Source organism: Nannobrachium achirus (genome assembly GCF_963921795.1).
Source record: "Nannobrachium achirus genome assembly, chromosome: 13".
NCBI classification, from domain to species: Eukaryota; Metazoa; Chordata; class Actinopteri; order Myctophiformes; family Myctophidae; genus Nannobrachium; species Nannobrachium achirus.
The window spans coordinates 64,656,489-64,728,577 of NC_137833.1; the positions used below are offsets into that span (position 1 = coordinate 64,656,489).

Here is a 72,089-nt window from a genome sequence, read left to right on the forward strand (position 1 = left end):
ATCCCTAACCCAAGTTGGGCAGGTGCTGAGCGACGACTAGATACTGAAAATGAATAAATAAATGCTCGCACACTGAGGGTTCCAATGCCACAAGTGCTTTATTGTGAAGTTTCGAGCACAAGGCACTTCTTCAGACTAGACTTTGAAACAGGAGGAGTTCATCTTATAGCAACCGCAAACACTCAGGATCACATGGAATACATCACAGCTGTGGACCATTACACATGTGACCAAAACACTGACACCTAAGTGGTCAGAGACATAATCAAAGTCTACCACAATGGAAATACAATGATAAAATATCATAACTTTGAAGTTAAGTATAAGGATGAAAACCTAGAAATACATGTGCTGTACATTTGAATACATCATAACAATATATGTACCGGTAGGCTGTCATACAGTGTGTCTGTACCCATAAAGCACTTCCATTCTTCTACACATTGGTGCAATATTTACAGGGCGAACAGTAGAGGAAATCCAGAGACCAAGGATTTTTTTTTGTGATCAGAACACAAAAAATGAATAATGACCATGAAAAATTTGCTAAATGTGTAAATGTGCTATGTGCTAAAGATGGACATGTTGTTTTTTTCTTTTTCTTTTTTTTTTCCTTTTTTTAATCAAACCTGTGAACTGTGGTTGGTCACATGGTCCCCGTTGTGTCCCACAGGGTCGGAGGGCATCATGGTGCGTTGTTTGATTGATTGATTGAAGTTTGCATAGGAAAAGGTACAGTTTCATGACGGTACAGTTCACTGGTACAAGGTCTACTAAAAGGAGATCCTAGGAAAGCACTTGGCTTAGTTCCACAGGAAACCATTGAAGTATCTCATATACCATTGAATGACAGACGGATAGAACACAGTACTATGCAGTAAGATATGGTCAGGAGAAAATAAAAATGGCATCATGGCGTGTCGTCTCCTGCAGGGGGAGCCCTGTCTCCAAGGCGACCGTCTGGCCATGTGGCTGTGCTCGCCCCTCCCCCAGCTACCCGACTGTGCTGTACCACTGGAGGGACAGCCCAGGACCTGTCCAAATTAGGGCTGTCCAATTAATCGCATATTTATGTATTTAGCCATTTGGCCTGTCCGTATGTTGGACACTATAGTACTCAAATATGTATTCTTCACTATGTCCTAATGTTTGACAATAGACCATATTTACCGGGCGGCCATGTTTGAATATTTGAAAATAACTAATCATATTTGAACTGGGTACACCCCAAAATGCCGGACAATGACGACTGACTGACAGGCGGAGGTCCCGCCCTCCATCTACTTATATCTGTTGACATTATGCTCTCAATTGAACTCCATTATGGACAGACTAGTGTGGTGTTATGAACTCTTATTGTGAAATGGACTAACAGGAAATCCTCATTACTATCACAGCTGATGTCTGTGTTTATGAGAGCTTGAATAAACGCGCTCAGTTGTTGTATGTCGACCGAGTTCCAGCAAGACGCTCTCTGTTCTTTAATTGATTTTTTAGGTAAGGTAATTAAGGTATATCGTTTTTTTTTTTTTTTGCCTAAAATGTTGTCTATATATATATATATATATATATGTCACAGTTTGTTTGAGATTCAGTTAGATTGAGAACAGGAGCGCTCGTTTTTGGGCACAAGGTGGAGCAGGCGGTGCCTCCTTCGGGGAACTAGGAATAATTTGACTGAGGTTAGGGTTAGGGTTAGGTTTAGGCCCAGTTTTACTGATGTTAGGGTTAGGATTAGGGTTAGGTTTAGGCATAGTTTTACTGAGGTTAGGGTTAGGGTTAGGCATAGTTTTACTGAGGTTAGGGTTAGGTTTAGGCATAGTAGCATTCACCAGGTTAGCATTCACCAGCGTGGGACTAATGCATGGGCTTCTTCCACATCCAGGTGAACTTCTTCCACATCCAGGTGAACTAAAACAAGCCCTCCTTTCCCAATCTAACTGGTTTCTCAAACTAACTGTAACATATACATTCATGAAAACACCTGCTGACCGCCTGTCAGCATTGAGCAATTTATTTTATACAGGGTATAAGTCTGGGCCCATTCACTTACTATACACTATACTATAAAGCAGGGGTCTTCAACGTTTTCAGGCCAAGGACCCCTTAGTTGAGAGAGAGATGAAGCAGGGACCCCCACTGCCCACAACCTGTTCATAGTCCCTGTACTGTAGCATAATCGTTTGACAGCACAATCATCAGTGCATTTTGGATTCAGATATTTAACCACTTGAACCGTCAATACTTAACAAACTTGACCTTTCACTCTGCTCTTTTTCCCCTCTACACCAAACCTCTTTGCCAAAAATAGCCGATCAACAAGCACACAACGCCTCGCAGCGCGAGGCGTTGTGAGCTTGTAGATCTGCTATTTTTGGCTAAAGTTAGGGTTCAAGCAGTTGTTTCTATCACACAAAGATTTGGAGGACCCCTGTAGTAACTTTGAGGACCCCCTAGGGGTCCTGGACCCCCTGTTGAAAACCCTTGCTATAAAGGAAAAAAAATACCTGCTTCAAGTAGCATGTGAGGGGTCAAACTAGGGGTTTTTAATTATTCCGAATCCATTGCAAGCATTGGTTTTGCATGAAAAACATTCCTTGGCCTAAAAACAGCCACCGAAAACTATGGTTTAGTGATGAGTCATTACTTTTTACAGTTTTTGGGGGGCTGAGGTGGGGTATGAAATGTGGTATATAGCTTTTTTTATCGGCCTAGAATATTGTCTATATACATACAGTAATAAATCCACCTGCTGACCGCCTGTCAGCATTGAGCAATTTCTTTTATGGGGGTAAAAGTGTGGGGCCCATTCATTTACTATACACTATACTGTAAAGGAAGGAAATACCCCCCAACAACTGCTTTACGTAGCATGTGAGGGGTCAAACTAGAACAGCTATGGATTAGTGACGAGTCATCACTTTTCACAATGTTGTGGGGGGCATTTTTAGCCCAAGGAATTTGTTTTCAAGCAAAACCAATGCTTGCAATGGATTCAGAATAATTAAAAATCCCCAGTTTGACCCCTCACATGCTACTTAAGCAGTTGTTGGGGGGTATTTTCTTTCCTTTGTGTATAGTAAGTGAATGGGCCCAGACTTACACCACCCTATAAAAAAAATGCTCAATGCTGACAGGCGGTCAGCAGGTGGTTTCATGAATGTATATATATATATATATATATATATATATATATATATATATATATATATATATATATATATATATATATATATATAGACAACATTTTAGGTCAATACAAAAATAAACTATATACCTTAATGTCATACTTAAGCCAGTAAATGTCTGTTGGCAGCCGGACTATATCCTCCGTCTAAATTCTTCGCTTCAGTATGAAGTATATTCTGTGTGCTGTACCACGGTCAACTAGTACTGGCCCCTCCAACAACTACCTAGCCTTACCCAGTGGTTCTCAACCTGTGCAAATTATTTTGGGGGGTCCCCACTCCCCAGATGATTAACTTAATGTGAAATGTTGGTTTCTCACTCAACAGTAAACAAACCAACATACAGTTTAAGTGTAATGAGGGTATCTGCACATTTCTAAAGTGACAATTTAAGACTTTTTAATACCTCTAAAACTGCATATAGGCAGAAATTGTGAAAATAGCCGGAGTACATTCTCACAGTCACAACGAGGCGTTGTGAGCATGTAGATTTTCACAATATTACCGTGTTATACAAAAAGTAATGCCTCAACTCTTAGTACTCATCAGGGTGGTGGAAGGGGGGTCCCCAGTTAAGATATGATTATTTTGGGGGTCGCAGCCTGAAAAGGTTGAGAACCACTGACCTAACCGAGTGCATACATTCTTCCCCCAGGTTTTTGATAAATGATAAAACCTACTTGTGTGTCGGCGGCCTCAAAAAACATTCAGCAAAAGCTAACATTTTCATGAGTAAAAAAGTACAGTGAAGTAATTTCTTTAATAAATAAAAGAAAAATCCGAGGCTCCCCAGGCTCCCCACAGACATTTAGGTTTTGATAAGGTTCTGATAAGGTAAGGTTCTGATAAGGTTTTAATAAGGTATATCCCTTAACTATGTGAATATAGCCGATCTACAAGCTCTCAACGCTTGTTATGAGCTTGTAGATCTGCTGTTTTCACTAGTTTTGGTCCCGGGAAAACGTCTGATCTCTCTTTTGGGTCTCGAGCTAAAGAGTTTGCTCTAGGTAATGTATTACGGTGTTGAAGTGACAGATGTCTGCCTGCTGTTCACAATAGAGCAACCCTTCAGTACATAGTTTCTTTACACCACTGCTTAAAGAGAAGATACAGTGGAGTTTGGTTTGATTGAGAAGTGAAACCTTCTTAATTTAAGGTCTTCTGTTCCAGTGTGTCTGATGAGCTCCTGAAAATAAAGGATGTGCAAACTTGTAATACATCTGTTAAAATGAAGTTTTAACAGATTGTCTTCAACTCACCTTCCCTTCATTTCCTGAAGGGAAGGCCTGCAAGTAAGGTTATAAGGGGAAGGCATTGATGCAAATATAGCTCTTGACATTTTTAGCTACTTTAGCAACATTATAGAGATTGCAAATAATAACAATAACAAATATAATACCATCAAAATATGATATTAAACATTATCATTAGCCCATTTAGGCCTAACCTATAGATAGGCCTAAATCAGAAATTTTAGCCTACAAACAAACAAATATGTTGCTACATACTGTACATGTACTGTAAGCCCCTCCCATACACTAAAATGTGTTCCCGGCCATAATGGGTTAAAACATACAATGGACACAACACTGCTCTTGAGTATGTCTTTATTGACAACATGAATATGAGCATTATGGAAGCTCTTAATGTAATGAATGTGTCTTTATTGACAACATGAATATGAGCATTATGGAAGCTCTTAATGTAATGAATGTGTCTTTATTGACTACTTGAATATGAGCATTATGGAAGCTCTTTAATGTAATGCTACCAGGACCAGTGGTGGAAGAAGTACTCACCTTTTTTACTAAAAGTACAAATACCTTTTACAATTACAAGTTACAATTTAGACATACATTTACATTCTTATCCTCAATGACTTACAAGAGAACCACAATGTAGAAATACTCTGTTACAAGTTACACACCTGCAAAAGTACTAAACTATTGTCATGAAAACATACTTACAGTACTCATTATGCAGAAGGGATTGTTACATTTTTTTATTTTTTTGCCAGAATCTTTAGAAAATATTAGATCTACAAGATCATAAAATGATGCATTGCAACACATTGTGAGCTTGTAGATCAGCTATATCAGGAAGATACCCCGATGAGAGAAGATTTGAGATTTTACATTATTCCACTTTATTAATTAATTATTTGTAAACAGCAGATCTACGAGCTCACAACACAGTTTGAGCTTGTAGATCAAGTATAGAATAGTGGTTAAATGATGATATTATTGCAGTAAAAGTATGTCTATATTGTACTTAAACAGAGTATTGTAGTAAATGTAGTCAGTGAGTTTCCATCAGTGTCAGTAGCAGTGTTACATAGAATAGAGCAGAAAACCACTGAATGTGTTGTGATTGGCTGAGTTGACTGCGTCATCATAGAGCCTCGGGCGACCACGGGGTATCCTCATGTCTACTGTGTCCCCCTGCTCCATCTCTACTATCACTGCATTAGACACGTATTCATTCTGTCCATGATTATTGTATGCAGCGTTATACATGATTTGCCGATTATTTTTATACATCATGATCCACACAAAGTCATCGCGGTCACGGTTATCAGCTGTGAATCTGAAGAAATAAACTCCTCTGACTGGAGCACGAAAATAACCTGGAACAAAAAGACACACACATACCACACATATACACACGCACATACACACACATACACATGTACACACACGCACGCACACGCGCGCATGCACACACGCGCGCGCACACACACACACACACACACACACACACGCTAACAATGCATCACAAAGCTCATTAACATAATTAACATAATAACTTAATGTACAGCTCATTAACATAATTAACATAATCACCACCTACCTGTAGATGGATTGTAGGCGTTGCCGATGTTAGAGAAGATCTTCCTATAAACTAGAGTGGTTTCAGAACTAAATGGTCCAACATATCCTTGACCACCCAACCCAGCAGAGAAGGCCACCTTTGGTTGGTCTGTCAACACAAGAGCATTAATATTATTAATAATAATTATTAATTATAACATTACTTATATAGTTATAAAAGCATTTATTGTACTATTAATAATCAAATTATTGATTTGTAAATGTATGCCTTACTTCATCGTACAAGTGTTGTACAAAAGTAGTGAAAATAACAGATCTACAAGCTCACATTGTGTCATAATGCAACTAGTTGTGTTTTTAATGTTTTTTTTTAAATGATAATAAAAAGTGAATGATATTGGACATTAACAATAAAAGCTTATATTTTGCCATATGTTCACACATTATTTATATCATTATAAAAACATGTATTATATATATATTAATAATTATCACATTATGTATATCATTATAAAAGCATTTATTAAACTATTCATTGTCACATTATTTATATATTATTAGTGTGGTTGCCCAGCAGGGCAAACGTTAATATTATAAGTCCATATATGTATATGTATATGGATATATATATATATATATATATATATATATATATATATATATTAATAAAGGATAAAATAAATAAAATGTCCATATACAGTATGGGCATTACCAGATGATGCCCTGTTAGGCCCTGTTAGGGGTTGTAGATGCCGTGTTAGGGTACCCCCTTATACTCATACATGGGGATCCCCAGGCATCTGGATGAACTTTGTTCATTGACACACTAAAAGCAGGCTCTGGTCCCACATAAGTCAAATCAGCCCAGTAATGCATTACAATGCATTACATAGCCCCCAAAATAATGGAAAATGACTTCCCAAAACTCAAATATGATTTGAACATAATAGGGCAACCACACTCGCAATTTCACAAATTGCTAATTTTCTAGTTACAGCATATTGTTGTTGTTGTTGGGTATAGAAACCTCAAATCTCCATATTTGGACTTTTTATTTTTTATCTCTTTTTTTTTGTAAATGAATGCTTCATCATACAAGAGCGACACAATAGCAGATCTACAAGGTCTTTGTAGAACGACAATGTTTGCTATTTAAAAAAATAAAAAATCACACCTGTGTGAAGTGAGCAGTGCAAACACGACACACACGCATATATATATATATATATATATATATCTTTGTATGGGCCGTTCGGTCTGTGACGTCAGTTACTGTATGAGTGTGAGCACGGATGTCCATACATAGATTTGTGCTAATTCTTTTTGGCCAATACACACAAAGTGCAAAAAAGAACCATAAGGATAATAAATAATGCTGGATATCAAGATCACACTAATATACTTTATTTAAATTCAAATCTTTTAAAATTCATGGATATTATAGAATATAAAACTGCCATTATAATGTATGAAGCAAGAAATAATCAACTCCCTGGAAACATCCAGGTGATGTTCTCTGACAGAGAGGGGGGCTATAACCTAAGGGGGAGCTAAATTTAAAAACACAATTTACGCGAACGGCATTAAAATCGTTCTGTATTTCAAGATGTGGATTGAAGCTATGGAACAGTATGGAGGAGGAGTCATGCGGTGTTCAAGTATGATACAGTTCAAAAAAGGTTTAAAAAAAGCATTATAATGAGGTACAGAGGTGAAGAGACACAGTCAGTAATAATTTAGAGTATATCATGTTTGCAGATGTGTATGTATGTATGTATGTATGTATGTATGTGGGTCAGTGACGTGACGCCCCAAAAAATGCGTTTTTAAAAAAACTTTAAATTGCAGGCATAAAAGTTATTTACTTTTGTTCTACTCACTCTCAACCTTATGGAAATACATTTTGTTTTTAGATATTTTATTGGAATCAGACTTTATTCAGCAGTTTGTTGTGCCTAAAATCGTCATATGGTGTGATATGAAAATAATTGTTCATAAAATGAAAATGGAGTACATCTTTCTTAAGTTACTCACTTTATCAAAATCCTTTATCATAACTAACCAGTGATCCACTATAGTTTTTTTGAAAATTAATTATATCTGTATATTTTTTTCATAATCGACACTCTGTGTGAGGCCCATGTTCATGATCTTACAACATATTTTAAATGTATTCTGTCAAAACTTTCTCTAAAATTACACAAATATTTGTGACTCTTCCTGATAATATTCTCTATGTAATCCATAAACATTTTTTTGGTTTAATCATTAATAAAGGTATGATTTTTCACTATTTGGAATGTCACACCAAATGATTTAGTGTCACACCGTATGATCATATCTTCATGTGTCAAAGCAAACTGTGTTTTAACCTACCTATTAGTGAGTACTGAACTTTACTGATTGATTAAACAATTACCCAGGATAACATGGCCTTAATATTTCTGAACAGGATATTATTGTAGGGCTTTAACATGGGATAAGAAAGAATTGTAGTAGTAGATGGATGATGAGGATGTGCACAGGAATGCTACGCACACCTAAGTCTTCTGCCGGCCCACGGCAGAAGGATCCTAAAGAGACAATAAGGCGCATAGCCACACTTGGAGCCAAGGCAACATTTTATTAACACCAATTAGTGGAAACAGAACTCAGCATTCAGGTAAATTGCTTTTTTCCGAAGTCTCCTGAACTTGAACACAGCATTTTGTGTTGAACAAATGTAATTAGGAATCATGACATTACACCACATCTCCACTAGCTAAAGAGTGCTGGGTTGCGCAACTCCGAAAATAGCTGATCTACAAGCTCTCGCAGCACAACGTGTTGAGAGCTTGTAGATCAGCTATTTTCGCTAGTTTTGTCTCGGGTCCTACCTTAACACTGTCCACTGTCCAGTCCAGTGAGTGAAAGTACAAAAGTATTAGATCAGATTAGATTATACATTTAGACTGTATTGTACATCAGCCAGTCGTATTTGGTGAGGGTAGCAAACCGGCTGCCTTGTTGCGGTTCTGCTATGCCACAGACAACCTCCTGCTCTTCGTAGAAGATGCAGTCTCGCCCCTTTGGCTCCTCTCTCCTTGCTGGGTCATTGTTTAGTTTCTCCCTGTACTTTCTCGTTCTCTCAGCACTTGTCATTTTCCAGCTGACAAAAGAAAATGGAATGTATAGTTTAAGACAAAGAGAAAATATTGTTTAGATTGAAACAATATGTTAAGGTTTCTGTGAAGGGGTTTCTGCTCTGTCTGATGAATTTGAAGTATCACTGAATGAAGCTAAATTACATTTTATGTAAAAATGTTTAAAACAAATGTTTAAAAGTACAAAAGAAACATGGAACTTTGTTATTTATTGTTATATCTGTAGTTAAATACAGTATAAATCATATGGTGTGACAATCAAGTCATATGGCGTGACAAGCAGACATGTCACACCATTATGATTAAGTGTCACACCATATTACGTTTTCTGCATTTAGGTTTACCTTGAGGCTACTATGTACACATTAGCATGCTAACAGCATGCTAGCTATAACAAAGCAACCTAGATCTACATGGAAATATGACCAAAACTTCAAATAACTTAAGCTTTTTTTAATGAAAAGGTGTCACACCAACAGACATCCAAAGTGGTGAGTTTGTCAAAGTTTCAACAAGATGGCATTTCATGAAAATGTTAAAATCATAACTCACCTCAGACACCTGTCTTGCAGTTGTGCTGGGAGTGCTGAATAGCCTTACAGAAGAAGGACCTCTCTAGCCAATAGGTGTCCAAATAATTGCCTGTTTAATTTGTCCAAACTAGTGTCACACCAAATGATTTTGGTTTGGGGGACAAAATGTTTTTGATCAGAAATGACTGAAAACATTATGCTTTGACTTTGAAAAGATATAGGCTCACAAATAGACATTTTTTTAGCCTAAATTCATTTTCAAATGATTTTTAGCAATTATTTTTCTTAGTTTTATTCAAGTTCCCACTTTGAGAAACAAGGTCAGGACAGTCACACCATATGAGTTTTGCCATGTTTGGTTGAAAATTCTGAAGAAATGAGGAATGAAATGTTTTAATCTTGAGTAAGTTCACATAAAGCTTAATGTCCTGCACAATATTCAGAAGGTTTTTGACAAATATATTTTTTATTTATACATGTTTGACACCGAGGACAGCGAAAACGTTACGTCACGTCACCCACCCACGTATGTATGTATGTATGTATGTATGTATGTATGTATGTATATAGACTATAATTTTTATTTGGGGAGGACTTCTTTTACTTTTGGAGAATTATATGAAAAATCACGAGTTTATAGACATTTATACCATTTATGGTATATGCGATACAGAAATCATGGAGACTAGCATTTTTATTTGGGGACGACTTCTTTTGCTTTTGAAGAATTATATGAAAAATCGTTAAAGTAAGATGGGGTAGGATTAAATAAGTTTTATACTTCTTCCTACTCCTTTTTGAACATGGAATTTTTTTTTTTTTGTTGCCAGTGAGGCTTGATTTGGCTTGCTTTGTAACTTTATTTTTAAATTAATTATATTTTCGATTTTCTTTTTTAACATTGTACATTTTTTTAACATGTTCAAAATAAAGACTTTCATTCATTCATTCATTCATTCAAAGTGAAACGAGTGATTTGCATCGCTCAAAAAGGAATGGTTTTGGACATGTTTGACCCTGACAGCGACGATACATAAATGCAAGAACCGTCCATATGATCATAACAAACTTCATTTAGCATTATGATAGAATGCATGAATGCACCAATGCATAAAGTATAGTCAATACCCTGGCCAGCTGATATCCACCTCTCAGAGAGGTGTCTGTCTTTGATGCGTTCATTGATTAGAGAGAGCACTAACGAGCACAGACAGAGGCGTCCTGGTGTCATGGTGAACTTACACATAAGCAGTGGAACAAAACAAAAATACAGCCAGGGGGATGTGTTTATTTTGCAGGAACACACCAGCACCATCATATTGTGAATATAGAGGAGGAAAAAGGGGAGCATAGGCTCTCACACTTATTTATTTCTCAGTCCCTATTTTTAAAAGAATGTCAAGTCCTTCAGCACCTGAACGTATGTAAAGTCACAGATTTGGTGTAATGACTATGCTGTGAAATAAGGTGGCTCTTACTTATTTCTAGATGTCCATATGTACCCCTCTGGACAAAGATGTCTGTACATGACTTACTTTGTTGTAAAAGTCCTAAGTTCAGCTTCATAGGCTGTGTGTGCAGCAGGTAGAGAAACTACCGTGATCACAGTGTGAACCAATCTGCTCTCTACCTGACCTCCACCTCAGACACAACAGTAAAACCAGCAACGCCCCACAACCCTTCATTCTGAAAGCAGCTCACTAGAGATATTGTAATGTCTGGAACGGATGTGTCTATTTATTCACTTTCCCTGGTATGTGGTGGCTTTCATTGGACGGAGGTGTTTGGTAATGTTGTTGGGGTTGATATTGTTTAGATAGTTCAGGTGGACGGACATGGTTTTAAAGAGGAAAAGGTTATTGTTGTGCTCCTCAAAGGACTGTTTTTGTTTTATTTTGGATTAGATAGGTAACTCCTTCATGCCTCCATTAGACTGTTCCAATAGGGATTAAAACTTGGAATTAATTTATTTTGAGTTATTCTCATCATTATACTTTTTTACGTTTATGGACACTGATCATAAAATAACACAGATGACTAGTATTATACCTTAGTTCTTTGTGTATCTGAGGACAAGAGCAACATGTAACAGTTTAATACCGGCATGCAGTCTCTTCAGTTCTTCAATCTGGTTGTCACTTTCCTTCAGCCCGGTGGACAGCTGAGCAAGCTGGGCTGAAATAAACACATCATTGGTATTAGATCATACATAGAATATTCATGCAGTTTTGTTTGTGTGTTGTTTGTTTAGAGAGAAAGAGAGAGAGAGAGAGAGAGAGAGAGAGAGAGAGAGAGAGAGAGAGAGAGAGAGAAAGAATATACGGTAACTATTCTCTGAGCTCAAACCAATTTGTAATTAACACTAAAACTAAAAGTCACTTTTAAACGTTATCATCTCCAAATTACCTTTGCCTTCTTTCTCCAAGTCCACTAGAATGTTTTCACTAGCACTCAGTCTGGCAGCCATATCTGGAAAATATAAAACAGAGAAACTTGGTGAAAAGTCAAAAATCCCCTAAACCCCTACAATGTGTTTTCCCACTTTAAACCAGTAGGCTAGTCCATATATGAAGAAATACCACTGTTAAGAACGTTTCGTTGCCAAGCTCAACGTTGGGCATTTAGACCTATACATGGAGATATGGAGCGAACCTGTTTGGCCTAACATGGAGATGTGGAGAACACTATATATGGAGATAGTCCATTCCATCATGTCATATGGGACTACCGTCATAGACAGTAGCCATTTGTTAGGCCGGAGTCAATGGCAACCAGGAATGAACGGCATACGTGTCAGAGTGATGTCATCAATATGACATCAGAGAAACGCATATAAACCGGCTTCTCACCTAGATCAGCACAGCACCCTCGATAGACTCCAGTAGAGAAATACACCCAAAGGGATAGGACGGGCTAGGTATTGAAAGAGTCCTACCAGACATTCGTCAGAGGTTCTGCCGGAGAGAAACGAACTTGCGTCAGAGCCAAAGCCGAGCTCTATTTCATGGTGTCAGAATAAGGGATTGCAGAGCTATCTGAGAAAACACAATGCCTAAAGCCCTCAGGAAAACCAAGCATCCGAGTCATGGCTCACGAACCTCAGCGGCAACAGTTAGCTTCTCGGATGGGGGACCTGTAGTTGACACAATGGAATCAGCAGTGGATAACCTTGTTGTGGGTATGGAGGTGTCGCTGGACCCGGGAGCGGAGAAGACAGACGAGGCGGTGATGGATGAGAAAAACAGAAGGAGGAAGGAAGAGGTTGAGATGTGGCGACAAGTGCTAAGGAAGAGGACGTGAGAGAAGAGAGGAGTGGTGGAAAGATGTGAGTATGTTGGACATAGACAGCTGGAACAGATGATGGGGATAATGTGAATAACTGATGGTTAATATGTTGGGTTTAAGGTCAGTGATGGTTGTCATGGTTGTTGGTTTGTTTATGTGTAAGTTCCATTCCAGCACATGCTCGTTCCAACGATCCATCGGGACAAGCCAACCCCAACGACCCATCGGGGAATTCACATGCTCGTTCCAACGATCCATCGGGACAAGCCAACCCCAACGACCCATAGGGGAATGTACATGCTCGTTCCAACGATCCATCGGGACAAGCCAACCCCAACGACCCATCGGGAAATGTACATGCTCGTTCCAACGACCCATCGGGACAAGCCAACCCCAACGACCCATCGGGGAATGTACATGCTCGTTCCAACGACCCATCGGGACAAGCCAACCCCAACGACCCATCGGGAAATGTACATGCTCGTTCCAACGACCCATCGGGACAAGCCAACCCCAACGACCCATCGGGGAATGTACATTCTCGTTCCAACGATCCATCGGGACAAGCCAACCCCAACGACCCATCGGGGAATTCACATGCTCGTTCCAACGATCCATTGGGACAAGCTAACCCCAACGAACCATCGGGGAATGCCTGCCCTGAAGCCACATCACGACTTGATCAGGCAGCAGCCCAGGGCACCAGGCCGAGGCTGGGGCGAGAGAGATCGATGGTACAGAGTCATCGACGGGAACCTCGACATTCGAAACATATGTCCAGAGCAGGAGCCCAGAGACTAGGATGAGGGAAAGACTGGCAAATCAGGAGGACGGCCTGGATGATGTACTGGGGCTGAGTGGAAGACGCCAGAAGGGCGGCCTGGATGTTGGGATGAAGCAGCAGCTGTGTCGCCAGGTGAACAGCCTGAATGCAGCACCAGGGCTAAGCCAGTGACGTTAAGCAGGCGGCCACAGCAGAGGCATTGTTAGGCAGACAGCCAGGACAGCAAGACAAGATGAGGAGGCCCAGACGGGGCGGCCCCATCAGAGGCATTGTCAGGCAGATGGCCTGGGCGGAGAGACTGGTGGACAAACAGGATAGAAAGATGAGGCCTTGTCTGGTGGACAAACAGGAAGGAAGGACGAGGTGTCCTCTGGCTGAGACACCAGGAATGCCCCAGGTTGTGGAGGCGATGGCAGGGATACTGCTGATGCTGGAGGCGATACTGCCGATGCTGGAGGCTATGCTACAGATGCTGCATGTAGGGTTGCAGACAATCAGCGAGGACACCGCAGACTTGGGAGGCGAGGACGCTGCAGGCGAAGCCAGAGATGCTGAATACGCTGAAGGTGAGACCCCAACTGCGGGGGTCGATTGAGGGTGGTGAGGTGACCATGGATAGGTGTACCAAATCAGGAAGCTGAAAGGCAAGTCTAGGCAACCAATTGTGCTCGATCTGGAACGGAGTGTGGACAGACCTGACTGGTTGATCAACGACCAAACTCCTCTGGATAGTTAGACTCACCACTGAAGGTGCTGTGCCCTGGATACCTTTACATATTTCCTAGAAGGAAATCTGTGGGGCGGCGAATGTACAGATACAACAGAGAGCACTTCAGTACAGGCGTAAAAGGGCTTCGGCCATACTCTGTTGGCAGGAAGGACGGAACAAAGATGGAGAAGAATTGTCCGTTGGTAAAGAGGATGGAATAAGATGGAGAGCAATTGTCAAGATACAACGGAGAGCACCTCAGTACAGGCGTAAAAGGGCTTCAGCCATACTCTGTTGGCAGGAAGGACGGAACAAAGATGGAGAAGATGTATGATCACCCAGAAGCTGACGTCAGCAAGGGGAAACGACAGCTTCCCTAAGCAACAAGAAACATTGTGAAATAAAATGACGTCAACCAATCATCAAGGACGATGATACACAAGAAGAAGACCTAGACCTTATCGACAGTTTTGGTGTCAACTTTTACCTGATGGCATTTCATTATCACTAGAGGGAAGCCTTATGAATTACCATCCAACCATGGGATGGACCTCAAGGGAAGAGAATGAGGAATAGAGGATGCATTCACTATGCAATCAAGGGAAGAGAATGATCAGAGAGAGAGCACCCACGTTCATCTAGCCAGAGATACAGGCTCGATGCTAGAAAGCAGGTTGTGATTGAGTTCGGTTGGGAGAGGAAGATCTGAGCTTTTTGCAGGCTTTGCAGGCAGCGCAAGGTGATGTTGAGCGCATGGGCAGTGACGGACGGAGTCTACAGTGTTGATCAAGACCAAAGACATTCTCAACTTAGCAAGATTTTGCAGACATCAAGACTCAGGGACACCGGACAGTCCCCTCAAGGGGCGGCAAACGTTTCATGAGGTGGCAAGACCCTTCATGGGACGGCAGGACGCTTCAGTCCAACATGTTGAGAAGTCGGAGAGTTAATACCACCAACAGGTTGAGAGGTCATAGAGACAGAACGATATCCAGTAACAACTTGAATCCTACTTCAGCTAATTCACCTTCATGTTTCCTAAACACGGGCGGCCAGGTGGAAATCATCAAGCATGGAGCGGAAGCGCAACAAATAAGCTGTAATGGGTGGCCAGATAACGTTGTTAGGCCTGGATCCGACTTTAAGTCGACGCACAGGATTCCAGAAGTGTAGCGCTTACACGCTCCTGTATCAAACCCGTACTCGAAACGTTCTTAGAATTTAACATATTTTCTAAAGTAAATATGGGGGCGGCTGTGTTAAGAACGTTTCGTTGCCAAGCTCAACGTTGGACATTTAGACCTATACATGGAGATATGGAGCGAACCTGTTTGGCCTAACATGGAGATGTGGAGAACACTATATATGGAGATAGTCCATTCCATCATGTCATATGGGACTACCGTCATAGACAGTAGCCATTTGTTAGGCCGGAGTCAATGGCAACCAGGAATGAACGGCATACGTGTCAGAGTGATGTCATCAATATGACATCAGAGAAACGCATATAAACCGGCTTCTCACCTAGATCGGAGTCAGATTCCAGAGACTCAACTCCAGTTGACTATAGGAAGAATCACTAAGCTAAGCACAGCACCCTCGATAGACTCCAGTAGAGAAATACACCCAAAGGGATAGGACGGGCTAGGTATTGAAAGAGTCCTAACAGACATTCGTCAGAGGTTCTGCCGGAGAGAAACAAACTTGCGTCAGAGCCAAAGCCGAGCTCTATTTCAACCACCTAACCCCCCAAAAATTGGAACAAATGATTTTTCAATGGATTCTGGTTGTATTTGGAAAGCCAAATAACATACTAAAAGTCTGTCTCGCTCTTTCGAATGACCGTCATTTCGACAAAGGAGTGTCGGGAGGGTTAGCGACTCACCCCACGGAGGTTAGATTTAGGGTAAGGGTTAGAGTTGGGTGTCGAAAAAACATGTAGAAACAGCGAAGCTATCCCACCAAAATCAACCTCCCAGAAAGCCGTCATTTTCAAGATGGCGTCCGAGATGGCTGTGGGGACTGGAAAGGCATAGTTTTCACGATGGCGTCCATGGGAGCTTAAAATGCATATTAATTGGGAGAGAATATGTGCCATCTTAAAAATGATGCCTTTCCTGTCGTTTGTTTTTCCTAAGCTTTTAGGATGTTATTTAGCATACCCAATAGTAACGGAATCCATTGAAAAATCTCTTCCATCAATTATTTAGGGTTTCAACCATATACTGACCTATTTAATATTGGAGTAATTGCAACAGACCACTAGGGGGCAAGCCCGACTTGTTTGTAATGTTTTTTGAAAACCTTATGGCCATACCTAACACCATGCCAAAAATCTAAAACCTGTATGTAACATGTAACACCTGTGTAATAGACATGCAACGACCACTACCAGATAAGGCGTTAATCCTGGACTAGTAAACGGGTAACGGCCGGACTACACCAATAAATTCGCACATACGCGTGTACTGTCCGTGAAGACGCTCGCGTGCTTAAGAAATAGAACCGATCCTATTTTTAGGGTATGCGTATCCGTGGTTCGCGCTATCCGTACGCCTGGTGTAGCCGGCTGAATTGATATACATTGGATCTATCCAAAACGTGCATACGCGCGCGCGCCCCGCATACGCACGCATACGCACTGACGCGCGCGAAACGGCTTGGTGTAGTCCGGCCATTAGGTTTGACTCTGGGAGCATTAAATGAGTAAACAATTAAGACCAGACCAGTATGTATCAATAATAAAGAAGCTAGCTTGTAGAAATAGAAATAGGGAATGGTACCAAAAACACATAAACAACAGACACAGACATACAAATGAGCTCAATAGCGAATGCATAACTGGTAGTCACCACGTGGTATCAAATGAAACCAATATAACCTTTCAGGTTAAACCCTTAAAATATTTTGAATGAAATACCCTTCAAGTTCAGGCTTTGAATCCTATGGGTTTTGATCTATGAGTTTTGATCTATGAGTTTTATCTGCGGGTGCACCCTGGTAAGTATCCTTTTAGTTAGTACCCTTTTTAACTGTAGATACTATTTATCTTTTTAACTCCTATTTATTTATCTTTTAAATTGTAAATATCCTTTTAACTGTATGGAAAGTATTTTAAATTATGAATTAATAATCCATGAACTCTTATACCCAAATACAGAATTAAATGAATTCACAATTATTCTCAAGTCACATGAACAATGCATTTCAAATCCCAGTCAATTAACCCAATGGGTACTGTACCACAGAGGTGTGTGTACTGTATGTGTTTGAGTCCACTGATATCAAACTGCACTGTGAAGTGTGGTGTAAAGGGAGGTGTAAGGTGCAGAGTTCAGCTCTGTGTTCAGTTCAGTTCTACTGTATGAGTATAAGGGAAAAAAACTAGGCCTGTCAAGATTCATGAAACAATTTAAATTTAAATCGATTTAATTAGGGGACGATTCGAATCAATGTTTTAAAAAACGAATCACGATTCGACCAAAGGGAACGCTCAAGTTAAATTCCATTCCTTCTTTCAGCGTTTCTGCGTGTTCAACGTCTACTCAGGCAGCTACAGCAGAAAGGCTCACTCGCTCACTCACTCACTCACTCACTCACTCACTCACTCAAAGCTGCCGCTCGTTGTGCCAGCGTGCCACGTTACGGCCGGACTACACCAAGCCGTTTCGCGCGCGTCAGTGCGTATGCGTGCGTATGCGGGTTGTGCGCGCGTATGCGCGTTTTGGATAGATCCAATGTATATCAATTCAGCCGGCTACACCAGGCGTACGGATAGCGCGAACCACGGATACGCATTCCCTAAAAATAGGATCGGTTCTATTTTTTAAGCACGCGTATACGTTTTGTACACAGACTATCTGGTCTTCCTCACATATACTCCCTCCTTGGTGTAGCCTGGAGCGTTTACGCATACGCGAGCGTCTTCACGGACAGTACGCGCGTATGCACGCATTTTTTGGTGTAGTCCGGCCGGATTTGACATTTAAGAATTGATAAGTTTACACTTTTCTGTCATTTGCTATTTGCTACTGTATAGAGGATAACATCTAAAAAATACAGGATTCCTTGTAAGAGAAGGCAAGAGAACTGAAATGTAATTGTTGTTTTTTTGTCATTTGATAGTTCTACTGTATTGAAAAGAGCATAAGAGAAAACAGTATTGTTAAAAGAAAAGAAAATACTGGAATTGTAAGAATTGTGGATTTTTGGGGGTAATTTTTCTGGAAAATAAATTTGTGTTGAAAAATCGTGACATCGTGAACCTTGAATCGTGATTCGAATCGTATCGTGAGTTGAGTGAATCGTGACAAAAAACAAAAAGATCCTCTTCGCATGCAATCCGTCGAATCCTGGGTTGGAAGCTTGCAACCCTTGGTAGACCTAGTCATCCAGACATTCTCATCCAGGCACAAAACCTGACCTGTATGCAAGCATACAGGACCACATGAAAAATTAAAATTAGCATCTCTTCGGAACAGGTGTCTCTCAATTAACAAAAATAAAATGCAATCTCTTTTGACAAATTCTCAAAATGTAAAAATAATAAAATACATTACAATATTCTCATCATGAAAATAAAATAATATGCATTGTATTAAAGTACAGCTCCTCTCTAAAACACTAATTTTCCTACTTATATTGATCCAAAAAGACTGTCCATGGGGTCTAACAAATGCCCCTGTTGTCCAGTTTCCCCAGTAGAACCCAGCAGCTGTCATAAGATAGAGTTGAGCCTATTAAGCCTATCACTTTTACACTATTTGTTGTGGTCAAAAGTGTTTTTATTTTTCATGAATGTGGTACTAGTTGTCATTACAAACACATCCATGCCATCGTTGTCCCACATAAGCCATCACCCTCTGCTAAACAGATGTTATGCTTTTATGTGTTTTGCCAGGAAAATATGCCCTGTGATTGGCCAGTACAGTCACTTTGATTGGCACCTGTGCCAAATGCTCCCCCCAAAACATTATTTATGAGAGTGTGGTGGCTTGTGTTGGACAACCAAGGCATGGATGTGTTTGTAATGACAACTGGTAACACATTCATGAAAAACAAAATCACTTTTGAACACAACAAATAGTGTAAAAGCGATAGGCTTATAACTCTATAATATGAGAGCTCTGGGTTCTGCTGGGGAAACTGGACAACAGGGGCATTTGTGCCTAATAGACCCCATGGAGAGTCTTTTTGGGATCAATATAAGTAGGAAAATGTTTTAGGGAGGAGTTGTCCTCTAAAGTTCTCTCTCACCAATGGCATCCAAATAAAATGCTCCTCTAAACACCAGGAATGGTGTTGCAGACAGAGGGCAAACCCAGCACACACTAGAAATGAAGATGAAAATATGCTCACTCAGCAGCCTATTTTATTAAAGGCTAAATATGCGTAAAAACAAAATAAAAGCAGCACACAGCCATCTAAATTGGTGAAATAAAACAATCAAGTTCTATTTACAGTGTAAACTGTATCCCATGTAGTCAACCAGTTAGATTAGCTTGGAACAGTCTGCTATGCTACTAGCCAAACATTTGGGCTAACATCAAAGGCAATGCGCTGACTTCAAAGGCTTTGCCAATTAGCACCTAACCACTGCATGGCTGTTTAGCTGTAGCCAAACAAAGTTTGTAGCAACTCACCAAAGTAATTGGAATCAAACTCTCAGCCCTCTCTGGAACGCTGAGGTGATGGCAAGTTGTATGTGTGTGTGTGTGTGTGTGTGTGTGTGTGTGTGTGTGTGTGTGTGTGTGTGTGTGTGTGTGTGTGTGTGTGTGTGTGTGTGTGTGTGTGTGTGCTGTCTGAGAGGCTTCTATATTTATATCTGAAGTTATCAGTCAATTGAGTTCTGTGACTCAGTGTGTATCTCCTTTAGTGCAGGTGGTTCTGTGAGAATGGGGATTCACAGGCCCGGGTTGTATATGAGGCTAAATATAAGCTAAATGGTATTCCATTCTCAGCCAACTATAATGCATTCCCTTTGTTTTCACCTAAAAACCGGATTAATTCTTCAAAATCACATCAGACACATCACAGAGGCAGCGCACTCAAGGTAATGAGTGATTTATTGTGATTTCTCCATCACAATGCTTTGCCACTAGGCTACTCACACAGACTTTGCACTGTGTAGCAACTTTTCAGAGTAATGAATATGCTGACAGACAGACAGACAGAATAAAAAGAAACCTGTCCACTGTTACTGTCCAGTCAGAGACCACATCACAGCTCATATAACAAAAAAAAACTTCCTCCTATCGCTCTCTCCCTCTCCTCCGTTGTGAGCTTGCAGATATTTTTCAGACGCTGAAACTTGTAGGATGAGTCAGTGTGATGCCGGCAGTGAATCACTGCAGTCAGACGTATAATAGCCTATTATATTATTGAATAACCTGTTACTGTCCAGTCAGAGTCCACAAATACACACTCGCTCATAATGTAAAAAAAAAAAAAAAAATTACTCCTCCTATTCGGCTAATCCCGCCAGCAGCGTCAGTTCTGCAAATGTAAAGGTATGGCAACATGGCTGTTGTCTTGCACGTGTGAAGGCACGCATGCAAGACACCAGTCATGTTGCCAATACTTAGCTACAGGCACGATGAATTTATTTTAAGAAGTACATTTTATTATTTTCCCCTGTAATCGAGGTATGGTAGCTACCATACCCATGTGTGCCTCTGTACTCCGCTCGCTGCCTCGCTCGCATCCATCGGTGCGTTATATGCTCTGTGTTGCAGATAGATAGACATTTTTTTACGACTTTATATCACCATCCCCGTAGTTAATGTCCAGAAATATGCTCCATATAAATGACGTTCCAACCCGTAGATTATTTCTTGTGTGGGGCATATCCCTAGAGTTCAGAGGACATCAGATGATCATGCAAGGTTTTCTTTTCCATCCCATGGATGGGAAAGCTAATCATTGCAACTTAATTTCCAACTGCTCAATGGCCAAGGTGTAGGATTGTCATTGCACTGGTTAGTGCTCATGTGTGTGTAACTGTAGTATACTTGCGCAACAGCGCTGTGACCAAGACACAGACAGACACAGAGACACACACACAGACACAGACACATAGACAGACACAGAGACGGACAGACAGAGGCAAACACAGAGACACACAGAGACACACACACAGAGACGGACAGACAGACAGAGGCAGACACCGAGACACACACACACAGACACATAGACAGAGACGGACAGACAGACAGAGGCAGACACAGAGACACACGACAAACAGTGGTAGCAACCAGTTAAGCAGACTGCAACGCTCTGTTCAATTGTGTAGTAGATTTATGCAGACAGTTGTTTGATAACGATCTGCTCGTGAATGTAACTGTTTAAAGAAAAGTACTTTGCACTTTTTGTGTAAATAATTTTTATAAAGTTAACCACACGTTTACATAAACTGGCCTGAAGGCATGTTTTTATAGCTTTTATGCTGTGGTCATTACATGTGTTTGGACAGAATTGATTGTTGCAATTTAATGCATACACTATGCCTCGGGTATTACCAAGCACTGGAAACTTTTATACATTGTATCTTTATTTGCTTTTTCAGTTTATTATTTTTGTCAGTTTATTTTTGTGTGGAAGAGGTCATTGGTATTTAAAAAGTTTAAAAAATGACTTGTTTGAATGATGTCACTGTTAAAAAGTTTTAAAAATGACTTGTTTAAATGATGGCACTGTTAAAAATATTAAATAAATTCATTTCATGGAAGTTGAATTTCTGCTTTTTGAGTTGATATAATTAAAAGCTCTAATATAATTGTTTCATGGTAATTGATGAAGTACAAGTAACTCATTTATAAGTTCTGATTACTGATCCATGGTACATGAAAGTGAAATATACAAGTACAAGTAACTCTATTTTTTTAAGTTCTGATAACTGACACATGGTAGTGTAAGTGAAATGTATAAGTACAAGTAACTCTATTTTTTAAAGTTCTGATAACTGACACATGGTACATATAACTGAAATATATAAGTACAATTAACTCTATTTTTTAAAGTTCTGATAACTGACACATGGTACATATAACTGAAATATATAAGTACAATTAACTCTATTTTTTAAAGTTCTGATAACTGACACATGGTACATATAACTGTAATATATAAGTACAATTAACTCTATTTTTTAAAGTTCTGATAACTGACACATAGTACATGTAACTAAAAAGTATAAGTTCTGAATACGTCTGACTTTTGAGTTTATTAACTCAAAATATTTGAGGCAAATGATTCCCTCAAAACTTTTGAGTATTGGTTACTAATTCGGGCTTACAGTGTAGGTCTTGACTTTGATGCAGTATTGATTTTGAAAAGAGGGTAAGAGTTGTTGTTATGCCTTAGTTTGTGCCTGGCTTACAGTACAGTTGGCTTGCTATGTAACACAGGAAAAAGGCATTCTTTGATACAGTAGGCTATTGAAAAGAGGGTAAGAGTTTAAAAAAATAACAGGATTTGACATTTAAGAATTGATAAGTTTACACTTTTCTGTCATTTGCTATTTGCTACTGTATAGAGGATAACATCTAAAAAATACAGGATTCCTTGTAAGAGAAGGCAAGAGAACTGAAATGTAATTGTTGTTTTTTTGTCATTTGATAGTTCTACTGTATTTAAAAGAGCAAAAGAGAAAACAGTATTGTTAAAAGAAAAGAAAATACTGGAATTGTAAGAATTGTGGATTTTTGGGGGTAATTCTTCTGGAAAATAAATTTGTGTTGAAAAATCGTGACATCGTGAACCTTGAATCGTGATTCGAATCGTATCGTGAGTTCAGTGAATCGTGACAGAAAAAAACAAAAAGATCCTCTTCGCATGCAATCCGTCGAATCCTGGGTTGGAAGCTTGCAACCCTTGGTAGACCTAGTCATCCAGACATTCTCATCCAGGCACAAAACCTGACCTGTATGCAAGCATACAGGTCCACATGAAAAATTAAAATTAGCATCTCTTCGGAACAGGTGTCTCTCAATTAACAAAAATAAAATCCAATCTCTTTTGACAAATTCTCAAAATGTAAAAATAATAAAATACATTACAATATTCTCATCATGAAAATAAAATAATAAGCATTGTATTAAAGGACAGCTCCTCTCTAAAACACTAATTTTCCTACTTATATTGATCCAAAAAGACTGTCCATGGGGTCTAACAAATGCCCCTGTTGTCCAGTTTCCCCAGCAGAACCCAGCAGCTGTCATAAGATAGAGTTGAGCCTATTAAGCCTATCACTTTTACACTATTTGTTGTGGTCAAAAGTGTTTTTATTTTTCATGAATGTGGTACTAGTTGTCATTACAAACACATCCATGCCATCGTTGTCCCACATAAGCCATCACCCTCTGCTAAACAGATGTTATGCTTTTATGTGTTTTGCCAGGAAAATATGCCCTGTGATTGGCCAGTACAGTCACTTTGATTGGCACCTGTGCCAAATGCTCCCCCCAAAACATTATTTATGAGAGTGTGGTGGCTTGTGTTGGACAACCAAGGCATGGATGTGTTTGTAATGACAACTGGTAACACATTCATGAAAAACAAAATCACTTTTGAACACAACAAATAGTGTAAAAGCGATAGGCTTAAAACTCTTAATATGAGAGCTCTGGGTTCTGCTGGGGAAACTGGACAACAGGGGCATTTGTGCCTAATAGACCCCATGGAGAGTCTTTTTGGGATCAATATAAGTAGGAAAATGAGCCTAGAAGTGTTTTAGGGAGGAGTTGTCCTCTAAAGTTCTCTCTCACCAATGGCATCCAAATAAAATGCTCCTCTAAACACCAGGAATGGTGTTGCAGACAGAGGGCAAACCCAGCACACACTAGAAATGAAGATGAAAATATGCTCACTCAGCAGCCTATTTTATTAAAGGCTAAATATGCGTAAAAACAAAATAAAAGCAGCACACAGCCATCTAAATTGGTGAAATAAAACAATCAAGTTCTATTTACAGTGTAAACTGTATCCCATGTAGTCAACCAGTTAGATTAGCTTGGAACAGTCTGCTATGCTACTAGCCAAACATTTGGGCTAACATTAAAGGCAATGTGCTGACTTCAAAGGCTTTGCCAATTAGCAGCTAACCACTGCATGGCTGTTTAGCTGTAGCCAAACAAAGTTTGTAGCAACTCACCAAAGTAATTGGAATCAAACTCTCAGCCCTCTCTGGAACGCTGAGGTGATGGCAAGTTGTATGTGTGTGTGTGTGTGTGTGTGTGTGTGTGTGTGTGTGTGTGTGTGTGTGTGTGTGTGTGTGCTGTCTGAGAGGCTTCTATATTTATATCTGAAGTTATCAGTCAATTGAGTTCTGTGACTCAGTGTGTATCTCCTTTAGTGCAGGTGGTTCTGTGAGAATGGGGATTCACAGGCCCGGGTTGTATATGAGGCTAAATATAAGCTAAATGGTATTCCATTCTCAGCCAACTATAATGCATTCCCTTTGTTTTCACCTAAAAACCGGATTAATTCTTCAAAATCACATCAGACACATCACAGAGGCAGCGCACTCAAGGTAATGAGTGATTTATTGTGATTTCTCCATCACAATGCTTTGCCACTAGGCTACTCACACAGACTTTGCACTGTGTAGCAACTTTTCAGAGTAATGAATATGCTGACAGACAGACAGAATAAAAAGAAACCTGTCCACTGTTACTGTCCAGTCAGAGACCACATCACAGCTCATATAACAAAAAAAACTTCCTCCTATCGCTCTCTCCCTCTCCTCCGTTGTGAGCTTGCAGATATTTTTCAGACGCTGAAACTTGTAGGATGAGTCAGTGTGATGCCGGCAGTGAATCACTGCAGTCAGACGTATAATAGCCTATTATATTATTGAATAACCTGTTACTGTCCAGTCAGAGTCCACAAATACACACTCGCTCATAATGTAAAAAAAAAAAAAAAAAATTACTCCTCCTATTCGGCTAATCCCGCCAGCAGCGTCAGTTCTGCAAATGTAAAGGTATGGCAACATGGCTGTTGTCTTGCACGTGTGAAGGCACGCATGCAAGACACCAGTCATGTTGCCAATACTTAGCTACAGGCACGATGAATTTATTTTAAGAAGTACATTTTATTATTTTCCCCTGTAATCGAGGTATGGTAGCTACCATACCCATGTGTGCCTCTGTACTCCGCTCGCTGCCTCGCTCGCATCCATCGGTGCGTTATATGCTCTGTGTTGCAGATAGATAGACATTTTTTTACGACTTTATATCACCATCCCCGTAGTTAATGTCCAGAAATATGCTCCATATAAATGACGTTCCAACCCGCATCTTCCAGGTGGCTTTTTTTTTTTGGCATTTCACCTCGCTATAAAAAATAAAAACATTATGATTTAACTTCAGCCGATTGGCTGTGCCGCGGGACTCAATGAATATGCGAACAGACGATAATTCAATGCATGTCTCATTAAAAGCAATATATATTTTATAGTTGAAGGGCAAATACACACTAAGGGTGCGTTCGGAAATGCGCACTCAACGCACTGGTGTGCCATGTTGTCGTTCGTTTATTCGGTGCACTTGGTGCGTTGTCGTTCGGAAATCCAGTGCGTGGCGCACCAGTGTGTTGAGTGCACGCACTCACCAACCCTACTCAGAAGATGGGGTTTGACGGTGTGGTGAGGCAGTGCGGTGTTTTGATTGGTTGGTTTTCATGGCCATGTCTCGAACGCTTCTCAGCTGTGAACAATGGAGGAAATTACCGCAAAATGCAGCATTTGCAGCTTAATTGGTCGTTTAGGGCTTGATAGTTTCACACACATTAACGTGTAAACTAACAGCAGGTATGCCAATTCTATGAATTACATCTCCTTTCAATATCAATGTTACGTTAGCATACTTAGCAACTGCTGCTTTTCAGAAAGTTTACCTTCAGAGTTCAGAGTGAAAAAGCGCTCAGATGCCTGTTAAAACTGGTCGTTCGTAAATAAGCCACACTGAACGCACTCTCCAACGTCACGCCCATTGCACTCACTACACTGAGCACACACCCGGTGCGGGTTTCCGAACGCACCCTATATATAGGCTGGGAACGTGACACATTTTGCTTGAATTCATTCGTTGTCAACTTGTCATGTAAACAGTGTTAATTTTGTCAGACATTTTTGATTTAGTCTTAGTCTTAAGACTAAGTCATACAATTTAGACTTAGTCTGGTTTAGTCTTCTGAAATTGTTTTAGTCTAGTCTTAGTCTAGTCGACTAAATATCAAAACATTTTAGTCTTAGTATATTTTTAGTCTTTTAGTCGTAGTCTTTTGGAATTAGTCTTAGTCTTTTAGTCTTAAATGATGGGTTAAAAACAACCCAACTTGAGTTATTTTTTAACCCAACACGAGGATCAATAGTGGACCAGCCCAACAGTAGTTAATTTGACCCAACAAAATGGGTTGCTAATTTTAACCCACGGGTTACATATTTAATCCAATTGCTGGGTCAAATGTATTACAGCCCTGGGTCAATTCTACCCAATGAATTGGTTAAAGGGGCCCCATGCTTTTCAAAATATATATTTTACATAAATATTGGTCCATAATACAGTTTCATACAGGTTTTAGCTCAAACAACCACTCGGATATTTAAATTTCATGTTCTGTCTTTCCAACCATTTCAAATGCAAAACTAATATTTAATAACCCTATGCATAGGCGATTTTAAGGGGTGTCCTAGGGTGCACGTGCAACCCCTGGCCGCCAGGCGGCCATTTTGATTTTTATTTTTTTTGTAATGTAACTTTACATCCACTCAGACCGAATACAACAACACCCCCTAGTGGTAGTGATAGAGGCTGGCAGCTCCAGGCAGCCCCCCCCCTCCCCTCCTGATGTGATGTCATATCCACGCGCCAGTATTGAAATTGAAAACAACATCTGTTAAAAATAAAGCATGGAGTTCGAGCTCTTCACTACTATGGACGTGACTACCGGTAGATATTATAATATAGCTGCTTGCCCTGAAACATCACATGGAGAGGATCATTTTGTACCTGACTTTCCTCTACAAAACACAGACCTCAGGCTCTATCAGCCAGGACTCTTGTCTCACTGTGCGTGACTGAACCATTTCCTCCTGACCAGCCCAAGGTAAGACTAAGACAGTCAGATCATGCTTTTATAAACCCTATTATATTAAGCCCAAAATGGTTCTGCCGCCGTGTAGAACCGAACACAGCAGCGGATTATTACCGATGTGATATTCTGTATAGAACACTGGACACACTCATACAACAGCTTGAGGGGCGCTTTTCTGAAAACGATTTCATATCCTCCAGTGTCTTGCTGATGTTGTAACCTCAGATAGCCCTTCAGAAAAAAGTGTGACAGACGTATGTCAAACATACACTCTTGATGCAGATGTTCTGAAAGCTGAAATCTCTGTAATGACTTCCATGTACAGGGAAGAGAATGTGCGCAAAAAAAAAGAAATGGAGGACACGACACTGTTTGAAAAGAAACTTGCTTTTTTTCAAGAGAAGGGAATGCATAATTCTGATTCATTTGGTACATTAAAACACGTCTACACACTGTACCTCACCATACCAGTTACGAGTGCTTCAGCTGAGCGCAGTTTCTCTACTTTGAGACAACTAAAAACGTATTTACGGACAACCATGACTGATAAAAGAGTGTCAGATATAGGCATTTTACAGATTGAGAAAATACACGAAATTAAAGTGCAGAAAATAATTGAAAGGTTTGCAAGTGTCAAAACCCGGAGGCTGCAGTTCATTGTGTAATAAGGATGTGTCTACTATTTGTTTTTGTGAAATGCTTATTTGACACTGTAAATGACTGCTTGATTGCTTGATGAATGATGATTAACTTGATGTTTGGCTTTGCTGCCTCTGTCTGCAAAATAAGTAAATAAATCCTATACTAGACATGCTCATGGTGTCTAGAAAAAGAAGCACCTGTTTTACACTTTTTTTGTTTATATTGTGTTACATTTGGGTACAAAATTAACTGCAGAAATCCGCTAAAACAACATTACAAAACCGCTAATATCCGCATTTTTTGGCTAGAATCGCCTATGACCCTATGGTTGGGTTAAAAAAATATTTTGACCCAAGTCTTGAGTTTGCATAAAACAACCCAATACCAAACAAATAACACCGAATGGGTTAAATATTTCATAACTCAATGGTTGGGTAGATAAAATAACCCACCAATTTTTTGTGTGGTCTTTCAGGCTAAATATAACCACATGACTCTGAACAACTAATTTTTCTACTGTGCAATATAAAAAAGAGTCCCAATGCAATACTGAGTTCTAAAAAAGAAGAACAAAGAAAAAAAAAATACCATCTTGGCTGAAATGCCATTGCACCTTAATATACAGTAGCAAATACGATACTTATGTTAATGTTCAAGTAAACCTGCTAGGGCTAGGCTACAATGCTTAGTGTGTACCACAGTGCCACTGCCAGGTACAAAATCTCTGCTCTGCAATAATATAGTAACAGAATCAATCACATATGTCTACTACTCTCTTTGAAAAGAACAGATAAGTGCCTACATTCTCAAAAGTAAAGATAAAAGATGTATTTGGGTTTAATTCCATTAGTCTTGGTCTTATATTTAAGCTTAGTCTTAGTCTTAAGACTAAATCATAAATTAAGATTTAGTCCGGTTTAGTCTTCTGAAATTGTTTTAGTCTAGTCTTAGTCTTAGTCAACAAAATTAACATGAACCAACAACGAGGTTTTTTGGGTAATAAATCCAAAACGAGACTGGCAGCGTTTCCAAGCGTCCTGGTATAAAAAAAACCCTCATACTGCTGGTGGGAAACTCGAAGAGTTAGCCCAAGAAATGGACCAACACCGCTGGAATATCATCGTCTAGCTATGTTGGAAAGGATTCTGCGAAACATCAACCGACGTAGACCACAAGCTCTATATTAGCGGCAAGAAAGACAAAACACAGCGTTTTTTTTTTTGTTTCTTTGTTCACAAGGACATTTCAATTTACAATTTAGGCATTTAGTAGACACTTTTTAATCCAATCCGATTGGTGGTGATTGGGGGCCCCGATCATTGTGGCTTGCTTACCGGTCTGGTTCTGACTTGTTCCGCCAGTGAATACGACCGAATAGTCTCAGGGCTATTTCTCCCTCACAACATCCCCCCGTGTTATTGAAATAATGTCATGCACATTTCTCCAATGCATACTACAGGTTTACTAGATGTTGTTTACTAGATTTAGGAGAACTTCTGAAGCTTTTCCTCCTGAAACGATGGATTATTTACATGTGAAAAAGCTAACCAGCATGTCAATTCCAGCGCTCCTCTCTTAGTAACTTGTTGCTAACACGGTATTGGACAAGGACGGGGTGGGGAGGGGCTTAGCGAAGGGCTTACCTGTCTTCAAGGTCTCCATTTTGGCCTCCATGTTGGTCTCACTGGTGTTCAGCTTCGTTTCTAGGGTGGACAACTGAGCACCATGAGCTGAAAAGGGTACCATCATTAATTCTGCTGTTCAGTGCCACAGAGATTTTGTGACACCCTGAACCGAATCGAAATAAATTCTGCTTTAAAAGTGGAGTATGAATTGGCCCTTATATGCTATTTGTAACCTGCCAGCACACAAATAAACTTATGAACCTCCAACATGAGTGCAGCTCTCCACTCCGACATGTCTCCTTTCCGACATGTCTCCATTCCGACACTAACCCTATCTCTAACCCTAACCCTAAACAGAACCCCCATGGGAGTGTCGCCACTCCGACAATAAGAAGTCAATTTCGGAGTGGCGACACGTCGGAATGGAGAGAGCCTCCCCTCCAACATATGTTCCCCTCTCGTCCTATTAACTCTTTTGCCGCTGAATGAGTCTTTTCCCCACCAGAGCCTGTCTGAGCAGATGGGGGGTGGCGTGGGTGTCTGCAGCAGAAGCCGCACCAGTAACACTCTGTTATCTTCAGCGCACATAAACAATAACGGTATTTTAAAAAAATGGATCTACTTTCTCTATTTCTCTGTCTCAAAACTGGTGCAAACTGAGGGAGAGGGGGAGCCTCTCGCTTCGTAATGGCGGCTCCCATAATGTTTTTACAATCCAATACCTGACAGCAATACCTGACAGCAGAGTGACAGCAAACAAGGTCATACAACATCATTGTGTGAGTGCGTGCGTGTGTGTGTGTGTGTGTGTGTGTGTGTGTGTCTGAAAACGTACCTTCACTTTCTTCCTTCAATTCCAACACCTGGTTTTCACTGGCATTTAGTCTTGTCTGCAGCTCTGACACCTTCTCTTCAGAGGCACTCAATTTGGCAGCCATTTCTGTCAATCAATCAATCAATCAATCAATCAATCAGGCATACAGGACTTTTACTTGTAACAGAGTGTTTCTAGCAATATTGATACTTTTACTTTCCCACCACTGGTGACATGTGCTGTAAGTGGTGTGTCGGTCATGAATGAACGGTTCAAATGAACCAGTTCTTTATGGTGACCAAAATGAACCGGGTCACCATACGGAAAAGAACCGTTCAACCGTTCACAGCGTTCAGTTGCAAAACGCGACGAGAGAGACGGTTCATTCACCGTTCATCTTTCCTTATTGTGAGCTTTAGGGCGGCTCTCCCTCAGAGACATGCAGCCTTCCTGATTGGACTAAACAATGTGAGGAGGGCAGGACTGTTTACTGTGTGTGTGTGTGTGTGTGTGTGTGTGTGTGTGTGTGTGTGTGTGTGTGTGTGTGTGTGTGTGTGTGTGTGTGTGTGTGTGTGATATCAAAGACTACTGATCCTGGTGTATATGTCACTTTTTTTGGGCACAAGGTGGAGCAAGCGGCGCCTCCTTTGAGGAACTAGGAATAATTTGACTGAGGTTAGGGTTAGGATTAGGTTTAGGTTTAGGCATAGTTTTACTGAGGTTAGGGTTAGTGTTAGGTTTAGGCATAGTTTTACTGAGGTTAGGGTTAGGTTTAGGCATAGTTTTACTGAGGTTAGGGTTAGTGTTAGGTTTAGGCATAGTTTTACTGAGGTTAGGGTTAGGATTAGGGTTAGGTTTAGGCATAGTTTTGCTGAGGTTAGGGGGGTTAGTAGTGATGCGCGGGTCAGTCTTTTTCATAGCCCCCACCGCCCACAGCCCGCACGGAACGTAACCCGCCCGCCCGCGCCGCAGAACAATCTACAAATCAACGAATCCGCCCGCCCCGCAACCCACATTTAAAAAAAAAGATGGTATATCATCTCCACAATAGCTCATCTTTATATATGGCTCTTCTAAGTACCCAAAGTCGCTTTACAGAAAGGTCTACAGTAGCACAATATTGTCATAGGCTAAATAAACAAACGTGGTGTTCAAATTCTGGGTTTAGCCTATTTGACAGCATAAAGACATTCATTCTCTCTAAATCGCGAGGGCATCGTCAGGGTAAGAATGGCGTTTCAGGTTTTATGTCAATCATATTTATACCGCGCCTCGCACTTCAAACAGACAGCAAAAGACGGACAATATTAAATCCTGTTGGTTATTGATTAATCGCCAGATTGGAGAGATGGGAGCGACTCGAGGTGAGCGTGGTTCATTCAGTATAAAAATCTGTCTCACTAGCGAAAGTTGTTTCAAATCGTATCCGTTGACTGGCTGGTTATATAACTTGACTGACACAAAGTATTTATATACAGACTTGTGTGGATGACAGAGACATTTAAGTGAAATCCTGATCAGCGACACGCGCTGAATTGTTTGCGCATTCTCCTCTGCTCATGTTGTGTGTCTGACTGGCTGCTATGTGCGCAACAGTGACCAGATGCTTGGTATATTGAGAAAAATCTGTCCATTTGTTCTTCCTTCGTCCCATTTAACGCTTTATTATAGCTTAATTTTCCCACATATTAGTTACTGTAATATTGTTTGGGCTGCAACATGTCCATCATTTTTAACACAAATTCTGATCATTCAAAAAAGGTTTGTGAGAATGATTTCTCAGTCAAATAGATATGAGCCATCTGCTCCTCTCTTCATGAAATATTCATTATTGCCTATTGACAAAATAAATATTCTACAAACCTGTTTGTTTATGTTTAAATTTAAAAAATGCAAACAAGACATTCCATTTTCTTTTCATAATTTTTTTCAGTTAACTTCTGACATTCACTCCTACCCCACAAGGCAAAGGGATGATTTTGATTTACCTCTTTGTCGTACTTCAAAACATCAATCATTTATCAAATTTAGAGGCCCTCATTTGTGGAACTGTCTAGATGCTTCACTGAAGTTAGCAATATCCTTGCCAGTATTCAAAAAACATCTAAAGCTATATCTTATTTCGTCCTAACTGTAGTCAACATGATTTAGTTTACTGATGTGTTTTCTTTATGTTTTTTCTTCTTCTTTTTCTCTAGTCTTTTGTTCTTTTGTGCAGTTTCTGTGTTATTATCTTTTCATTGCACAGCTGCCCCTGTTGTGGTTTTCTACTGTATTGTTATTGAACTTTTAAAGCTGTAATTTTTATTAACTCTTCCAATAAGGGAAGGATTCCAAATAAGCCTGATGGCTTCTTCCTTTCCTCGCACTGCATTTTGTTCCCATGTATATAATGTTACATGTTTTATATGATGTGCTAATAAACTAAACTAAAAACTAAACTAAACAGTGCAAGGCGAAAATGTTGGCAAATGTGGTTCGCGGCCCCAGCAGGAGCGGAATTGGGACGGTCCTCGCACCAAGGAGCGCTCCAAGCCTCTCTGGCGCATTTTAAAACTTGCTCGCTCATGCTCGTATTCAAAATGTTGTATTCTTATTCTTATAGGCCTACTCGTATTAAGAATAAAATGCAAATAAGAGCAGGTGATTATTCTTATTTATTTTTTGCACATGAGAGTGGTGATAACCCGCCCGCCCGCCCGCCGCCCGCCAATTGAGTCTGAAACCTTGACCCACCCGCCCCATTGCGGGCGGGTTGGCGGGCGGGTGGGGGCACCGGGGCGGCTCGCGCATCACTAAGAGTTAGGTTTAGGCATTGTAGCATTCACCAGGTTAGCATTCACCAGCGTGGGACATGGGCTTCTTCGAGGGACTGCCCATAAGGTGGACTAAAACAAGCAGTCCAACCCCAATCTTACTGGTACCTCAAACAAACTGTAACATATACATTCCTGCACTGTCTACTTCGAGTGATCTCCAAACATGTAAACTGTTTTCACCCATCTCAACTGTACATATTTAATTGTGATTGTATTACAGTATATTGATTGATTGTATTATACTGTGTACACTTCTTCTTTGGCAATGTAAATGTATGTTCTCTCATGCCAACAAAGCCCTTTGAATTGAATTGTGTTGAATTGAATTGAATTGAATTGTGGGGACCTGGGGGGGACTGGGAGTGAGTGACCGACAGTCTGAGCCAAATGCTGAGAACGACATGTGAACAGAATGAAGGCTACTTAGTTTAGTTTAGTTTAGTTTATTTGATCACTCACATACATGGGTCATACATCCACTTACAGGTTACAGGTGATCAAAAGGAATAGGCTGAAGCTGAGTGAATACAACATACAAACTCTGGCTCCTTGACTGTGACTATGATGACAGTACTCAACAGGACACACAAGCAGCATTGTTATGTATGCTCCAGCAGTGGAACTCCTATGTTAATTTGTGCTGTTGATAATCGGTCGTTTTGTAAAGACGTGTGAATTGTTTTTGATCGATGCAGCACTCCAGTGGCATAAATTAACTCACATTAAACTCACATTAAGTACTGTACTTAACACATCGGGTGCCCACGTGGTGTCTACGCGTCAATCTCTTTGATCTTTACGAGTGCCCAACGACGCGTTTGACGCGTTGTACAGTAAACTATACTGTACTGTAGCTACTGCACTTGGCTACCGCGGTGATGAAACAACTCCATTTCCCAACATGCAGCGCGCAATTACGTCACCCGGACGTGCTGTGTGGCTCGTTGACTTCCTGTTTACCGGCTGCACAAAAGTGCTGTTTTCTCCGGATTCCCTTCCTTTTTTAATTTTTTCTCAAAACGGCAGCCTCTTCTACATGCCGTAACACAAACACTGTGGCTTAGAAATTATAAAAAACGGTCCTGACTGAAAGAAAAGATTTTCGCGAAATAAACAGGACATACTCGGATTACATTTACTCGGATTACTTTTCTCGCCAGTACTCTCGCCGGTAGGTAAAATGACGCGTTGCCATGGGCACCAGCAAATTAGACGTCAGAGATCACGTGGGCATCCGATGTGTTAAGCCCCTGTACATTTGAGTTATTTGTACTATACTTAAGTAATACCAATTTACACTATACTTGTACTCCACTACATCTTGGATCCAAATATAGTACTTTTACCCCACAACATGTATTTCAAAACTGAGTTACTTTGAAGATTTTGATTATTATTATCTATCTATAAATGCGAGAAGTCTCTGTGAGTCTGTCTGTGTGTATGTAATCCGCGTATCTCGAGAACCGTTCGTCCCACCGGCTTCAGATTCGGCACGCGCGTTCCCCGCCGCAGCGCGGAGTGCAGTGCCCGGCCTCGACCCGACCCGATGAACGATTTTCCAGAAACGGCGCGAAACGTTAGGAATATCCTTATGCAGAGCTGATGTTGACATCAGTCTGTTCCGGAGGAAATCGGCACAAGCGCCGACTCATTGTGACATCACATCATAAAGGGCTCTGACATCACGTACGCCAACTGAACAACGGGCATGATGGGTATTGCCTAACAACCAGAAGGGCATCATTCCCCATGGGTGGCAAAGCGAGCAGGCTGCGTATTACTGCTCAAGAAAAGCAAGCAGGCTGCGTATTACTGCTCAAGATGAAGACAGACAGATACAGAGATATCCATATATGGGCATACAATGGACGCAGACAGAAATATATCTCCATATATGGGCATAAATGGACACAAGCAAACAGATAAATGGGGTTTGCGTTAAAGGGTGGGGCATTCTTTCCATATTTACATTGTTCTCGAGTAGGCCGGTCCCCGACTGGACGATTGGCCACTCGAAGGGGAGAGATCTCCATATATGGGCATAAAAGGGACTCAGACAAGCAGATACAGAGATCTCCATATATGGGCATAAAATGGACGCAGACATTCAGATATCTCCATATATGGGCATGCTATCTCCATATATGGGCATAAATGGACACACGCAAACAGATGGTCAAAACGGGTCCTATGACAACAGTTATGATGGGGTTTGCATTAAAGGGTGGGGCATTCATTCTCTATTTACATTGTTCCCGAGTAGGCCGGCACCCGACTAGACGCTTGGCCGCCCAAAGAGCAGAGATCTCCATATATGGGCATAAAATGGACGCAGACATTCAGATATCTCCATACATGGGCCAGAGGTCGCGCTAGGATTTTTAACAGCCGGTCACTGTGACAAGCATGATAAAAATTTACCGGACATCTGAAGAAAATACCGGACATTTTAAATTACAAGCAGGTGCACAAAAAGCCAATAGCAACAGTTGAAGTATTAGGCCTACTCACTGCATAGTTGGGACTGAAAACGAATTGAATGGAAAAAGTAGGCTAAAAAGAAAGAAAGAAAGAAAAAAAACGATTCAATCTTGCATAAGGGAATTAATTATATATTGGACTAATCGCGCAGGCTGTCTGCATGTGGCACACTGCTTTCACAACAAGGTCTTTCTGTTGCATCATCTTTGACGCCAACAGTACAACCATGTCTTGACTTAAGAATATTGAAAAATATCAATTGCTTCATAAGGTTGATGGATTCATCTGGCCAGCAATGAATCCAATACTCACTGTCGAGTGGTGACACAGACAGACAGTGCGTCCGTGCGCATGTTATGCAACTTTTGGAGAGTTGAAAAGGCTCTTCCTACTGTCTCCACTCCATCTCCTCATAAAGAACTTATGGGTTGATTGCTGACCGTGCGTGCATTTCTTAATTCCCATGGCTTTACATGCAGTGCGTCGCAAACTGACACTGAAATGAGCAAGTGAGGGAGCGAGTGAGCGAGAGAGAGAGAGAGAGAGAGAGAGAGAGAGAGAGAGCGGGCGGGCGAGCGAGCGAGCAAGCGAGAGAGAGAAGGCGGGCGAGCGAGCGAGCGAGAGAGAGAGAGAGAGAGACAGAGAGAGAGGCAGCCTGTGCAGACAGCGATAATAATACATGACCATTGGTTTTTCAATCGGTCAGAATGTCCGGAAGGAATTTTATTTTCCAGTCTTGATCATAAAAAAACGGTCAAAACCGGCAATTACCGGTCTAACGCAATCTGTGATATGGGCATGATATCTCCATAAGTTATAATGGGGTTTGCAATAAAGGGTGGGCATTCATTCCCTATTTACATCGTTCCCGAGTAGGCCGGCACCCGACTAGACGCTTGGCCGCCCAAAGCGCAGAGATCTCCATATATTTCCATAAAAGGGACACAGACAGACAGATACAGATACAGAGATCTCCATATATGGGCATAAATGGACACAGGCAAACAGATGGTCAAAACAGGTTGTATGACAACAGGTATAATGGGGTTTGCATTAAAGGGTGGCGCATTCAGCATAAAATGGACGCAGACATTCAGATATCTCCATATATGGGCATGATATCTCCATATATGGGCATAAATGGACACACGCAAACAGATGGTCAAAACGGGTCCTATGACAACAGTTATAATGGGGTTTGCATTAAAGGGTGGGGCATTCATTCCCTATTTACATCGTTCCCGAGTAGGCCGGCACCCAACTAGACGCTTGGCCCAAAGAGCAGAGATCTCCATATATGGGCATAAAATGAACGCAGACATTCAGATATCTCCATATATGGGCATGATATCTCCATATATGGGCCTAAATGGACACGCAAACAGATGGTCAAAACAGGTCCTATGACAAAAGTTATAATGGGGGTTTGCATTAAAGGGTGGGGCATTCATTCCCTATTTACATCGTTCCCGAGTAGGCCGGCACCCGACTAGACGCTTGGCCGCCCAAAGAGCAGAGATCTCCATATATGGGCATAAAAGGGACACAGACAGACAGATACAGATACAGATACAGAGATCTCCATATATGGGCATAAATGGACACAGGCAAACAGATGGTCAAAACAGGTTGTACGACAACAGGTATAATGGGGTTTGCATTAAAGGGTGGCGCATTCATTCCCTATTTACATCATTCCCGAGTTGGCCAGGTCGGGCGGCCGAGCTTCTAGTTATTATAAAACATACATTAACCAATTCAGTATACAGACATGTTGACATGGCCATTTGAAAAAAAACAATGTAAACGATCTGCTATTGTTATACGGTACATTTGAAAACTGTAAATGGGACATTCTGCATAATGAGTACTTTTGGTACTTTAAGTACATTTTGATACCAATACTTTTGTACTTTTACTCAAGTACATTTTGAATACTGGACTTCTATGGCTAATTGTAACAGAGTACATCTACATTGCAGTATTGATACTTTTGCTTAAAGCTGTACTGTGGAAGCTGCTCAACTAGTGGTCAGTAGCGGTATTGCTTATTTCGGCCGTTTTTCGCCCGGAGTCGCCGCGGACCACCAGAACGGGGGTCCGTGGACCACCCCGGCCGCCGCGACCACCTCCGCCTCGCCGATACGCGTCCGTAGAGCCGTCTCCCGTCATTTTTAGACCAGGATTGAGGGAGTAGCAATCAAGATTCCTTCACCAATGTAAACACAGTTGCTGAGGGAAGCTACTTCCTGAAGAGACCGGTGGTGTATGATCTACGCTGTGATTGGCCGGTAGTGTATCATGTAGGAGATGACATCATTTTGCCGGGAAATACAGCCCCTGTCAAGGCTATGTAGAAAACATATAAAGAAAAGGCTTTTGGGGCTGAAATTAACGGAGTGGGTGTTCTAAAACTTTAGCGATTTAATAGTTAGGACAATTTTAAGATTTGTTTTATTAAAAAAAGTACAAAGTATAACTTTAAGTAAATAATGGAAGTATTTATTATAAAAAAAAAATTAAAAAAAAACAAAAAAACACTGGAGCATGCTCATTCACGCACGCACAGGCGGTGCCATGGCATTGGTCCGAAGGTTCATTAGTCCGAAGGTTCATTAGTCCGAATTTGTTAAGAATACTATGCCTAACTCTAACCAACCTCAATCAAACCCTAACCTTAACCTCAGTAACCCTAACTAAATTCGGACTAATGAACCTTCGGACTAATGAATCTTCGGACTAATGAACCTTCGGACTTATGGGCAGTCCCCGCAGAGGCAGTCTCTCTCTAATGGATTTAGCCTTCTTTGACCGAAACAGGCAGAGAGGAGAAGGTGTATACTGTATGTCTGTCTGTCTGTCTGTCTGTCTGTCTGTCTGTCTGTCTGTCTGTCTGTCTGTCTGTCTGTCTGTCTGTCTGACTGACTGACTATCGTTCACGCAGCCAGTCAGTCAGTCAGCCAGCCAGCCATTCAGTCAGTCAGTCAATATATCAGTCAATACCTGCATTTTTCTGGGTGAGATCCTGCACCTGGTTGTTGCTGGCAGCCAGCCTCTCTTTCAGCTGCACCACAGACATGGCCAGGCTGTGCATCTTGTCCCTCACTCCGGTCACCTCCCTCCACATGTTTGCTTTGGAGGGGCTTCCTGGATCAAAGGTAAGATGAGTTAGTGTTGTCACCTCCCTCCACATGTCTGCTTTGGAGAGGCTTCCTGGATCAAAGGTAGGAGGGGTTAGTGTTGTGCTCCTCAAAGGACAGCATTTGTTTTGTTGTGGAAGAGACAGTAGCCTCAGGAACCCAGGCTTTTCATTCTCCTTCAGCTCAAAAAGAAAAACCTGGGCTAACGTGTTGAAATGTCAGGCATAGGGAGTGGGAGTCAACCGTAACCAACCAGAGTGTAAGGGGCGTCGCTCTAAATCTTGTGACGTTAGGGCCAATAGGATCTCCCGCTTTTATTCAGCCGGGAGATTTGAATCCGTCCCTTTCGCCCAAATTCTGCGCCTCTCCCGGCAGGCTAAAGAGAAGAGATCTGTGCAGTGCTTGCTCTGCCTCATATTAACTCATTGACTGCCAAGGCCCGAGTTTCCCGAGTTATTACAGTACTCCCAGGCTGCCACAGCCCGAGTTTCCCGAGTTGGCAGCCATTTTGAATTTTTTTTTTTTTTTTTTTATAAAAAAATTTCCAAAAATGCCTAAAATGTATTAGGCATGATCGCAATCGCGAAATTGCATGTTTAGCCCCATAACAAACACATCTTTCAAAATGGCAAAATGTTTGTTTTGTCTGACTTTGAAGGCTTGTATCTCATGAATGCCTGAACGGATTTCCAAGCGGATTTTTTTGTTTGAAAGCTGTTAAAAAGTACTACACATATGGTGCATATATGGTGCATGGGCGTGCACGATCCATGCACTAACGTGCACTAAAAATGTATCCGTGCACTAGAAATTTAGGAACGTGGCAGTGTTTGTTTTGTCTGACTTTGAAGGCTTCTATCTCATGAATGCCTGAACGGATTTCCAAGCGGATTTTTTTGTTTGAAAGCTGTTAAAAAGTACTACACATATGGTGCATATATGGTGCATGGGCGTGCACGATTTTGATCCGTGCACTAGAAATTTAGGAACGTGGCATCCTGGTACTTGGCGGCCATCTTGAAAAGGGCATTCAATGAGTTAACTATGTGTTAACAACAAATAGTTAATGTTAGCATGGAAGCATCAGCAGCTACAAGTTGCTCATATCTACTTACTCTTGTCAGTTGCTCACAGCTAACTGGCATTACGGCAATTAATGTTAGTGTAGCACCCCACAGTTAGTATCAGCCATGAACCAGTTAATGTTAGTGTAGCACCCCACAGTTAGTATCAGCCATGAACCAGTTAATGTTAGTGTAGCACCCCACAGTTAGTATCAGCCATGAACCAGTTAATGTTAGTGTAGCACCCCACAGTTAGTATCAGCCATGAACCAATGTTAGTGTAGCACCCCACAGTTAGTATCAGCCATGAACCAATGTTAGTGTAGCACCCCACAGTTAGTATCAGCCATGAACCAATGTTAGTGTAGCACCCCACAGTTAGTATCAGCCATGAACCAATGTTAGTGTAGCACCCCACAGTTAGTATCAGCCATGAACCAATGTTAGTGTAGCACCCCACAGTTAGTATCAGCCATGAACCAATGTTAGTGTAGCACCCCACAGTTAGTATCAGCCATGAACCAATGTTAGTGTAGCACCCCACAGTTAGTATCAGCCATGAACCAATGTTAGTGTAGCACCCCACAGTTAGTATCAGCCATGAACCAATGTTAGTGTAGCACCCCACAGTTAGTATCAGCCATGAACCAGCGACAACAGCCCTGCTAATCGGGCTCAGCCCTATTGGCACGACTGGTTGTGCGTTGGACTGGCGAGTGGGAGTCCCGGGTTCAATCCCCGCTTCCGCGTATCACTACATTAGCGCTACTTAAGTTGTTAGACTACTAGTTAATCATGTTAGATTTATTCATGATTAACGTGTAAAATCACGATACAGTAAGTTAATATGATAGCAGAGCAGGCACTGCACAGATATTGTAGCAAGTCTTTGTACACAGTAATTACCTTTTTTAGCGCCACCAGGAGGCTGACTTATGTAAAACCTTTTTTTGATATTACTCATTCAGATTGAATTCAAATTTCATCAAATCGGTTCACAGTATCTCTGTCATGTGATCAAGACGGATCTGTTTGATTTTTCATATTCAATCTTGATTGACTAAGATTGACATCTAAAGTTTGCAGGACTGACCCGTTTTGAACAAACTGCCGCTGCGCCATCTGGTGGTGATTCCAAATATCTAATATCTTATTATAGAATCTCTTTGTTCCAATTGACCATAATTCATACCGCGGCCATCTTGGATCACATGACCACATGGGGTGGTAACACGTCAGGCCCTGCATTACAAACCATTGTAAACAATGGAGAGATGGTCCCAAAATATGAGTTCTATTCCACCTATTTATTTTGACCAAATTGACAAATTAGTAGATGACAATGTCAACATCCCCAAAAGGATTCAAAAGAAGGGCTACAGTAACAGGATTGAATGGTACATCCATGATATAGGTTGCAACGTTACAGTGTACAGACTTGCTATCTGTGCAGTGCTTGCTCCGCCTCATATTAACTATTTGTTAACAATAAATAAAACAATGTTGGCATGGAAACATCAGCAGCCACACATTTCTCATATCTACTTACAGCTAACTGACATTATGGCAATTAATGTTAACTCTTTTACCGCTTTGGACGTTCCCATTCGCCCCATTTTTCACGGCGGCGCGCCGCCAATAGTACGTTCTTTGGCTCGTTCTTTTGTACCTTGTTTTGATGTCTGTAAACTGATGAGGGGTCGCGCGGGTGTGTTAGGGTGACCATACGTCCTCTTTTGCCCGGACATGTCCTCTTTTAGGGGGCTGTCCGGCCTGTCCGGGGGGGTTTTATAAATTCCTTCAAATGTCCGGGGTTTTGCGCATATCACAGTTAAAGCACGGGCATTTACAATGCACGTTCAATGGTTCGTTTGGAAACACACTGTGAGAGGCGGGTTTCCACCCCTAACCCCAGAATGTGTATTATTCATACTACTCTCTGCCTGCGCTGCGATCCCCTCCCTCTGAGTCCCTCAGCCTGTCTCGCTTTCAGATCAGAGGCAGAGCAGCACGAGCTCGGCAGCAGCTCGCGCTGCTCAAGCCAAACGAACAAACTGCAAACGCAATTAATGCTGTTTCACTGATGAAATGCACAAAAGGTGCCAGTGACCAACAATGAGATGGAGCGTTCTGTCAGCAAAGCTGGTACTCTTCTGTGTCTATTTAGGCATTTACAAATAAAAGTTTTTCTGCTTCAAGCCCATATCAACACTGCAAAGTAGCCTACAAGACAGTCTGTGCGAGGTGAGAGCTCTTCTGCTAACTAAATTGACAGAATCTTTTGTACAACCTTGTAAAGCAGAACGGCGGTTTGAATAATGGGCTACCTCTCTTTTATTTAGTTACAAAGCTGAACGTTCATACAGGAGTCAAAAGGCATACTTTATCAGTGGATCTCTCTAGCCTATTAATAGATTTGTAAAGGGTCCAATTGGAACCCCTCAAAATGAATACATAACTAATAACATAATTGAGCTGTAAACTAGTAATATAAATTATTTTGGGAAAAAAAAAAAAAAAAAAAAAAAATATATATATATATATATATATATATATATATATATATATATATGCATGCGCCGGGTAGAGTGTCCTCTTTTTGGATTTTCAGAATATGGTCACCCTAGGGTGTGTACAGTTAACACACTGGACGTTAGCATCAATGGAGTAACAAAACACTTCCTTGTTATTATCGCTGGATCTATTGCTCTGTAGCGATTTAGTGGTCTTGACGGATGGAAGCCGACCGCGGCCATTTCACATTAATTCTTGCATGAGGCTGCCCTCTACTGCCAGTATAGCCAAAGTACACCTATTTAATGAGAAAAGAAAATAATAATAATAAAAGAAAATGAATACATCTTTGTCTATAACGTCGCAAAGGTAAGGTGCTTTTGCTGGCACCAGACCCAATAAATAAATAATAACATCTGGCAGTAAAACTGTTAACATTAATTAATCTCATTAATGAATGTTAGCGCTAATTAAGTTAGAATGCAAGTTAATCATGTTAGATTTTTTCATGATTAACGTGCAAAAATCACAATAAGTTAGTATGACGGCGGAGCAAGCACTGCACAGATATTGTAGCAAGTCTACACAGTAATGTTGCAACATATACGGTTATTGTAGCCCTTCTTTTGAATCCTTTTGGGGATGTTGATGTTTTCATCTGCCCATTTGGTCAAAAGAAATTGGTTGAACAGGACTCATATTTTGGGACCATCGCTCCATTTGTAATGCAGGCTCAGATATGTAGTCATGTGATCCAAGATGGCAGCGGTGTGAATATGGCCAATTGGGATTCAAAAGTGCTGTGCAACTGGAATGAATTGTCTCTGCTAGACCGCAACCATGGTTAGACACTATGTTTTGCACCCTGTGTGTGTGTGTGTGTGTGTGTGTGTGTGTGTGTGTGTGTGTGTGTGTGTGTGTGTGTGTGTGTGTGTGTGTGTGTGTGTGCGCGTGTGCGTGTGTGTGCGTGCGCATGTGAAAACGTACCTTCACTTTCTTCCTTCAATTCCAACACCTGGTTTTCACTGGCATTTAATCTGGTTTGCAGATCTGCCACCTTCTCTTCAGAGGCACTCCATTTGGCAGCCATTTCTGTCAATCAATCAATCAATAGTAGTAGTAATCTTTATTTCGGTCCATTAAAATCAATCAATCAATCTACATTACGTGTATATACAGCGTTATACAGTTGTCAGACACAGATATCTCCATATATGAGCATAAATGGACACAGGCAAACAGAGGGTCAATACGGGTCCTACAGAGATCTCCATATATGGGCATAAAATGGACGCTTAGAGACAGATAACTCCATATATGGGCATGAATGGACACAGGCAAACAGATGGTCAAAACGGGTCCTACAGAGATCTCCATATATGGGCATGAAATGGACATAGACAGACAGATATCTCCATATATGGGCATAAATGGACACACGCAAACAGATGGTCAAAACGGATCCTATGACAACAGGTATAATTGGTTTTGCATTAAAGGGCGGGGCATTCATTCCCTATTTAAATTGTTCCCGAGTTGGCCAGGTCGCCCACTAGACGCTCTAGTATTTATAATTTATAACATAGGCTATTCATATGCATATGTCTTTACGCTTTTTAGGATAACAGACAGTAGATGGGATAGGTTAACATTTATAAAAAGGAAAGAAAGAAAATAGTGCTTTATTTTTTTAAATTTTCTTATCCACAACTTTCCAACATCCCATAGTGCATTGCGCAGAAGTTGCACGGAGCTTCCGGCGCCGCAGCCGAGTGTGATCTACAAGCTCACAGCGGTTGCATCTGCGACGCGAGCTTGTATGTCTGCTGTTAACCGGAAGTGTGTTGCAAAAACATCTCCAGTAAATTCCCGCGGAAAGAGGTGGATAGAATGGTTGTTGTAAACTGCACAAAGTGCATTTTATACTCCATTGGAACATAACACATTCATAGCTTATACATCTGCTGCTTGAACGCAGACAGTGGAAATGCCCTGAAGCAAGCTGAGATTGTGATGTAATTGAGTGTGCTGCTATTCCAATAGCAGAACTACACTCCTCCGTCCTCCCGTCCTCTGAAGTCTCTACTCTCAAGGAGAACTTGCAATTCTGAAGTCCATACTCCCCAAGTATGCGTATTGATAATCAGCCTAAGTTTTGCTGTCTGTCCTTCCGTCCGTCCGTCCATCTGTGGTTCCGTTTGTGAACTGTGCACACCCACTCCCTAGATGCCATGCAGAGCAGAACCTCTGCCCCAAATTAATTGACATGGGCCTGTTATAGCGCCACCAGGAGGCAGATTTTAGCTCAACACATTTTTTAGCCAGTACTATACTTATTTTGCCCAAACATCACGCACATCAATACACAGTATGTCTATAATATATATACAATCTAAAACCTCCACCGGCTGTCAGTCAAACGTCACACTTTTGCCCTTCTCATTTCCGCCACCGTTGCCCCGATCTTTGCCAAACTTTGCACACACACTTCTTGGCTGCCAAACCACTACCTCCACCCCTCATTTCTCACATGGCCCTCTTCTAGAGCCACCATGAGGCCCATTCTTGCAAAACACATTTTTGGACACTGCTCCTACAGATTTTGCCCTAAAATCACACAAAGCAGTACACAGCATGTCTACAGTCATGTCATCAACATGGATCTGTCCCATATAACGCCACCATCAGGCCGATTTTTACATGCAACCTGATGGTCGCTTATCTCCCGATTTAGGGAGTCTTGTGTATTACCTTCTAAGTCGCTTTGGATTAAAAGCGTCTACTAAATGAAACAAATTGACACAAATTGGTACATATCTTCTATATCTTGGGCATTCTACTGGTGGCCCGCGGGCCAAATGCCTCCCATGTGGCCCCTGGAGCAATTTATCCTGAAAGTTATAGGTATGGCTTGAGCAATATGAAATGTAAGCTTACCTATTAATCGCAGTAATCCTCAATCATATTCCATCATATTCAAGTGAAGTTTAGAGCACTGCAGAGTGTGTGTGTGTGTGTGTGTGTGTGTGTGTGTGTGCGTGTGCGCGTGTGTGTGTGTGTGACCCAGCTGATCCTCGTTGACACATTGTTAATGCCTCAAAGAAGGCAGTTATGTGTCTGCATCTATTCTAAGACAACATTACCATACCTTCCATCTTCTGCTCCAAGCTCTGCAGCCTCTGTTCCATGGTGGAGACCGTCTCTCCCTGAGCCCCAACCTCTGACAAACACAACAGCAAGACTAGCAAAGCTCCACAGTTCTTCATGATGAGACCCATCATACCCACCTACCACTGTAGGTAGGTAGGTTAGGTAGGTAGGTTAGGTAGGTAGGTAGGTAGGTAGGAAGGTAGGTAGGTAAGTAGGTAGAGAGAGAGAGAGAGAGAGAGAGAGAGAGAGAGAGAGAGAGAGAGAGAGAGAGAGAGAGAGAGAGAGAGAGAGCCTTTTAAAGAGTGAGTTCAGGTTGCAGAGAGAGAGAGAGAGAGAGATACACAGAGACGAAACTCAACACTGTAGTTTTCCCTGCTATATGCTCTCTAGTTTTTACTGGAGGGAGGAGTTGGTGTGTGTGTGTGTGTGTGTGTGTGTGTGTGTGTGTGTGTGTGTGTGTGTGTGTGTGTGTGTGTGCCCGTTCTTACTACCCAGTGAGCACCGGAAAGAGTTTTTCACCAACAGAGTGAGGACATTTTTGGAAAGTGAGGACATTTTTGCGGTCCTCACTAAATTTAGGGGTTGTGTTAAGGGTTAGGGTTAGGTTTAGGGTTAGGGTGTGTGTGTGTGTGTGTGTGTGTGTGTGTGTGTGTGTGTGTGTGTGTGTGTGTGTGTGTGTGTGTGTGTGTGTGTGTGTGTGTGAGAGAGAGAGAGAGAGATTTTTTTTTATTTTTAAAATACCTTTATTAAACTATATTGCACAATTTACATCCTCAAAAGCCAGACAATTATAAAGACCTCAATTTTCCTTTCTTAAAAAGAGAGCACCAACTCCCCCTGCTCCCCCACTGTAGAGAGAGCCCCTCCCACAGTCCACCGTGCTTTGAAACCCTCTATTGTCCACTGTCCTGTAGTACGCATGTTCAACCCTTAGGCGGGCCGCCACCAGTCCTTGTACTACTTGCACGGGGTCCACAGACCCCACCCCTTGAGTTTTGTGTTTTCTGGTTATCCAAATGGCTAGCTTGGCAACCGCAGACATAAAATTCAATAGAACATGAACACTTTTATTCTTAGTTGAGTACTTTGGACCAAAAACAAATAACTCAGAAGAAAAACGCTCCCCCAACCCCAGAAACCAAAATTTCAATAATCTAAAAAGACCCTCTAACCTGGTACACTGTAAAAACAAATGCGCTAGAGTTTCCTCATGAGGACAAAAACCACAGCCCACCCCCTGACTAGGATCAAGGTGTGCTATGTGTCTGTTTGTAGCTATCGCTCCATGCACTATCCTCCACTGGAGGTCAGCTGCCCGTTTTTCAACAGGCAGCTTGTACAGAGCCCGCCAGCAGCCTTTCGGGGACTTATCTGGGCCAAAATACCCAGACCACCTCGACACTGTCATCTGTTCCAAGGATCGTAAATGGCACACTTTGACACAGATTTGGTATGCTGCCTTTTTCTCCATCTCCTCGAACTCTCCAAGCTGTGGAACTGCGAAAGAGAGGAACTTCTCCTCCCCCTCCTCCCACTCTCCTGCAGCAGGACCTACAGTCAGCGATGGGAAGCTGTACTCCCCTTCTTCGTCCCAAACCTGTGAAGGATTGCAGTTCTCCAGGAACCTTTGCAGAGACCTTTGAGAGAGAGAGAGAGAGAGAGAGAGAGAGAGAGAGAGAGAGAGAGAGAGAGAGAGAGAGAGAGAGAGAGAGAGAAAGAAGTACATTTACTTAAGTACTGTAGTTACTAGATACTTTGCAGATATAAATTATACTATTATAAAACATACATAAACGACTTTAGACCTATTTTATATAATGGCTATTTGAAAATAGCCTATCTACAAGCTCACAATGCGTCACATTGTGATGCGTTGTGAGCTTGCCCCTATTTTCAAACATTTTGTACTTTTACTGTTGGGACTTTAAGTACATTTTGATACCAATACTTTTGTACTTTTACTCAAGTACATTTTGAAACTTGGGTCTTATGTGATGCACTATGGACAACAAGTGCCTGGCTCCGTTTGCATTGTCGAAGTGTTCACTCCCGATCATGATGTAACAACCGTGCTGAATATATCCCATTGCATTTAGCTCTCCCCTTGTCTTTTCAAAAAGGTAACCAAACTTTTTAGTGTTTCACGCGTTCCACCGTTGTTCCACGGCACGCATGCATGCACTTCCAAAGCACATAACTATCAATGACGCAATGTACCTCCCGGCCCGGCCGCTATAGCGGCCCATGACGTGACGCTTACCCGATAACAGGCTCGACAAGCCAAAAGCTTATTGATACTCGGGTCTCGATAAATTCAGAACCAGGTTTGTAATGGACCCGGTTTTCGGGCTCCATCCCTAGTGGTGTGGTGTGGTGGGGTGGCTTTATGTTTGTGATCAACATCATATAACGCAAACATTGTGCTCAGAGTCTGGTATGATCATTATATTGTGATTGAGAGAGAGAGAGAGAGAGAAAGAGAGAGAGAGAGAGAGAGAGAGAGAGAGAGAGAGGGAGAGAGAGTGAGGGAGAGGGAGAGAAGGAGAGAGAGAGAGGGAGAGAGACTGATTATCATAATCACACTGTAGATAGATTGGTGTGTGTGTGTGTGTGTGTGTGTGTGTGTGTGTGTGTGTGTGTGTGTGTGTGTGTGTGTGTGTGTGTGTGTGTGTGTGTGTGTGTGTGTGTGTGTATGCTTGTGATCTCTCTGTTCTTCATGTGTGTCTGTCTGCCTGTTGTATTTGGCAGTAGAACGATCAGCAGTTGCAGTAAAATAGAAGAGTGTTCTCCAATATTCCATGGACTACACCACGGCCTCACAAACTAAATGCAAACTAAGCTATGAAAATATATAACAACACTAAATATGCTGACCATTTTGTCAACAATTAAATAAAAACTGGACTAAAATTAAGGCACACACTCGCTTGCGCGCCCACACACACACACACACACACACACACACACACACACACACACACACACACACACACACACACACACACACACACACACACACACACACACACACACACACACACACACACACACACACACACACACACACACACACACACACACACACACACACACACACACACACACACACACACACACACACACACACACACACACACACGTGCACGCACAGTCGCACACGCACACACAAAACTCAGCCGAACAAATAACAGCTGGCTGCAATCTCTCTCTCTCTCTCTGTCTCTCTCTCTCAAAACATAGAAAGACAGACAGACAACATTGCTATGTTTTGCACAGCTCAAATCACTCAAGAACCATACATTAAACATTATCAAATGTAATTGACTGTGGACCCCATCTTAAAAATACTTTTTGCCAGGGACCCCCATACAAGATTTGTTTTATGTTACAAGAATTCCACATTTTTACTATTACCAACTATTTTCTAGATTTGGAAAAAGCAGATCTACACGCTCACAACTGGTCGCATTAGTGATGTTGTGAGCTTGTAGATCAGCTATTCTCAAATCAAGCTCGAGACTCCTAGTCTCTCTTGTAGGTTTGGAAGTTAATTTCAAAGTTCACTGCAAACTATTCTTTTTTCTCAGCCTAGTTAAAAAAATATATATATAAGTCTTGAATAAAGTCATTGGTTTAAGAAAGCAGCCGTCTCTGCTGGTGTCACTGTGACTGTAGCTTTGTGCAAATTCATAATGCTGTCTTTACACAATGCACACTGGAAAAAGGCCTGTTTTCATTCCATCTAAAAAAAAATCACATCGGTTATCGGCGATTGTCCCCTCTCTCAAATCGGTTATCGCATCGCAAGAAATCGGTCTGACACTAATACCTAATACATAATCTAACAGCTACAGAGCATGATGATATACATAATCCATAATCTAACAGTGTAGCTACAGAGCACAATAATATACATAATCCATCATTTAGTTACAGAGCATAATGATATACATAATCCATATGTGTGAAAATGTTCTGTAAATGTATTTTTAACAGAGGTTTCTTTCCCTGTTTTGACTCTCAGTTCTTTATGGACAATGGAGAGTATTTTTGCCAAAACTCACAAATAGCAAAAAAAAGCAGAATCCACCTTCATAGGTAAATTAATACTTTGAAGTCAGAGAAGTTCATAACAATAGCACAAATAGCTGATCTACAAGCTCAATGTTCTGCAAACCCCCAGGAAATCTACTGTCTTGCCAATGGCAGGACGTGTGCAGTTTTGAAATGGACCATCTGTAGGTACAGAGCATAATGCATAATACCCAGAGTAAAATATCATTATGTAGCCTATACTCTGATTAAATAAGCAAATATTATTTCTAGACTGTGATGGAAAGACAGCACAACAAGCTAAGCAGATGTTGAACTTTGCTAAAAAATAAGGGCTGAGAGGGCTGGAGAGAAGTATGAGGGTTTATCTGGGCCACAGGGATCTCGGTGGAATGTGTTTTTCCACAAATCCTGGCATAATCTCAACTTGGATTGAGCAAGAAGGGTGGAGGAGCAGAGCAGTGGAACATGACTAGGTCTATATAATATGAAGAGAGGGAAGAGGGGAGACTTCCACAGAGATGATATTGTGAACATTGGCTGCTATATGTTATGCTATTTGTATTGTAACCTTTCAGCAACATAAATAAACCTGAGCTTGATGTACCTCTAACATGTTTCCCCCTCCTATTAAGGATGGTTTTAACACTGGGTTCACTCTCCACCCACTCATCTCAGCACTTCTGTGTGTGTGTGTGTGTGTGTGTGTGTGTGTGTGTGTGTGTGTGTGTGTGTGTGTGTGCGCCACGCATGTGCGAGACTGGGAACGCGGAGGTGCTGCACCGGTGTATGTGTGCCCCTGCCAATGCTATTTCCCCTAACCCCATTCAGGGGTATGCAGACCATTCAGATAGCCTCAAATCATGGAGCAGTAATTAAGAGCATGCTCTCCAAAACTGACACCTTTCTGGAGTGGTCAGGGTTAGAGGTGAAAGATTCAAAATGTGCAGTATGAAAGGCAGAGTGGGGGAAACCGCTGGTATCATTCTAGAACTGACACAAAAACTGATTTCACCATCTGCAATAAACCCATTAAAGTCTATTCACGTCACAAGAATTACACATATTTGGGTCATATGTTCAATGTAGCAGGAGAGTGGAAAGATCAGGTGGATGAATTAATGTCTGAGTACTCCAGCAGGCTAGATTTAATCCATACATCAGAGAGAGAGAGAGATTGCAGCCAGCTGTTATTTGTTCGGCTGAGTTTTGTGTGTGCGTGTGCGACTGTGCGTGCACGTGTGCGTGTGCGTGTGCGTGTGCGTGTGCGTGTGTGTGTGTGTGTGTGTGTGTGTGTGCGCAAGCGAGTGTGTGCCTTAATTTTAGTCCAGTTTTTATTTAATTGTTGACAAAATGGTCAGGCAGTCAGAGTAATCGCATTGGCCAAAGTGCAACATCTTTTCTCCAATGTACATGTTCCACGAAAGTCACTATGCGATTTGACTGATAAAACTGTACATTTAGTGAGACAATGGACTGGTCTTAACACACACAACACGTGACATTTTATTTCACAGCAAACGCGAGGGTGGTTTCGGTGTTCCCAATTTTGAATAGACATACATTGCTACAAGGCTCTCCCATCTGTTAAATATGTTGAACAATGATGACCAGTATGTGAGAGAGCTTGCACGTTCTTCTCTGTTTTTGGACCTAAAACGACATAAGGTCCCACTGGCACGTGGCTCGGATCCAAGCTTCTAAGGCTTCAAAAGGAAGCTTAGTGGAAAGTTTGACAGTCACTCTCCCGGTTTCGGTGTATGGTCAGACTAGCCAGACTTAAATGATCTGTGCTGCTGGGCTGATGTTACCTTGGAGTGGGTAGGGCCTAACTCTAAGGTGTTGGCTGTCTCAGACTTTATATCTGACCCGGACCCCAGTATCTCTGTCAGAGCAACTATGACTGTGTGTGGAACAGAAAACCAACTTCCACTAACTAATGCCCGAGGCCGCCTCCTATGGGCACAACAGCAAAGGCAACGGCAGCATTGGACTGAGCTGAGATGGCAAGGGAAGACAAAATTAACAAGGTACTGCTCTGTATCAGCTATTATAGGAAGTCACTCCATTTGGAGGAGGCGTTGTTATCTTTACCATGATTGTTGTCTGCTGTGCTTGACATGTATGCCAACAGTATTGTATGTAACAATGTTCTGCCCTACATGCACTTTGTAACTGTCTGTTTTCCTAATTATCTGACTGCACTGATATTGTTTATGTCCTTTGTACAAGGCATTCTTGTACTTCTGCTTATGTGGACATAAATAAACATTTCAAATGTGTGTGTGTGTGTGTGTGTGTGTGTGTGTGTGTGTGTGTGTGTGTGTGTGTGTGTGTGTGTGTGTGTGTGTGTGTGTGTGTGTGTGTGTGTGTGTGTGTGTGTACTATAGGCCTATCATTGTTATTGGGCAGAAACCGCTTATCTCCATCTCCATGTTTTACCATGTTTTTACGTTATGCATTTTCGTAAATGTATACCCTACTTCTTGTGTAGGGCTACAGTGTCACCCAACAGTAGCACAATAGGGGGGAGAGAATGAATGAAGAATGAATCTATGGTTCCCTCTGCCTTTGCATCAGTGGTGGTCAGTCTCTATAAGTAGAAACATAATAGGGGCTTCGCACTTAATGCTTGATTTTCTTTGTTGCTGTTTCCTGTTTCTATAATCGATACAGAGTCGTACACTGCCATTCTTTTTCCTTACCACCACGATGGGTGATGCAAAGGGAGATTCAGATTCACGGATTACTCCGCTTTCAAAGAGTTCCTGCAGGTGTGTACGGACAGCATCAACATCTTGAGGCTGGATGGGTCTTGGTCTCTGTTTGAATGGAGTTTCATCTGAAAGTTTGATCCGGTGAGTAACTTTATCAGTTCTGCCAAAGTCAAGATCATGTTTTGCAAAAACTTCTGGCATGCTGTTAAGCTTGGCTGTAATGTGATCTTTCCACTCAGGTGAGAGAGGTGAGTCACCAAAGTTGAAGTTCAATGGCTGTACTGAAGAATGAACTGAATCAGATGCGCTTTGTTCTTTTGAAATTATGGTGTTGATTGTACTCATTTGTGCAATAGCAGATCTGGCTGGGATGACGACATCATGATCAGATTCATTGCTGACAATGACAGGCAACCGACAAGGTTGAAGTTTGGAACAGTCAACCAGACATGATTGAACAATCAAGTTGCCAGGCAAAGAGAATGAAGATGGATATTCAACAATTACAGCATTTTGCAAAAAGCAGTTGGTAGATGTTCCTTCCAGAACTACCGTTTTTCCTGGTGGAATGGTTTGTGGATCCTTTGCATCAGGGGCGCTGGAAGTGGGGTGCTGAGGGAGCTGCAGCTCCCCTGGTGGTGGGGAGGGGAAAAAAAAAAAAGTTTTTCTTTTCTTTTTTTTTCTTTTTTTAATAAGCCTATATATATATATATATACACACACACAGAGCTATATTAAAACAATAATGTATTTGACTTTGGGGAATAAAATATGTTGGAAAAAAGGTATTTGATTATCACATGGTGACCTAATCACATGGTCACCTTGCCACTTCCGGTCAGAAGGGAAGTCAAATTTAAATCCCGCTTTGATGGCACACCATCTCATTGTTGCAAACTAACACCGTTGTATATGGGGAATAAAAAACAGTAGAAAACTGTTACAAAAATAATACCCGATTTTGTAGTGTGTGCGTGAGTGACTGTGTGTGTGCATGCGTGCTGTGTGTTACACTGTGTGCTAAAATAACTAGTAACTATATAGCTCCTTGTTACACCGTTGTGCGGGGAATAAGCACCCGAAACCGTAATAAAAATAACCCAAAACCGGATAAAAAACGTGAATTTTTCGGCGCATGAACTCCTCCAGGCTCAGCTCCCCTTGGGATTTGGGAGTTCGAGTTCCAGCGCCCCTGCTTTACATGCATTCTGATTACACCATGATTGGATTGGTTGTATCTCAGCTCGAGAATCTTCAGCACTGCTCTGTACCCATATGGAGGTAAGTGATTCATTGGAAGACTGTCTTCCAGACATCTTTCATAAAGAACATCAAGCGTATTTGTGCCAATGAGAACAAGTGATTGCATTGATTTGACATCAGGCACCACCAAAGCAAGAGTGTGAATGTCTATTGATGTGCCAAGGAATTCAGCAGGAAAGGTGGCACACTCTGACCATTAGCCCCCTCAACTTCCAGTATATCAATCAGTGGTTTGATTTCTTGGTCAGATAGAAAGCGAGAATAAAAGGAATGGGGGATTGTTGTCACCTGAGAGCCTGTATCCAATAGATAGTTGAATTGTGTTCCTTTGATGAACACTTGTGCTGTACTTTTGGTTCCAATGAGCCCTTTTGGCAACTTGCAGGTATGGGAAGTGGGTTGTGATTGTTTGCAATTGATGGGACATTGTTTCACTGCAGCCTCTGGTTGTCCCTCCACAGAGACTGCTTTCAGTTTGACTTCATGTTGTTCTTCAAATCCCAAGTCTGTTGTTTCTGTTGCAGTTGCTTCTTCTTCGCCATCACCAGAGTAGGATTGGCTGCATTACTGCAAGAGGAAGAGATGTGTCCGTCCTCACCACACTTGAAACAGTACCAAGGCTTTGGTCTGGTGGAGGACTGTGGCACAGCAGTAGCAGCTGGTTTACTTTGATGATGTGGGGTTTGACTTCTTCTGCGAAATCAATGTTGTTAATTGATTCTGCAGTTCGTTCATTTGTTTCTGGAGATCCTGAAGTACACCGTTGTCATGTTCTGATGTCGCTCCACAGGCACAAGTACTGTGTGAACTCAAGTGAACACGCTGCTTGGATGTACTTTTCATGCGAGCTTCTTTTGCTAGCTGTCTGTCTTCCTCTGTGCGCAGCAAGAGCAATAGCTCTGAAAAGGAGGGAGGATTGTCTTTCTTCTGGTCAAGCAGATTTGTGATAACTGGGTTCTCCAGGCATCCACAACTGAATTGTCGGATGAGATGTTTCTCTGCTTCACCGGATTGAACACCGCCCCTTTTCACAACTGAATTCAAGGTGAGTTGTAGTCGCTGCAGATAAGCAGAGAATTTTTCATCACGATCTTGGTAAGTTGTTAAGAATTGAGCAAAAAGCTCTTCTCCATCCTGGACAGTGGCAAAGGCTGCATCAAGGACTTGTAAGTAAGTTGTTCGTCGAGCATCAGGTCCAAGCACTTTAACCACTTCAGCTGCAGGAGACAGCAAGCTCTCAAGAATTTGCCTTGTAACATGTAAAGCAGAGAGGCTAGGATCAGCAAGCAGCAGATCAATGTGAGAGCGCCATGTTTCATAGTCTGCTTCATTACTGGGTTTGGGACATTTCCCAGAGAAAGCACGAAGTCTTAGTGGGGACATAGAATGAGAACTGAAGTCATCTTTTTTCAATATGTGTTCCACCACAACTTTTTGTATTTCAGGGGGGTTTAAATCTCCTCCTGAGAGTGTGACACGTCTTGAGTCTCCATTTCCTGGACGCTCCTCTTCACCCTCACTGGGTTTTTTCAATTCTTTGCTCATCTGTATGAGCATGTCCTTTAACAAGCTCTCAAAGCTTTTGCCACTAGAGGTGGCTACTTCAGAGATTTGTTTGAGATATTTTTCAGTGTGTGTGCCACCAACAGTAGCTGCGTACTCATTTGCAAGTGATTTGATGTTATAGACAACCCCTTCGTCATCCATGGTGTGCACCATTGGCAACAGTGGCTCTAAAGTTGTTAGAGCAGAGTCATCTTTAAACTCAACGATCAGGTTTTTGTGATTCACATCAATAGGATCATCAACTGGGATTGTTCTCTCAATAGGCCCAAAACTTCTTGTTAAACTGTCAAAGAGTTTGCGGTCCGTCTCTGACGTATTTGTGTCACTTTTGACAATCACCGCTCTTGATAACTTAACCCCTAAGGTAAGCAGATACTCCATATTGTCAAGAAAAGTATGTAAAACAAAAATTCAAAATTCAATGGTATTCACACCTTGAGCTCCTGGCTGGCTCGCCAAGCTGTAGCAAGTTGCACAATGGATAACGCTATTACACTGTTATAAATGAGATATGACTGCATAAAACCAGAAGTAACCAGGTTCGGCTGCTGAGAGCTCAGTTTGTAGTGTGAATACCAAAGAAAATGGAGACGGAGTCAGAGTTGCAAGTTAAAGTGAAATAATATATTCAAAATGTTTTCAGGCAGACAAATAAATCAACATTTGCATCAACATGAAAAATAATAAATGGGGGCCCTTTAAAGATTTGTTCCAGTTCAGTTCAGTTCATTGGGATTGGGGCATTGGGATTGGGGCTCAGTGTCTCAGTGAGTGAGAACACAATGGGAACACAACTTCCTACCAAACGCCATGGGAGGAGGGGTTCCAGATCCAGCAGGTTCAATGGGAGGCTCGCCAGAGCTCATCAGCTCGTGTCACAAAAAACCTGACCTGAAAAGGCCAGGTGAAATAAAGCAATCAGTCTATTGTACAATATAATTCAATTCTAAGTCAACATGAATGTTACTTTTCATTTCATGGTTTCCATTAAATTCAATATTTCAAGCTCATTAGCATGCATTAATAAAATAAAAATATACATTTCCTCAAATAAATCATTACTTTATAAAGGAAACTCAAAAGTCATTACTTCAAAAATATAAATGTTTCAAACTCAAAATCAGAAAAAACTTCAAAAACCTAAATCAAATACTTCAAAACTCAAAATCAAAATATAATTCACTTTAGTGAAATCAAAATCCAAGCAGTGTGAGCTTGTGCATTTGTTTGGTCTGCTATCAGGTTAGCACAGTCAATGTCAAACCCATATTACAATTGGCAGTGGTGCCAAAACACCAAACAAGTAGCTGACCCATTTCAACACAATCGACCAAGCCATTGAGAATAAACCATCTTTAACTCACCGCTGAGTAGGTATTGATACACACAGAAAGAGTACACAGCATGAGGTCAGCTGCAGCAGCATAGCATGGACCATGCTGCTTCCAAACACTCTGGGTTGGGAGGGAGTGGCAATCTAGGAAGTGACATCACCTCAACCTTTATTTATACTCCTTGCTTGACAAGGTTGCCATGTCTGGTTGGGTTGCCACGTTTGGTTGCAATAAGTAACCAGGGTTACATACGGGACAGAAAAAACCTGTTCATTCTGGCCTGGAGTGACCATATATGGACATGAGGTAACATACATTGTGTTTTTGAAAAACCCTGTTCATTCTGGACTGAGATCACCATATATGGTAATTAAACGGACATTCTGTTTTTGAAAAAGCCTGTTCATTCTGGACTGAAATGACCATATATGGGCGTGATACACACAAAGCCATTCATTGGAAGCGGTTTTCACCGCTTCAAAAAAACAAGCAGGCAACAATGAACTGGCTCCTCCCTAGCGGTATATAGAAGCCAGGATTTACCAACTGGCTAGGCCTGGCTGGTACAATGTGGGTGGGCACAGATGTGAGCTTGTACATCGGCTATTTTAAAATAGTGAACATTTAAATATTTACAGGGACATAATACAGTCATTTGTCATGGAAGTGGACTTTCCAAGCAATATGGAGACGTTTTAATTATAGAAATCACTTAATAATTTACTAAGCTATGATCAAATCAAACTGTAGTGTCTTAATTTGCTTCCTAGATAGCTGCACATCGCTGCGCCGCACCGCGCATCACCGCACGCACATCGCCGCGAGCCAAATGAACGGCTCCCAAACGTGTGTGTAAATGAAGCTACTTTTTTTTTTTCTTTTTATTATCCCACGATTTTGCAACCCATTTTCACCCAGTGCCAATTGCCTATGTAATCCTGGTCTCTGCTCTCCCTCTGCCACGCCTGGGGAGACAACGGACTGACCTCATGCTTCCTTCAATGCATGAGTAGTCCAAGTTGTTTCTTTTCACCTGACAGGGGGGATTTCCCCGGGATGGACGTAGCGCGTGGAAGGAACACGTTATTCCAACCAGTTCCTTTCCCCTCCATCAAGCACTCCGGCTGGCCAGGGGGAGGCATTATTGATACCAGGATTACTGCATGTTTTTGTGAGGGTATCAACCCTAGGAGACACGGGGAGAACATGCAAACTCCACACAGAAAGGCCCTATCGCCAACCCCACCTAGGGTGTGGGCGCTGATGATGCAGAGGGAGAAACACAACCCCAGCACCCACAGCGTCCCCCGGCAGGAATTGAACCCAGGACCTTCTAGCTGTGAGGTGAAGCGCTAACCACTGCGCCACCATGGTTCAGCAGGCTGTGATCCAGGCACGTGAACCCATAGGGGGGCAGACCTCCATTCAGAAACACCCCCACTTAGAAACATCCCCGTTCAAATAATTAACATCCCCATTCAGAAATGGAGATGTGTGGGAGTGTGTCGTTCTTACTACATGTCATCTTTTCGACACCTGACTCTAACCCTCACCCTAACCTTAACCTCCGTGGAGTGAGTCGCTAACCCTCCGGTCGAAATGATGGGCGTTCGCAAAAGCGAGATTTCCCCAGATGTGTAACCCACACGGGAGGCTCTCTCCATTCCGACATGTCGCCACTCCGAAATGGACTTCTTATTGTCGGAGTGGCGACACTCCCCATGGGCCTAAGGTTTAGGGTAGGGGTAGAGATAGGGTTAGTGTCGGAATGGAGACATGTCGGAAAGGAGACATGTCGGAGTGGAGAGATGCACCCAACCCACACATAAGGCGGCCCTACACTAGCCGATAATCGGGCTATTTAATTACCCTCCCGACAATTGGGCTGCCTCCGACTGAAACGGGCCCGACAATCGGGCATGAATGTCGTCTAGTGTGAGGTCTCACAGATCCACTTGGAGCCCAGCCGAGTGGCTCGGACTCGGAGGGCGATCGGGGGTAGCCCGACTCTTTTAAAAAATGTTTGATATTTTCCTGGATCAGTACTGGTCTGGAAGACTGGAACAGCAGCAGGGGACTGAGAGAAAGGGAGGCTCTCTCCATTCCGACATGTCGCCACTCCGAAATGGACTTCTTATTGTCGGAGTGGCGACACTCCCCATGGGCCTAAGGTTTAGGGTAGGGGTAGAGATAGGGTTAGTGTCGGAATGGAGACATGTCGGAAAGGAGACATGTCGGAGTGGAGAGATGCACCCTGAGAGAAAATAGGTACAGCAGCCGCTGATAGACGCAAGTCTCTGAGCTGAGTGACAGATCCATCTCTTTTTTTCTCTCCACCTCTCCCTCTGCCTCTCACTCACTCACACACACACACACACACACACACACACACACACACACACACACACACACACACACACACACACGCGCGCGCGCACACAGACACACTTTTCATAGCGTCCGTCCGTCCATTAGGTTGTATCATGAATGATTGGGATTTAAATTAAAACTCAACGGTAAAGCGATCCAAAAAACAAACAAAAAGAAGAAATAACGCTACCAGCCACTGTCTGCAGTCAGTCACAGGCTGCAGTCCGCACATCACATCAAAGAAGTACACGCCTATCCTGATCTACGGGGGCTCTCCCCTGATCTACAAGCCTACAACATGGCACGGAAGGGTAATGTATGGCCGGCTATAGACATCAAAGGGGGTTTTCTCCATTAGATTAAAGTGCTTTCTTTTCACTTTTTTCAACTTTTATTACTTGTCAAAATACGTTTTGAACAAAATGCCTCAAATCATGAACACAGCGTGCAATCTTGGTGAAATTGGGCGTGCACGTTCCCACTAGGTAATGGAAGAAATGCCACTTCAAATTTCTCAAATCAGCCTCATGGTGGCGCTATAACAGGGCAATTTGTGTGGCCTGGTGGAGACCTGTGCTCGGAAGAGCACTGCTTCTAGTTCTAAATGTATTTACACTTTGACTGCCTTAGTTCTCAGCAGGGAACCGATGGATTGTGCAGTCCAAGTAGGGAATGAGACTTTACCCCAGGTGAAGGAGTTTAAGTATCTCGGGGTCTTGTTCACAAGTGAGAGAAAGGGGAGGACGGAGAAGGAGATCAGCCGGAGAATCGGAGCAGCAGGAGCGGTTTTGCAGTCGCTAAATCACACTGTGGTGAAGAAAAAAGAGTTGAGCCGTAAGGCCATGAAGTGTGGGTCATGACCGAAAGTATAAGGTCTCGGGTACAAGCGGCCGAAATGGGTTTCCTCAGACGGATACATAAACCACTTTTTTAGCCCTATTTTATACCATGGCTGATCTACAAGCTCACAAAAAAAAAAAAAAAAAAAATCTTACTTTTACTTTTGGTACTTTGAGTACATGTTGATGCCAATACTTTCATACAATCAAGTACGTTTTGAATTCCGGACTTTTACTTGTAAGGGTGCCCTCACTCCAAAATACCTATGAGAGTGGAATCCGCGTTCCGCCAATGCATTTCAATGATAAGGGAGCGTTTTTTGCAGAAATCCTCTGCTGGCATGAAACCGCTTCACTCTCATTGAAATGCATTGGTGGAACGCGGATTCCACTCTCATAGGTACTTTGGTGTGAGGGCACCCTAATGGAGTATTTCCACATTGCTGTATTGATACTTTCACTTAGGTAAAATATGTGAGTACTTTTTCCACCACTGATTGCATGTGCATACTGTACCTCCCAGAGACCCCTCCAACCTCTCCTCTGTTCCTCTGTGGAGATGATGTTGTCTGGCTGTAGTTGAAGCTCAGACCCCACTGGTGTTCAGTGTCCAGCTCTGAATCCAGCATGACATCAAAGCTGTGCAGCCACTGTGGTCCACAGTCTGGAAAAGACACACACATGATAAAACATATTATTACACGCATTAAACCAACACACAAAAACCCTTGCCTCCCTATAGGCCAGGGGTTCTCAAACCTTTTCAGGTCAAGGACCCTTAAAGGACAACTTTAGTTTTTTACAACAAGGGTTCATATTTTAGATTGTAATTAGAGAAAAGAAAAAGTGAGTGTTAAAATGTTTTCATTTGCTTCGTTCTATTGTTTTATCACGTTTACCGTGCTAAAATGTGGGGCATGCGTACGCATGGGGGCATGCGTACAAGTGGCTAAATATGTTTTTTTAGACACAATAAGCCAGCAGTTTCTTTATTGCTATTTACAGTAACACTTCTAGCCCCCATAAGTCACATCCAACCATGAAAGGTTGCATTGTATCTTGGGAATGGGCTTATTCTGTGTAAAATTACATATTTAGCCACTTGTACGCATGCCCCCAACCACTGAAATAAGAATCTCTAAAACAATAGAAAGAAGTAAATGAAATAATTTTAACACTCATCTTTTATATTCTTTAATTACAATCTAAAATATGAACCCTTGTTGTAAAAAACTAAAGTTGTCCTTTAAAATTGACACGTACTGTATTAGCCCGCAGACCCCCATTTGAAAACATACGCCAGGGAGGCATGTGATTCTCAACCATCAATTAAGGACCCCCAGTTTGACATTCATTCAGCAATGGATATCCATTTAATCTCCGAGACCCCAATTTATAATGTAAAATCAGCGTTAATGTAACTCAAGAGAGTGTACAAATGGAACCAAATGGACCTGTTTAGGGTCCATTCTTGAGTTACAGGGTCCATTCGTTTCCTAACTAATTTTGCTGGGGACCCCCTGGAACTCTCTCAAGGACCCCTGGGGGTACCCGGACCCCACTTGGAGAACCTGCTACATGCCACTGTATAATCGGCAAAAATCGAGAATTAAGTTGGGTGAAAATAAAAGATACTGTAAGCTAATGTAGGCCTACATCACATTGCATATTTATTGATTGGCCTACATAGTTTAAATGTTAGTTTAAATAGAAATTTGGCCTATAACAGGCTGCATTATGAAGTTGATCCAAACTATATTTCCTTCATCATATCGTGCAGTAGGCCTACTTTAAACAGTTCATTACAAATGAATTATGATTAGTAGGATGATAACTAATGCCTGGCCTTTGATTTACAGTAGTCTAACTCTGTTCATTGTTCAAGTTGAGGTTATTGAGGAGAAAACGGTCGTCAAATGAATGAAACAGAGTTTTCCAGCAGCTGATGAATGAGTGTGATGTCCCCACTGCTTCAATCCCTTTAATAACAGACACACTTCTCCCCTCTAGTGGTCAACGCAAGGAAATGCATTTAGTTTACTGTATTCATTCATGTGCACGAAGCGTTGTTTGGAAACGCACATGTTCAGGTTCAGGATAAAGTTATCCATGCATTCCTAACTAACATAGTCAAGCAGCTGAACTGAATGAAAAGTCAGTCTTCTGCTGAATTCCTGCCAAATCTGACGCCAACGTTTTGCTTTCACTTCTCATTCCAAGCATCTCTGCCACATACAGACAGTGGTGGTAAGTAACATTTACTCAAGTAGGCCTACTGTACAACAATGTTGAGGTATTTGTACTTTAGGCCTACTTGAATATTTTCTTTTTACTCCACGACAACTATCTGAAAACTTTAGTTGCTTAGTAGGCCTTCATACACTCAGTGATATGCATAGGCCTACTACATTATAATTCATTGGGAGTTTGTTTTCGTTTCGTTGAAAATAATGTTTCCTGTTTGTTTGATCTAAACCAGCATTTCTGGTAGGTCTACTTCTGCGGGGAACCCCGGGAGTAGTGTGTGTTTCCACCCGGACAAGATAGAGGGGAGGACGAGGACCGTTTCCGTCCCTCTCTCTCGTCCGGGTTGAAACACACCGCAAACAGAGCAGAGAGCGAACGAACACGTTAGAGAGAAAGTCTGTGTTATAAATGCAATAAGGTTTTCACTCATAAACCTTTGTGTCGGAGAGAGTGTCGTTGCATTGCTCAACAGTCTGTGTAAAGAGTGAAAGTACGTTTTGTACCAGGACATGAGACATTCTTGGAGAAGGTAGGCTATGTTGTTTTGTTGTTGTTGTTTTTTTCCCCGTTTTTGTTGTTATCGTATAATTATGCACTGGCAATATAAATCAGCTCTGAAAAGCCACTTCGAGGAGGCTGCTACTCAAACTGGTAAATGAAAACAAAGCCTATCCTTACCTCCCCCTGACCTTTATTGTAGGCTAATTAATTAGTAAAAAAGCCTTTTTTTTAAGCCATAGGCATTTTTAAGGTGTATCTTTTTAGTTGTCCTTGTACCAGTGTACTGCACTGTCATGTAACTGTACCTGTTCTTTTGCAAACCACTAATGAAACACATGTTAAGATATAATTAAGAAGTAGTGAAATTAGCAGATCTACAAGCTCACAAGGCGTTGCTTCGTGCCACTTTTGTGAGCTTGTAGATTGGCTATTTTCACTAGTATGGGTCCTGGGTAGCCGCAAATTGCAACACTAGATTTTATTTTAATCGGATGAATCTAGGTTTGCAATGCCTCCCATAGGCAGCCAATGCATCAAAACAGTTTTTTTGTTATCTGATTGTATTAAACAGCATCAAACTCACCAATATTGGGGCTGTATGGAAAGCTTGGAGTATCCTCTTTCTATCTGCAAAGTGTTTGTTTCATAAAAATACATCGTAGACATGTTAGGAGCTACTTTCTATCAAGAAATTGTCTTCAGGTGATTATTTTTTTAAGTGCTGGAGTTTGGAAGCGCTTGTGGGAAGTCACTCAGCGGTCCTGTGTACCACCTGGTTCTAAATGTCACATAATGCAGGAGGCAACGGGATGCTGCATAATAGAAGATGAGCGCTTCCGAAGTTCAACACTTAGAAAATAAACCATGTCTGCTCGGATTTCTTGACAGAAAGTAGCTCATAACATGTCTACAGTGGAGTTTTATGAAAGAAACTCTTTGCAGATAGAAAGAGGATACTCCGAGCTTTCCATGCAGCCCCAATATTGGTGAGTTTGACGCTGTTTAATACAATCAGATAACAAAAAACTGTTTTGATGCATTGGCTGCCTATGGGAGGTATTGCAACCCTAGATTCATCCGATTAAAATAAAATCTAGTGTTGCAATTTGCGGCTAGGTCCTGGGCAAACTACTAATTTCTCTTTTGGGTCTTGAGCTGAAAGGTTTGGAAACCACTACTGTACGTTAGCTGCAAATTGCAACACTAGATTTGTTTTATAAACGGATGAATCTAGGGTTGCAATACCTCCCATAGCGATCCAATGGATCAAAACGATTTTTTGCTTTCTGATTGTAATAACCAACGTCAAACTCACCAATATTGGAGCTCTATGGAAAGCTTGCCTTATCCTCTTACTATCTGCAAAGTGTTTGTTTCATAAAAATCCACCATAGAATTGTTATAATTTATTTTCTGTCAAGAAATTCAGTTCAGGTGATTATTTTTTCGAAGTGCTGGAGTTTCGAAGCGCTCGTGGGAAGTCACTCAGCGGTCCTGTGTACCAGCTGGTTCTAAATGTCACATAGCCTAATGCAGGAGGCAGCGGGACATGGCTTTATAGAAGACGAGAGCTTCTGTTCAAAGTTCAAGACTTAGAAAAAAAAACATGTCTTCTCGGATTTATACGGTACAACTCATAACAATTCTACGGTGGATTTTTATGAAACAAACACTTTGCAGATAGTAAGAGGATAAGGCAAGCTTTCCATAGAGCCGCAATATTGGTGAGTTTGACGTCGTTTAATACAATCAGAAAGCAAAAAATAAATAAATGTTTTGATCCATTGGATCCCTATGGAAGGTATTGCAACCCTAGATTCATCCGATTATAAAATTGCGGCTAACTGTAAGTTATGTGTTTTGGTAAGTGACTGCTCTCCATTCCGACATGTTGCCATTCCGATAGTGACTTCTTATTGTTGGAGTGGAAACACTTCCATAGAGGTTAAGGTTGGGGTTAGGGTAAGAGATAGGGTTAGTGTCGTAAAGGAGACATGTCGGAATGGAGACATGTAACCGTTTTGGTAGCCCCATATAGAACCTCACTCTCCGCTGGCGATCTGTTGTAATTTTGCCTGATGAAAGACGTAAAGTGGAAACGTTGCTATAGGGTGTGCCAAATGTAGTTCTAAGAGCGGCCATTTCTTGGGTAAACACAGCCTTACACAGGTGTTCTGATTAGATTATAGCATTAGTTCTATGCAATCAAACAATTGAAACACCTGTGTTTTGACCCAAGAAATGGCCGCTAAGGACTACAATGACGTAGCCGCTGGCACACACTATAGCACCCAGCCGACACCAGCCCAAAACCCAGGCAAAGTCTGGGGACCATCCTGTCCTTAAAAACAACCCCACTTACAGTAACTAATATAACTGGGAACTAATTAGCTAACAGAACACAAAACCTTATATCATACATGGGCAACTGGCGGCCTGGGGTCCACATGCGGCCCTCACCTTCACTTAATGCGGCCCGCAGGTTAATATCGGAATACTGATATATTATTGATTTCAGCTGTTACAATTCCAAACATGACCTGCTTTAATTCCGTCAGTTTATAGCTTAATGACTAGTATAGTGAATTAAAATGTATTTTTTTATGTCCAATGTATTTGTATTTAAGTTCATAAATTTAACATGAGTTAAATGTGTTTGAAATTGAATCAAAATGTTACATTTCAGGATTCCAATTAAAAAATAACAAAATAATTCAGGATTCCATTTCAAACAATAGCCGATCTACAAGCTCAAAACGCATCGCAGCGTGATGCGTTTTGAGCTTGTAGATCTGCTACTTTTGCTTCTTTTGTATAAGATACTAGAATGACAAAGTAGGACTTAGCAATATGCAATGTGGCCCTCTGGAGTGAAGGTGGAAATACAGTATAGTGGCCCTCTGGAGTGAAGGTGGAAATACAGTATAGTGGCCCTCTGGAGTGAAGGTGGAAAATACAGTATAGTGGCCCTCTGGAGTGAAGGTGGAAATACAGTATAGTGGCCCTCTGGAGTGAAGGTGGAAATACAGTATAGTGGCCCTCTGGAGTGAAGGTGGAAATACAGTATAGTGGCCCTCTGGAGTGAAGGTGGAAATACAGTATAGTGGCCCTCTGGAGTGAAGGTGGAAATACAGTATAGTGGCCCTCTGGAGTGAAGGTGGAAATACAGTATAGTGGCCCTCTCTGTCATCAAAGTTGCCCACCCCTGCCTTATATGGTCCTTTTTCTTGTTGTAGCAATGTGTTTTTGGAGGAAGATGTCAGACATGAAGTCAATTACTATCTGAATAGAGATATAAAAAAATACTTTAATGCTGCAGAGATTAATCCTAGATTAAATGGCCTTTACTCTGGCGCCATCTTTTGGCCAAACTCTCCACTGGGACACAAGATGTGTCAAAATGTAATGGACAGATTGTAATGAAACTGGATCAGTGCATTCATGCTTCCTGGGAGATTAACCCTAAACCAAGTGGTCCAATGACCTTGATCTTCTAGCGACCACCATCAGGTCCAAAATAATGAAGAGCTGCTTGATTATGGCATGAATGGAGCGCAATTATTTTTGGTCGATATCATTATTTACTCCTTGAAACCAAAGTGTTAACACACACATGGAGTGGTTTTATATCTTTCTTGTTGACCAAAAGGCTCTCTTTGTATCACCCAGACATGGGTGATGTCTGGGTGGTTCTCAACCTTTTCTGGCCATGAATGACCCCCAAAATAATCATATTTTAACTGGGGACCCCCCACCCTGACGAGCACTAAGATAACACGGTTCTATTGTGAAAATAGCAGATCTACATGCTCACAACGCCTCTCAACGCAAGGTGTTGTGAGCATGTAGATCGACTATTTTCACAATTTCTGCCTCTAATATTTGACAAATGTTTAATTTTAGAGGTATTAAAAAGTCTTTAAATTGACACTTTAGAAATGTGCAGATACCCTCTATACACTTAAACTTTATGATGGTTTGTTTACTGTTGAGTGAGAAAACAATGTTGCACATTAAAGTACCATGATCCCCCCCCCCCCCCCCCCCCTCTAAAACATGATTATCAGGTATTATGATTATCCTAGGAGGAAGAGTTTTTCCAAAAAAGTATACAGAAAGAGTTAAAATTGGGTTTCTATGTGGCCACACCCCCAGTTCATTAAGTATGCATGGATGTCATGGTGGGTGGTGACCCAGCTGAAGTTAGCCACACCCCACAGTGTTGGGTAATTGGGGGAGGAGTTGATTCTGTGATGTAATTGTATCTGTGTTTTTTAACTGACACTTTTGACCACAAGGTGGCAGAGAAAAGAGAAAAGAGAAAACAAGCAAATACCAAGAGAATACATAACTGCTCATAAAAACCACACCAGGGGGTCTAATGAAGTACTTTCAACCTCCTAGACACATGAAAAACAGAAAAAGTGCAAAACTATGGCACCACCTCTTAAAGTTAATCATCTGGGGACCCCCCAAAATAATTTGGGGACCCCTCTGGGGGTCCCGACCCACAGGTTGAGAACCACTGGCTTACAGCATGTGATCAAATACCATCTCTCATCTTCACTTGTTAGGATATATGTTGGATCACAGCACAGTTTTTGAAATACAGTCATTTGTATCCTATGGCTACGCTTCCTCTGTTTTACATGAAATCATTTCTAAAACACATGCCACATCCAAGTCTGTTCGGCCCTATAGTAAAGGCTGGGGGGTATACTGTAACTATTGGTCTGGTTGGGCATAGAAGGAAGCATGGTTGCAGAATCATTGAAAGCAGATTGGCTACATTCACCTTATTCACTTTCAATTCAAACTTAATTCAAGGCACTCACAGGGGGGTATAAAGGGTGGGGGGGGGGGTATCATTCACTCTTTGTCAAGTCCCACCCCATGTCGTTCTGTTACTAGGTGGGACAACAAAGCCAGGGAAGAATATTTTTTTATAATGGAAGTGAATGGGAAAAAAGTCCCACCCCATGTCGTTTTCATAGCCTCATTATTGCTATTTAAAGTACCAAAAGAAAAACATCTACGTGATATTAATAAAAAATGAATGTAAATGCACAGTAGTTACATTGCAAAACAGGGTTTTTTCCCCCGAGAATACATGTTTTAATTAGTTTAACAACATCAGCGCCGGTCGACTTTCAGGTCGACTATGTCACTATGGACGTCCCTGCCGATCGACTTTAATTGACTTTTATATAAAAGCATTGTTTAAGCTTTTATTTGGGTTAATAGATGTAGCGAAATGGTTTCCTTACCTTTGGTTGGTAACAACACGAGACCGTGAAAAAAAAGGATACGATTTTGACGTCACTGCTAAACCAGGCCTTCCTGTTTACATTAGCTTCTGCTAGCCGTTAGGCTCAATGCAAACCATCCGACCCTTACGCAGATTCACTAGGTCGGATTTTGATTCGGAAACTTTCTGTGTGGCGTCTGTATACGTTCCGCTGCCCAGACCGATGGTGGTTTTAGACGATCAAGCATGAATTGAACAGGATTGAGCACAGATGGCGGCCCGCGGATCTCCCATTGTGAGTCAATGGAGCGACGTCACTTTCCCATCCTTTACTCATGGTTTATACATGGCTTCTTCTACAGTCTATGGTTTTAGTGTTACGATGGCGCACTCTAGTGGTCTTTTTGTGGTATGGTATATCATCATGGCTTTGGAAACAATGAAATTATACCCCATCATGATGATAAAATATAGCTATTTCCTGGCGTTATTAGCGCACATTCATATTTTAAGTTGGCTGGCAAAGGGTTTTAATCCTCTGAAACAGGCAGAGGACAGAGAAGAGAGAGAGCGCAGTGCATCTTGGGTGACTCACAATGACCAGGAAGTTGTGGAACTATAATCTCGCCCTCAACAATAGCTTATTCATTATACTCATACTCATCGAAATCGCTATGACCGCATTGTGGCTGTACCGCACAATACAGTGTCTAGCAGGAGACTTCTAGCAGGAGACTTCTATGCAAGACTAGTAATCCACATAGCGATTTAGTTTATCATTTCAACAAATATTCACTGTGTATTCACTCCATTTTGTTCCAAAATCTTCCTATTTATCATGACAAAGCAAAAAATAAAATATAAATAAATATCAATTTAAAACTACACTCTCACCATATCAATGGAAGAATGTGGACTTTGTCCCACTGCATAACTCCGCCCCCCCGGTAGCAAAAGAGAATGATTCTTCTGGTTGGCCAGTCAGGGACCAATCAGAAGGCTGACAAAGGGTCAATTGTTGGTGGGGTGAGGTGGGCATATAAGGAACATTGGCTACTTTCATTATATTTACTTTTGACCATTATTTGCATGTTCTTGACCCCACTAGGTCTGAAGTCATTAAAGTCCTTGTTGAATTGCTTCATTTCAGAGCAGTGTGTGGAGTCCAGACTGCAGGTGAAGATGAACTCTCCAGACTCAGCCAGGGACATTTCTGTTAAACAGGAGGAACCTGAAGATCACCCACACTTCAGTAAGTTTAACCACTTGAACCCTAGCATCGCTAGTATGCAGGGGGAACATGTGGCAGATTCTAAACAGGTCTAAATGGGTTAAATATTTGCTGTAACAACAGCAAATATTGTTTAAAATCATCCTAAAACATGGCATTGGTTCAAGCGGTGCCAACTAAGCGTTATGTTGCTTGGGTACTATTCACTGTGGGCTGTTGAATATATCAAAATGTCAGAGGAGAACAGAGGAGAGGAGATACAGGACCCTATTTTCGTCCATGCCTTATCCCTATCTTTAATCCTTTTTGTGCCTATCCCGGACAAGTTCGGCTTCATTTCAATCCAATACAATGTTTTCTTTTTGCTATTTTACTTACCCTGAGCTGCTTGTAGAGATGTGGGTGGTCCTGGCCTGGCTTGTCCTACGCTTTCCAACGAGTGATTCTAGATGGTCGACGATTTATTCCATTGAAAATGGTTTAAAATAAAGTTTAGAGCCCCCCCAAAAAAACTCAATCTATACTGTCGGCGGCGCGACGTATTCCGGGGTGCCTATCCCGTACTAGTCCGGGATATTTAACCCATTTAGTGCTCCAGACATGAACGGGTTAAATGTCCAGCGCGCCTTTCGCCTGCTCCGTCCGCGGCCAGTCTCTTATTTTGAAGGCCAGAAGTCGATTGCGCAAACATTTCCTGTTTGACGTCATGACGTCATTCACCGGAAGTGATCATCGTCCCATGCGGTTGGAGTAATGGCGGATCGTTCCCTTTCAGCTTGTGTTAATATAGCGAGAATCCAATGCCATCCTTGGCTTCAAAAGTGTTTTTTGGAGAAAATGGACATTAAAGATGTGATAGACCGTCGGCTACCATGTTAAGGAATCGCTATTGTGTACACGTGCAGTGATGTCATTACGTGCGAACCCGACCACGTCTGTGGTCGGGTTAGGCAGAAGATGTGTTAATGTAGAAATCTAAAAGAAATAAATAATATCCTAAATCTGACAACTTTAATAATTTTGTGCAATAAAAGTATGTAAACATAGAATAGTAGGCTGCATGAATTAAATAGCACCAGAATATAGTAAAGTAAAATAAATTAACACGTTGCAAATTAAATACTTAATGTCACATACTGGAAAATCAATATAAGGTACTTCCAAACACCTCTGTCAATATCTAAGTATCATTCAAACTCTAGCTGCTGGAGAGAATGTGGGGAGAGCAATGCGGATATATTTCTCACATGCCCCAAAATACAAACTTTCTGGTCAAGAGTCACACAAATAATAGAACAAATATTTGGGAGAGTTTCAAATTTACAAAATCATAATATACTCCTGGGAACACGTCCCAAAAGCCTGCAGAGCAGAGATTTATATCTCTTTTGGATTGTGAGAATTACAGCACTCAAACAAATATCAAGGGGCTGGAAAAGTTTGGAACCCCCCAGGGTGGATAAATGGTTGGAAAAACTGGAGGACTTGTACTCTATGGAGAAGGTGACATAAAATTAATGGTAAGGAAAATGTATTTGAAAAAAGGTGGGCCTCTTATCTATTAAATAAGGATAGCATGCCCACTTAACTCTACCTTTTGTTTTGTCCATTTTATTTGTATTTTTGTAAAAAGTATTTCAGACACAATCATCAAACAAAAAAGCCTCTTTATCTTATTTTCTTATTTTATTTTTTGTTCTCTGTATAGTAGTTTTTTTTGTTTTGTTTTGTTGTGTAGGTGATGGGTTTTTGCACTTAAAAAAATGAAAAGAAATAAAGTCAAGATGTCCATACAGGGCCATGACATGTAACAGAAAAATATGAATAATGACAGTGAATTTGTTGGAAGATATGTTACACGTTGAATGACTTTAATAAAGTATATATATAAAAAGAAAAATGTCACATACTGGTTGCATTTAAATAGGGTTGCATTTTACACTATAACAATGTTTCTGGTCCAAGAGTTCAGCTCCAGACGATGACAAGTGTTATACTGAAAAGTGTGACCCATAAAATCAGTTCAGCTCACGGCATACATGGTACAGAGCAGAGACGTTGCCCCTGGTCTTATACCCAAAAAGTGTGACCTACTTTATATAATCTGGTCAAAATGGCGGCGCCTGCACATTTTGTCTTTTTGATTTCTATCCTGTTTTTAGGTAATTTCTATTTTGTAAGCAAATGTTGTTCATAGCTTAAAATGAAGTATAATTCTGCCAAAATGGCGGTGTCCATCAGGGCTGCCAACTTTCAGTAAGACCTTTTTTTTTTGCGAGGGGGGCTTAAGTGCCGCAAAAAAAAAGAATAAAAAAAAAAAAACGAAAAAAAATAAATAAATATATATAGGCTATATATATATATATATATATATATCCACAAGTTTCCCAGGGAGTTTACTGGAGACTATCAGGACCAAACGTCCGGGTTTAACAGCAGACATACAAGCTCACGTCGCGTCGCAGATGCAACCCGTTGTGAGCTTGTAAATCGGCGGCGGAAGCTCGGTGCAGACGTCTGCGCAATGCACTATGGGGCGTTGGAAACTCGTGGATTTATATATATATATATATATATATATATATAAAATGATATATAGGTTCAACAAATATTACAATAATTTCTGTTATTAAATTAAGGCCCACGCAGACTAAAGCAGATATTGCATAAGATCAGAACTCGTGGCCGGGGGTTGATCGGTGATCATTTCAAATGGCAGCGATCCTCCTCCTTTAAATTCGGGTAAGATATATCCCGCTGTGCCAGAGAAATATCTGATACCCTTTCAATCTAGCCAGATATCCTGGATTGACCGCCCCTAGCGATCTCAGGGTTGAGTGGGGAAAAAAGTTTTCTTTTTTCGTTTTTCCCTTCTGCGCAGTTGATTGAATAATGCAAAA

The 72,089-nt window shown here is 41.5% G+C and overlaps 1 protein-coding gene across 1 annotated transcript; it reads right to left on the bottom strand.

Annotated features, from left to right (window-relative positions):
* Positions 1-5,229: 5,229 nt before the first annotated feature.
* LOC308296554 (cerebellin-1-like) lies at positions 5,230-45,906 on the bottom strand. The gene is made up of 7 exons (XM_080739850.1): positions 45,819-45,906; positions 43,658-43,762; positions 29,854-29,940; positions 12,102-12,164; positions 11,796-11,870; positions 6,039-6,167; positions 5,230-5,814 (listed from the first exon to the last, which is right to left on the bottom strand). Exons 1-7 carry the CDS (start codon positions 45,856-45,858, stop codon positions 5,519-5,521), a joined length of 795 nt encoding a protein of 264 aa, XP_080595976.1. The 5' UTR covers positions 45,859-45,906; the 3' UTR covers positions 5,230-5,518.
* Between the last annotated feature and the right edge of the window lie 26,183 nt (positions 45,907-72,089).

Bases quoted from the DNA above. Each gene is read 5' to 3' on its own strand.
- LOC308296554 (XM_080739850.1), bottom strand. From the start codon at position 45,858: ATGGAACAGAGGCTGCAGAGCTTGGAGCAGAAGATGGAAG. The intron at 12,165-29,853 runs GTAAGCCCTTCG...TATATTTTCCAG, and splicing joins AATGGAGACCTTGAAGACAG to ATATGGCTGCCAGACTGAGT. The intron at 5,815-6,038 runs GTAGGTGGTGAT...TTTTTGTTCCAG, and splicing joins CGCCTACAATCCATCTACAG to GTTATTTTCGTGCTCCAGTC.